Raw genomic sequence first — 72,089 nt, 5'->3', positions numbered from 1 at the left:
CTGAAAATTGGAACTAATGACAATAATTGATCCAAGGTAAAGTGTATGGAGGAATTAGTTAACTCTTCAAACAAAGCATCCATCCTATCTCTTTCCTTCTCCTCCTTTTTTACTCCTTTCTCTTTCGATTTAAGCTTGCTCTGCTATTGATCGTTTTCCATCAAATCCTCAGCTACTTCATCTCGAATCTCCTTCTGCTCCTCCCAATCCAGTGGAGGTTTCAACCTTGCTTTGGACCTTGTTGTCACCAATACATCCACCTCCTCTTGTAAACATTTAGAAAAATCACATTCCGGCTGACAATCCATAGCGACTTCATTCACCCCTTGATCCTGAAATGATTCTACTACTATCAAACTACTTCCAGGCTCTTTGTTTGCTTCAGCTGACTGTACTGGTGGTGCTGGCAACTGTGGCACTGACCCTCTTGGCTGTTGCTGATTCCCCCCTTCATAATTCCAAACTGGCTGATTCCATCCTTGTGGTTGTGGCTGCCAATTCTGCCACCGCTGCGGCGGCTGATCCCAATTTCCCCCCCACGGGGGTCTTGAATTCTGCCATCCTCCAAATCTTGGTCCTCCACCAGAATTAAAATTTCCTCTAAATGGTGGTCCCCTTTGTGGTCTCCACCCTGAATACGATTGTTGCCTTTGCCATCCTTGATTATTGAACATCCCCTGCCTTCCTCCTATCTCTGCAAACACCCCATGAGTTTGAGGTCCTTGTTGCTGTAACTTCTGTTGAATCCTTTCCGGTACGACACCTCTGAAATTCGGATTAAACCAACATTCCTTTGTCCAATGTCCATCCTTAACACAAATTTCACAGTGAGGGGTTTTTGGTTCCATAGCTTTCTGCACTCCCAACTTCTTCAATTTCTTTGCTACCAATTTTTCCAATCTATCCTCTTTCTCGTTAGACTTTTTCTTCGACTTCTTCTTCTTATCCTCATCTTCATCTGAATCCGAATCCTCACTGGAATCCTCTTCACTGTCTGAATCCGTTTCCGTATCTGAATCAGTATTAGTTTTCGAATCCGAATCACTGTCCGAATCCAAATTATCTGACCTCTTCTTTCTTCGACCTACTTTTCTCCCATGAGAGACCCCAAACCTTTTCTTCCATCCTTGTGGTTGTGGTTGTGGCTGCTTTTCTTCTTTTCTTTAGACGACCTCTTGGCTGCTTTCCCATGAGAGACTCCAAACCTTTTCTTTGCTCTTTGAGTTGTTTTCACTAATGCTTGTAATCCACCTACAACATGAACTCCAGCAACAGCATTCTTCAATTCCTTCCTTAATCCATTCAAAAAATATCCAGCAAGCATTTCATCAGTTGGCCTTTCTTGAGCAGACAACCATCTCACATATTGGTTAAACTTTTGTGCATAATCCTCAACAAACATTTTCCTCTGTTTCACTTCCCTAAGCTTGGTCAACACATCATGTGGAGTCTTTTCCTTTCTGAACCTGTTCAAAAATGTTGCTTTCAAAGCATCATAATCAGCAAAATGACCTGCGGACTGAACCACTGCATAGACTTCCTATCCAAAGTAGCCTCAAACTGGCGCATCTTAGCCTAGGCATCGTACACTCCGGCAAATCCCTTGGCCTGCCATCTTGTCTCGTATTGAGATATGTGGCAATTGGGGTCTTCTTTCTACTTTCCCGAAAAGGTCCAAAATTTGACGCGCATATCCTGCCTAGCCGCTACCATATTTGTAGGTCCACCTGTTTGTACAGTATTTCCTGCACTAGTACTTCCCAAAGGATCAAAAAATCAATCTCCTTCACGCCACCAATGCATGTTGAATAACTGCAACCGCAAACAGCCCCGCGAAAATATATCATGTTCTTCATTCGGTACTTCTTCTTCCCATCTATCACTCAGATAATCCTCTGCGCCATCCAAATCCTCCACAGTATCATCTGAATCTTCCCCTATAGAAACTCGGTGCATCCCAGGATAATCCAAAATTCCCTGCAGTTCGAAACTCTGACCATCTCGCCCATACAACTGCCAAAACCTCCTAGCAACTGACCTTGTCCAATACGGGAATATATCCTCCTCCACTTCCTCCAGAGTGCAAACAACTACCCATGCCAACTCACACTATTCTGAACATCCTCCCTCCATTGCTACAGCACTCGCTCCTACAAGAGAAACTTGAATCCATCCATGCTACATCACACTTACACCGTGATCGCCAAGTGTTTAAGGTATAGACATTCAGAATAGACAAAGCACAGAAATCAGAATGGAACTAGAATTGGAATATAACACAGAAACTAGTAACAGATAAAATCTGCCATGACTTCTGCCTTCACATTCCCAAGAAGATATTGAACATCAGTTACATAGTTCGATAACACTAAATGGGCAACGCCCTTTCCCAATACACCTCTTGGAATCCCAAAAGTACAAAGGTTCACATTCCAACTTTCATTAAGTAAAACATCCCAAAATTCCTAGGCTTAACCAAGCTCTAGGCATATATGAAAAGGAACTCCTCGCAGTTCCACATGCATTAGACTCATGGAAGCACTATTTATTGGGGACTCCTTTCATTCTGCGGACGGATCACCAAAACCTTAAGTACTCCATGATGCAGACCAAGCTCTCTGATAGGTGGGAAAATTTCCTTTTGCAATTTCATTTTTCACATTGTTGGCAAGCATAATCAAGTAGCCGATGCACTCTCAAGACGGCCGAGAGTGAATGCGGTTTCCATAGCAACTCACAATGATCTATCTTCTATGATAGATGAGTATCCTATTGATCCCCATTGTAGAGATTTGATTCCAGCCCTTGCACTAGGGAAGAAAGAGGAACCATTTACTTTACAACATGTTTATCTTCTCTATGGCAATAGACTATGTGTTACTAACTCACTTCGTGAGAAAAAAATGTATGAATCTCATGCTCCTCCTTATGCGGGGCATAGAGGGATTCAATCTACCCTAAAAGGGATTGAAACATATTTCTATTGGCCTACCATGAAAGCAAACATACCAGATTATGTTTCTAAATGTGTGGTATGCCAAAAGACAAAGTTTGATAGAGGGAAGCAACCTGGATTGCTTCAACCTTTGCCAATCCCTAATTCACCGTGGGAGAGCATATCCATGGACTTTATCTTTGGATTACCTAAGTCTATCCATGGGAATACGGGAATATGGACGATAGTAGACAGGTTTAGTGAACAAGATCATTTTATACCTGTCAAAAAGACTATCAAGGCCCATCAAATGGAAACCCTCTTCATTTCATAAATCTTCAAGTCCCATGGCTTGCCAATGTCCATAGTGTCACACAGAGATCCTAGAATGACCAGTACTTTCTGGAAGGGTCTCTTTGAGAATTTAGGGACAAGGCTAAACTTCTCTTTGGCCTATCGCCCGCTACTTAAGGTACACGGGAAGATCTTCGTTGCAGATGAGTATAGGCGAGACCTACAAGAATCTTTCCATAATATTAAGGATGCTATCTCTATCTCACAGCAAAGGCAAAAGGCTGCTGCTGTTGATAAACACAGAAGGCCCAAGCCTTTAAAGAAAATGATTGGGTCTTACTTAAATTTCCCAAGGCTCGATTAAGGCACACGACAGGCAAGAATCCTATGGGACACCAAAAGTACCATGCTAAGTTAGCAAAAAGGTACTATGGTCCCTTCTAGATTCTTAGGCCAATCAATGAGATGGATGACCTATCAACGCAAGTTGCCCAGCCATTGGCTCATACACAATGCTTTCCATGTGAGCCTATTAAAGCCTTACAAAGGAGAGCAACCTCAAGAGCCAATTATTAAAGACCCACCGGAGATCGAGGAGCAAGAAGAGGTGCTGCAGCCCGAGTCCATTCTCCGACATGAAGACAAGGTATTAAGAGGCAATAAGACTATCCGACGATATCTTAGTAAGTTTAAGAATTATCCTTTTGAAGATGCTAGATGGATGCAAGGCATACAATCAAAGGATAACCTAAACCTTGTCAATGCTTACAATGCTTCCCTAGAGTAATCAAATGTACAAATGTTTAAAATGAACAAAGTATTTGTCTTATAAGACTCTTTTTTCTTTCTTGTGCACAAATGTGAAGTAGTATGCATGCTTAGAATCAAGTTTGCTGAGACGACGTCTCCCAAATACCAAGCAGAGCTTGTCACTCTATTATGGAAGATTGATACAACTAATATGCAGATATGCTTATGGTAGCTTAGGCTCTCAAGCGCCAAATGGATTAGTCATCCATTCTGGAACGATGTCGTAGGGTAAGATAGGGATCCTCTACCCGCTAGAAAAAGAACTAATGAATAGGCTTTATCTTCTCTACCCCATAGTCGAGGACTACTATCATTTCAATAGAGAGGTAATGTCATAATATCTAATTTTCCTAAGTGATTTTCTCATGTTAAACTAATCATTTAATATGGGGAAGTGCTAGGGGAGAAAAAGCTAGAATATTGGTTAAGCTAGCAGACCGGCCACAGTAGGGATCCAAAGGAGGGAAAATAGGGATCCAAAGGGGGGGCCATCTGCGAAAGAGCAATGTGCAACAATGGGATTTAAAGACCCTAAGGTTCAGCCCATTAAGACTTCCAAAAACCTAAGGTTCCAAAATTCAAAGGTTGTGTCCAAAGGTCAAACACTAGGGATATTGGATGCTTTGTGTGTGTATCCAAAAAGTCTTCAAAACTCCTACAAAGGAGGGGGCGAGCCTTGCAAGTAGGGGATGAGAGAGAAAAACGCACACACACTCACAAGCTTCCTTTACACAAAGGGAATGAGGGACACATGTCAGCTCCCTAGCCCAGATGCCCACAAGGTGCACTCAAATCCTATTGGATGCCCATGGAGGTGGACCAATAAGAAATAGGCTAGAGTAAATCTAGTTTAATTCATTTTAAAACACTTACAAAAAAACCAATAAGAATTAATCTTTCTAGAAGAGTATTGGATAGTCTCTCAAGGGGTCCAATGAGCATTCAATAGCCCAATGGCTTGCCTAATTCCTATTGGCCCAGGAGGCAAAGGGGTCCAATGAGAGTTTAGTTGCATTAATTGATTACCTAAAGCTCTCACAAAAGGGGAAAGGGGGACACATGTCAGAAGGCTATCACTTATGCTTCTTAAATTCTATTCGCTTAGCCTGGAGAGGTCCAATGGGAAGCCAGCAAGAAGAAATAGCAAGAGGGGTCGACCAAGAGAGAGAGAGAGGGGGGGCTGATTTCTCAAAGGCATTATTCCACACACACTCACACTAGCTCATGAGTGAAGCAAGAAGACTCTCTCTCTCCTTCTCAAGCTTTAATTGAAAGCTTATCACCTACTCCAAGCTTGTGAGAAGGGAGGCCTACACCAACAACTCTTGGCTTTGTGATGCAAATCCAACCAAGAGTCAAGCTTCAATGCATGCTCATCTCCTCTACCATGCTAATTACTAAGCTATGATATGATAATATGAGTGATTATGTGAGGAGATGTACTTCTTTATGGTAAGACTACTCCTTCTTGCTCTCAATCTACTCTCATACCCCGCTAGCTCTCACCATCTTTGAAGGTGTGTGAGGTCTTGGGTCTGAGACCGTGAGGGAATTGATGTTGTGTTTTATAAGTGTTTGCTAAGTGCTAGAAGCTTTCGTCTTCATTGCACTAGCTAGTGATTGAAGGAACACAAAGAAATGTATTGTAAAATGTCTCCCTTGATGCGGGAAACCTATAATACAAAGCCTTTTGGAGGGGGGACCGGCTCCATGTAAATCCGGTCCTCAAATGTTGTCAATAGCTTAATTTCTCTCTCTTTTGAAGTATTGTTCATGCCTATCTAACTAGGTGTTATGCTTTTTGTTGCTCTCTCCACCCAAGCACTCTTGTTATGCTCATTAAGAATCTATTCTAATGAAATGATCACTATATTCATGCTATTTTTCGCTACACACAAGTATCTAGGCCTTTAAATGTTACATTAGTAGTTGCTATGGAAATCGCATTCACTCTCGGCCGTCTTGAGAGTACATCGGCTACTTGATTATGCTTGCCAGCAATGGGAGCAATATGAAAATGAAATTGCGAAAGGAAATTTATCCACCTCATTTGTTTATCGGAGAGCTTGGTCTGCATCATGAAGTACTTAAGGTTTTGGTGATCCGTCCGTAGAATGAAAGGAGTCCCCAATAAATAGTGCTTCCATGAGACTAAGGCATGTAGAACTCTGAGGAATTCCTTTTTATATACGTCTAGAGCTTGCTCAACAGGGTCGAGCCTTTGACTTTCATAGGCTATGGCGTGCCCTTCTTGGAGCAAAACAGCTCCAAGGAAATCACCACAAGCGTCACATTGGACCTCAAATGGCTTTGAGAGATCCGGCATTGTAAGCACAAGTTGAGAGATAAGCTTTTCTTTAAACTTTTCAAAAGCATTGTTCTCCTTGGCAGACCATGTATACCTAACATGTTTCTTTGTCAGGTCATGTAATGGTCCCGCAATTTGTGAGAAGTTTTCTATGAAGCGTCTATAGTATGCACACATACCTATAAAGCTTTTTAGTTCATGAAGATTCCTTGGTTTAGGCCATCCTTTTATTACCTCTAACTTTGATGGATCCATTTGGATGCCATCTTGAGAGATAATGTGACCTAAATACTGAATTTCTTGTAAGAAAAACTCAGTTTTCTTTCGATTAACATAAAGTTTATTCTCTCTTAAGACTTGAAATATTACCTGGAGGTGTTGCTTGTGTTCGCCTAATGAATTAGCTTGTGTTGCTTGTGTTTGCCTAATGAATTAGCTTCTCCTTCAAGCGGTTGAATGTGGTTGGTGCAATGATATCATCAAAGAACACTCTAGTAAAGGTTCGATGAGGCATGAGTAGCTTCTCCATCAAGCTGTTGAATGTGGCTAGTGCATTGATAAAGCCAAAAGGCATGACAATATATTTGTAAAGACCAAATGTAGTGCAAAATGTGGTCTTTACAATGTCTTGATCAACTATCCTTATTTGATGATAGCCACTTTTTAGGTCAATCCTACTGAAGTAGGTCTATCCTTGTAGCTTATCAAATAGGTCTTCTACCCCCGAGGCGGTCACTTATCAAAATCTTCCTATATCACGTGCATTCAAGAGGTTATTAATAATACCTCAATATACATACTATATTTACACTACGTGCCTATTAAAAAAACCCCCACCCCCCTCTGTATGTATACATTTTGATCTTTTAATAATCCTCTCCGGTTAACTCACGTGATAGCATACACATTCTAAAAAGTGACCGCCCCGTGCTTCTACCCGTGGGAAACCTATTCTTGATAGTGATCCTATTCAGTGCTCTATAGTCGACACACATACGATATGTGCCATCTTTCTTTTGCACTAATAACACAGGTGAGAAAAATGGAGATGAGCTAGGCCTAACCATGCCCTTCTCATCTAACTCATGCACTTGCCGCATAATCTCCTCTTGTTGAGCTTGAGAAACTCTATAAGGCGGTTTATTAGGCGGTGAACTTCATGGAAGAAGTTCAATTGCATGATCATCATTGCCTCGTTTAGGAGGTAGTTCACAAGGGATGTCATCAATAAAGACATCTTGAAATTCCTTGAGAAAATTGGATAACTCTAATTCCGTGTGATTGTTTATATTTCTTTTGCTAAAGCATTAGGTTAATTTTGAGAATCTTTAACAAAAATCATGTACATGAAAATAGAGCTCTTTATTGACTTATTGAAAGCTTGCGTATGTACAATGGGTATGGTGTTACCCATTTCCTTAGCATCTATGTACATATATTTTTTTCTATACTTAAAGTAGATTTTCCTTTCAGAGAATTTAACATTGGCAGCCATGCGATCAAACCTTCGTGCCCCTAAGATTCCATCCTCGTGCTTGAAAAGAGAGATAAATAAGTCCTCTTTGTCCACATAGCTTTGGACATGGAGCCTCAATTTCCCGATTAAGGGAGTGACTGAAGCTTCTGGCCCCTTGAAAGCACCATCTGTGGGTAGGACATCTCCCATCTCATAGGCTTGGATGCCTAGCTTGGTGTCCAACTAGAAGAGTAAAACTAGCTTGGTGGCTTAATCTATTTTGCCTACTCAATTGCAATTAATAATAACAACCATTTATAGCTAGCTTGAGGACCTCCCTTCTTGAGCAAGAAAAGAGAAACCTTGTGCTCTAATACCAATGTAACATATAATGGCCTAGATACTTGTGTGTACCGGAAAATAACATGAACATAGTTAGCATTTCATTAGAATAGATTCCTAATGAGCATAACAAGAGTGCTTGGGTGGAGAGAGCAACAAAAAGCATAACACCTAGTTAGATAGGCATGAACAATACCCCAAAAGATAGAGAAATTAAGCTATTGACAACATTCGAGGACCGGATTTACATGGAGCCGGTCCCCCTCCAAAAGGCTTTGTATTTTAAGTTTTCCCCATCAAGGGAGACATTTTACAATACAATTCTTTGTGTTCCTTCAATCACTAGCTAGTGCAATGAAGATGGAAGCTTCAAGCACTTAGCAAACACTTATAAAACACATCATCAATTCCCTCACGGTCTCAGACCTAAGACCTCACACACCTTTGAAGATGGTGAGAGCTAGCGGGGTATGAGAGTAGATTGAGAGGAAGAAGGAGTAGTCTTACCAGAAATAAGTACATCTGCTCACATAATCACTCATATTAGTGTAGCATAGCTTAGTAATTAGCATGGTAGAGGAGATGAGCATGCATTGAATCTTGGATCTTGGTTGGATTTGCATCACAAAGCCAAGAGGTGTTGGTGTAGGCCTCCCTTCTCACAAGCTTGGAGTAGGTGATAATCTTTCCATTAAAGCTTGAGAAGGAGAGAGAGAGAGAGAGAGAGAGAGAGAGAGAGAGAGAGAGAGAGAGAGAGAGAGAGAGAGTCTTCTTGCTTCACACATGAGCTAATGTGAGTGTGTGTGGAATAATTCCTTTGAAAAATCAGCCCTCTCTCTCTTGGTCGACCCCTCTTGCTATTTCTTCTTGTTGGCTTCCCATTGGACCTCTTGAGGCTTAGCCAATAGAATTTAAGAAGCATAAGCGATAGCCTTCTGACACGTGTCCCCCTTGCCCCTTTTGTGAGAGCTTTAGGTAATTAATTAATGCAACTAAACTCTCATTGGACCCCTTTGTCTCCTGGTCAATAGAAATTAGGCAAGCCATTTTGGGCTGTTGAATGCTCATTGGACCCCTTGAGAGACTGTCCAATAGTCTTCTAGAGAGCTTAATACTTATTGGTTTTTTTTAAGTGTTTTTAAATGAATTAAACTAGATTTACTCTAGCCTAATTCTCATTGGTCTGCCTCCATGGCCATCCAATAGGATTTGAGTTCACCTTGTGGGCATCTGGGCTAGGGAGCTAACATGTGTCCCTCATTCCCTTTGTGTAAAGGAAGCTTGTGAGTTTGTGTGTGTGTGTGTGTGTGTGTGTGTGTGTGTGTGTATGTGTGTGTTTCTCTCTCATCCCTTACTTGCAAGGCACGCCATGTCCTTTGTAGGAGTTTTGAAGACTTTTTTGATACACACACAAAGCATCCAATTATTTCCTTAGTGTTTGACCTTTGGACACAACCTTTGAATTTTGGAACCTTAGCATTTTGGAAATCTTAATGGGCTGAACCTTAGGGTCTTTACAGCCCATTTTTGCACATTGCACTTTTGCAGATGGCCCCCCCTTTGGATCCCTATTTTCCCTCCTTTGGATCCCTACGGTGGCTGGTCTGCTAGCTTAACCAATATTCTAGCTTTTTCTCCCCTAGCACTTCCCCATATTAAATGATCAATTTAACATGAGAAATCATTTAGGAGAATTAGATATTAGTTATTATGACACCCCACCCCTCTTTGGTTAACATGTCAGATTGGACCCTAGCTGCTAGCATGGAAGGTTACCTCAAACTTGCCAAACTTCCATGTTGTGTTGGTTAAATTAGGTGATGAACCACTCACTCTTTGGTGACAGTGTGGGAAGTTGGGACTCCAACCAAATCTCTCTCTCTCTCTCTCTCTCTCTCTCTCTCTCTCTCTCTCTCTCTCTCTCCCCCCCCCCCCCCCCCCCCCAATCCTAGAGCATCGAGAATCACTTATTAGCCCCAGACATAGTACAACATACATATCTTCGGTCCCAAAGGTCATATTTGACCTTTGTGGACGATAATAAAAATCTATCTATTTATCTCTCTCTCTCTCTCTCTCTCTCTCTCTCTCTCTCTCTCTCTCTCTCTCTCTCTCACACACACACACACACACACACACACACACACAAAGTCACATTGTCCAATACCATAGATAGTATTGATGATTGAGCATGATAATTAGCAACATAATTATTATTGAATTATAGATGAGACTGTCAATCATACAAATTCTTCTAGACCACTTTTGATTACTAATCATAGTGAATGATCTTTTGAACAACATCAAACATATTCAAATCACTATTTATTATTTAGACATCTCTCTCTCTCTCTCTCTCTCTCTCTCTCTCTCTCTCTCTCTCACACACACACACACACACACACACACACTAGTACTTATCTTTATGTTTGTTTCCTTAAAAAACTTTACTACCCCTTACTGCTATCATCTTTGCTATATATTTTCACTTAAACTATGGCTTAAAATTTTTCCTAGCTACACTAGGTTTGTATCCACCATGGGATGGAACCCCTAATGGGTTATGATGGCTGGAGGTCTTTTGGTTGGAGGTCTTTTGGCTGGTAGTTATCAACTTGTCTTAAATTTTACTCTACAACTGTGCCTCACTTACCTTGCCATGCTAATGGCACGTGGGACCTCATCAGAGACAGCTACGTTTTTGTTTCCCCGGAAGGAACGGCACTTGGCCTACTCAATGCTTGGTGTGATATGGATTATGTGCGCTACATGCCATGAGTAATTGTGATCTACCTTCTTTTATTTAAAGAGGTGAGGGTGCATTCCGCCTCTCACTTAGCCTTGTGTGTGTTTGATTTGCATAAAAGTGAGGACTGTGTGTTTTCACTCTTTGCTGTACCAATTATGGAGCTTGCAGCCAGGGATTTAATATTTACGTAATTACGAAAAAAATTGTGTGATCACAAGATCTTATTGACATATTTACATAATCACACTTAACATGATCACAAACAAACCAATTAAGAGCAACTTAGAAACCCACAAAAAGCCCCCAGGCAATGCAGTTTTCCCTGTGGGCCTACCAAGAATTAGTATTTTCCCTACGAGGCTGTCGAGAAAACCCAGATGCCTGACAAGCCCGTGAAACAATATATATAGGGCCCCGATTGGGCCCGTTGGGTGTTACTCCTTGAGCCACTTTGTGTGTGTTTAAGTATGAAAATCCCCTCATAATTGAACCATACTTAGACATTTGCATTAAATAATATATTAAATAACAATATTTTTAACACAAGATGTCATAAACCTCAACTATCATTTCATATACACCAATATAACATTCTATATCTAATGGATAATACAGTCATTTAGATTAAAAATTTGATCTTTGATACTTACAAATTGATATCTTAGTGTTATATCTCTGTGTGTCCACCCTTTGGGATGAGTTTCCACTACATCTACATGGAGAAGGATCCAGGTGTTATATTGGAAGATCTTCTATTATTGTTGCCGTTGTCATTGTAATCCAAAGGAAAGAATCTCTTACCTGTCACCATCCAAGAAACACAAGCCTATCAAAACTGGCATTACTTGGGAAGACAGGTGTCAACGACTACCTCCCCTTGTTATTGGTGTCAAAAATTACAACAAAAACTAACCCCATAGCATAGATCAAATATTAAGTTTAAAGAATGAGCCATTAATTTACGATAATGTTTTTATCATTTAATTCCAAAAAAAATCGAACAGCATCTCCTTTGTATTTTGAATTAAATTTCAAAAGTCCAATCCACTATCATCTCATCTGAGACCCTCACGTGAGGATTAAGGCTCTATTTAAAAACATTGGAGTATGTTCCAAGTAAAGTACTAACACTAAATTCAAAAGTTATGCATCTATTCAACAAGGAGAAAAGTGTTGAAAAGCAGTTCCTATTACTAAATCTACAAGGTCAATATAACATTTTGCGCAAGATCTTTCCTTAACCAAATGACTAACGTAGTTAGAAACCTAGGCAGATACTAGTGCCAATGGATCCCCAACACCGGTCTATCAAAACAATGTTGTGAGGTGGATGTTTGAATTGTTATGTACAGTCAGCATATAAAGAGTGCAACTACTTAAAAACCAAAGAAAGGTAGCATTATAGGACCCATAAGTGCATCAGAAAGTATAAGTACGCCATTTCTTGTACCATTAATAGGGATAGGGATATGCCATTAATAGATACTTTATCACTATCATGTACCATTTTTGGCTCAGAGGAAATACATACCAGTAATAGGGATATGCCTCCTATGACTAAATATAGATCCAAATGAGTAAAAATACTTTTTCCTTAACTTTCCGCTGAGACTTCTCAAATCGATCCAAAAGAATAACTAAAAAACTGTTTTCATTAACTTTCAGCTGAGCACGGATTATGCCAGCAATTTGCTTGTGCATCTGACCATTAATCCAAAAATAAGTTGAACATCATCCAAATGCATTATAGGACCAGAAAGTGCATTAAAAAACCAGTTTGAATGTAACACAAATCCGCTTCCAAACCCTAAAGTCTGGTAGAGTTACCATGTTCAATACCATGGCATGGAATCTATGTTATGCACTACATATAGGTAGGTAGCCAGGTAAACGTAAACTGATAAAAGTTAAAGTTCCTTAAATGTTGACATAATTCTTTTTTAAATATATACCTGTATGCTTAATAATGAAGATAGATCGATTTTTAGAGAATCCAAAAATTTTACATGTACTAAGTAGGTGCATAAGCACCTATCTATATGACATTTCGGATGTAACGATCTTGCCCCACAATCTTCAATGCATGCTTCAATGTATGCTTTCTATAAAGTAACATACAAAGCCTGAAATTATTATTAAAACCAAAGAGAGGTAGCAGCATGTAACACCACTCCAGATTTTGGTATTAAAGATCTCTAAAAAATAAAAATTCGGGCAGCATCTCCTTTGTATCACGAGTAAAATTTTAAAAAAATCCCAGTCACTACCATCTCTGTTGAGACCCTCACATGAGGTTTAAGACTCTAGCAACCATTTGAAATTGAAAACACTTGTCCACAATCTATGCATATCCATTACTTAAAGTATTGTACGTAGGTCACAGTATGTATGCAAACCAAGTAGTGACATCAATTCCACGGACAAAGGGTGTGAGTGTGAGAGAACCCCAACATTTAGGCAAGCTTAGTCAAGCCATCAATAATGACGAGGTGGGAAATATGGTTCACAACAACATCTAACCATGGTTTTATGCCACCAATGAGCCAAAAAGATCAGATTATCTCCTCTCAACAAATCAGTAAATTTCAATCCAGATTTAGTAAAATTCCAAACTATCAAATGAGAAAAAATTCCGATTGTCTATTATTTATTTTATGTTGTATATTCCCTTTTCACTAACATATATGAGAAAATTTGGAAATATGTTACTTTCAAAAAAACCAAAGCCAGACTGAGTAGGTGCAACTGCACCTACTTGTATTTTGAGATAAACATCCATCGGTAAGCATGTATAAGAACCCAAAAGTATACTCCAAAGTCCCAAAATGTGCTTTTGCATATCTCTGAGCTGTAAGGATTCTGTCGAGAAGCCGATCACTCTCTGATTGTGTGTGTCATCCAAAATTTGAAATTCATCTGTTGTTGCACGCATGGGAGGTCTTCAGTATACGCCATCTCCCAGGTTCCAGGTGGGCTAGAGTAAGCAAAGGTGAAGCCATCACTAGGTATGCATGTGATCTTGACACATTCAAAACATGCCTCACAATTCCACGAGTTCGTGTGTGTGTGTGTGTGTGTGTGTGTGTGTGTGTGTGTGTGTGTGTGTGTGTGTGTGTGTGTGTGTGTGTGTGTGTGAGAGAGAGAGAGAGAGAGAGATTAAGTATGAAAATCCCCTCATAATTGAACCATACTTAGACAATTGTATTACATAATATATTAAATAACAATATTTGAAAACAAGATGTCATAAAACTCAATTAACATTTCATATACAGCAATACAACATTTTGTATCTAATGGATAATACTCTCATTTAGATCAGACATTTGATCTTCGATCATTACAAATTGATATATTAATTTGTGTCTCTGTGTGTCCACCCTTTGGGATGAGATTCCACTAAATCTACATGGAGAAGGATCCAGCTGTAACGTGCATCCATACAAAAACATTCAATTAGAACTGGCTATGTTTGTGCATTTTGCAAGTGTCAACACTGGATCCAGTTGTCATCCATGTCACATCTGTAGACCTAGTTTACAGCTTACCCTTAGGATTGACTATTAAGTTAAGATTTCAAGTAAGATAAAATCTAAATGTATATGCATGTGTATCCCAATACTCACCGAGCTCTCTCAAAAGACTACTAGTGTCGATTAACATATATGATGCAAATATCTATCTATTTCTGGGTTATCTATCAACGTAGAACACCTGGCAAAAATCGGACAGCACCTCCTTTGTAATTCGAGTAGTATTTCAAAAAACTGAGTTTATGCCATCTCCCAATGCGATCCTCCATCGGAGGTTTATGGCTTCAAGAACTAACATATATCTCATGTATCAGTAGTATATCACATGTTACTAGCTCAAAATTATGGTAGCATCCTCAAAACATATTAGAGACTAATATACTTTGCAAGTAATTCCTTTTGAACATCCCGTCATATCATATATGTTCAATCATGCATGCGAATCAATAATCCTCACAAACCCATCAGTATCAATGATTTTTCAGCTTATGTGATGTCAATCACCATGCCAGAATATGAATGCGATGTCTATACCCTTTCCACCAATTATCTCAATAAAAACTAAGTGTGTTCCAAAACATTGGTTTTTATGTAAGCAAACCTATCCCGTTTAGGGCATCAGTTTGCTGCAATTTGAAATAGCTTTCTCAAAGCTCTATGAACTCGACCTCTCTTGAGGCACTCAACAAGAGGATTAGGCTTAATACAAAAATCATAAGTAGTATCAAATTTACCAAAGATTCTATCTACAACTGGTCTTTGCCACCATCTATACAACTTAACCATCATTGTCACTTTAGTAGGAGTCACTATACTTTTCTAAGTAGGAATCACTATGTCACTCGAGCTTGAATCAAAGAGACCAAGTTCTCAATATATACGGTTAACATTACCTGCCTAGCCAAAATCAGACAACATTTTGTTTGTAAATCGAACAAATTTTCAAAAGTTGGTGCCATCTAACAATGAGACCCTCCATAGGAGGTTTACGGCTCAGTATTCATGGTTTATACCCAAATTCCTTCTTAATTTTTGAAGGCAAAAGTCATTAAACCATATATTTCTTAGTGCATTTAAGTTTATAAGTTTATGCATTTTACTTGCAAAATGATCTGTTTGTACAAAAAGCTAGATTGCTATCTTTCTCAAGACACGGCTAGGTCAACACATCTTTTCTGTCCTGCAATGTCATGTTTGAAACTTTTATAACTTCAATATTTTTTCTTCATACAAAGTAGAAGGCTTCAATGTTTTGTTCTAAGCAAAAGACTTCAATGTCTTTTCCAACTCATCATTCTTCATACAGAGCCACCAAACAGTGTATCATAATGATCACAGTATATAAAAAAGCTTTAAACCACTTCCCAATCAGTATATGCCATCTCTCGCAAGACCCTCCACGGGAGGTTTAAGGCGTTTTAACCAGATGCTAACGTATAAATACCTGCAAATGTTATGAATGTAGATCATGCTCTTCCAGTCAATTCATTCTAATATTCAGAATGCATATATAGGTTTAGGAAATAAACACCAAATGAACATATAATTTGGAATACATGAGAACTAGCACAGCCTGTTCTAAGTAGGTACATGTGCACCTACCTAATGGACATTTTGCTTTGAAAATCAAAGTCGGATATAGTAGACTGCTTTCTTCAAGATCAGGTTGTCATGAGATCACGTTCCGTGTCTGCTTCCATCAGCTTCCATATGCATTCTTGATTTGTTTACTGAGCCTGTGTGATTGCTCCAACTGCCTACCTTTGTCAGAGTCACGAAGTGCATGTATATGTCACCTCCTATTCTCAATACATTTAAGCCCTGATTTGAGCCTGATGGTAGATTTTTTCAGCCCCCGTTGAACCGCACGTGCACACACGCACATGCGTGTGTGTGTGTGTGTGTGTGTGTGTGTGTGTAGCTGTTTAAATTTTAACTAATAAGACATAATTGAATTTTTACATTCAAAAGACAGCTGGCCAAGGAATAATGAACTGATATGTACAAAAATAACTCAGTATTAGAATTATTTAGGTACAATGATTGTAGAAAGAGATCCTCTTTCAGTAAGACTAGAAGTAAAAGAACTTCCCCGTTCCTCAATGAGTATTTCATTACAGAAATGTTGCTTGCCAAAGAAAAGAAAGCCATCCAAGATAATATAGAGTCCTTACTTGCATCCATCCAAACAAGACAGCAATTTTGTTAGCCTTGGATGTGTTTTATAGGTATCAATGGACTATATCAGTTGTTATCCATGTCCATCTTATAGGTTTTAATTACTTTAGACAAGCTAGTTTTTTCATTTTAGAACTGGTAGGTTAGTTGTCTTTCTTATTACTTTACAGTCTATCTTCTAGATGGTGAAGTCCATCAAAAGTCAAATTATTTCAAGAGCCATAGCACAGTAGCTATGCTTAAGACAAAAAAGCAACCATATACTTACCTTCAAAATCAGTAAACTCAAGGTATCAAAGGTATTTCTTTATACAAAGAGATGTGAAATCCGACTACTTTTTGCCAACCAAAGGTATCAAATGATGATGATGACTACCTCATTTTTTATAACCAATAAGACACCAGTGTAACCTGTCAACAGAGTAGCAAGACTCCCTCTTTTTTTGGAGTAGAACCTCATTTTTAAGAGCAATAGCAGGAGGAGGCAGGTCTTGTCCGTATGTTGTTCCATGGTATCAAGAGAGCTAGGCCACACTCCACCATGAGTGTGTGATAGCATAGAGCTGCACGCCTATGGCCTTCAATGGGGATCGATAGTCAGGGGGGAAGAAGGCCGCCTTCACTACGCCATGAGAGCAGACGATGTTAACCCTCACGGCTCACGGACACCCCATCACCTACGATGGACGTGTATAATGTATTTGGTAGAGTCAGGTACCGGGCTTGTCGGACCAATAGGGAAAGGTAGAGTGATCGCCGATGAGAGGCGCACTTTAACTTGGACATTCAAGGGATTAGTTGGTTAAGCATGGGCGCCCAAGTGTGAATGGGGTGAGCTCCTATAAAAGCCAACTAAACCTAATTTTTACTCATTCTCTCATTTGTGCAATTGAAGAGTGCTCTTGCTCCATCTCCATCTTCTTCTTCTTCACCTCCTTGTGTGTGTGTGTGTGTGAGAGAGAGAGAGAGAGGGAGAGTGTGTGTGCGATCGAGCATTACGAAGGCACGACGGCGGCGAAGCGGTTGAGCGCGGCACGACTGCAGCTTCTTCTTCATCGCGGCGAGGAATCCACCACGAAGGCGAGCGTAGAGCGGTGAGTGACACACCCTTTGTTTTCTTGAGCTTGCTAGTTTAGGCTTGTTGTGTGCTTGGAGCCGTTTGTGGCTCGCATACGGTGTATTGGCAAGTCCCTTGCTTCGACAGTGCGGCAAGGAGCGCACATTTTTGGCGTCGCTGCCGGGGATATACCCTACACTAAGCTCGGTTAGCACTTTACGCTTCCTTGTGGTGCAATTTGTATCATAGGAAAGGCAAGGAAGGAGTGTGTGGAGATTTCTGTTTTTTGCGTTTTCTGCATTTGCTGTCAAGTTTCAATTTCTGCTATTGTCTGCGTTTTTTCAATTTCTGCAATTTCTGCGTTTTCAAGTTCGGCGTTTTCAATTTCTGCAATTTCTGCGTTTTTGTCAATTTTCTGCAATTTCTGCGTTTTTTCTGCATTTTCTGCAATTTCTGCGTTTTTTCTGTCAATTTTCTGCAATTTCTGCGTTTTTTCTGCATTTTCTGCAATTTCTGCGTTTTCTGCAATTTCTGCGTTTTTTCTGCATTTTCTGCATTTCTGCATTTCTGCGTTTTTCTCAATTTCTGTATTTTCTGCATCAACAAGAAAAAAAAAAGGGAAAAAAAAGTTTTTTGAGAAAAAAAAGAAAAAAAATATTTTGAAAAAAAAATTTAAAAGGAAAAAAATTTGGAAATTAAAAACGCGAGCGAGTGGGCGGCGAAATTTTTCGAAAATAAAAAACGTGACTCTTAAAACGGACGGGTTGGTTTGTATAAAAGATAGATCGAGATCGGGATCATTAGCCCAAGCCCAAGCCCAAGCCCAAGCCTCAATCCTCAATCTTATGATATATACTAGACTCACTCTTATATATATACCCTACTCCCTCAAGAGAGAATGAAAGCATGTGGGACAAGTCCTCCACTCTCCTCCTTTCTCTTCCCACTTGCACCCTTAGACTTTCTAGTTTGGGCCTAGTTCCCTACTGGAAATTGACAGTTTTAGGGATTCCGAGGGCATAGAGTGACCAAACGGAGGGCTGTAAAGCACGGCACGACCCTCTGACCGATACGCTCGTTTTGAGCTATCACACGGCCCATTCCACGACACGCTCTAAAAAATCTAGCAAAAAAACAAACAAAAACACGCTAAAAACTAGTCACAAGGCCTCCTAGAGCAGCTTTTTGACACCTTAGGGTATCAAAAGCACATGCACTTACGCTCTGGGCGGGTGCTAGAACACGATCATATTGAGGGTGCCTCTGTTCATACGGACACCAATTACCCATCCACGATAAGCTCTAGACCCTCAGCGGGGACACAAGGTAGCACCACCCAAGACCCTAAAATAGCCGCTAGTGATTCCTCCTCCGACTCAGAAATCATGGAAGCATACCCTACCCAAAACACTGAGAGAGAAGGCCATGCACCTCCCGAAGCTCCACAGCATAGTACTAGTATGTTTAGCCGTTTCATGGAAACATTAGGTAGAGCTACTCGCTCGGAACCTGATGCAAATGAAGCACACGAAGAGGATGGGTTGGACTCTGACACACCTCTACGATACCCCATTGAGTTAAATAGTGCCTATGGAAAAGTGCTATATAACGCCTTATTGGACACGGGTGCTAAATACAATCTGCTATCCTATGGGGTGTGGTGTCAGTTAGGGAAGCCACCTCTATCTGAGAGTATTATCCAAGTCAAGGGTGTCAACAAGAAAAAAACTGCAGTTTTTGGAATCTGGCACACTTCTGTCAGTTATGACAATGGGGTGGTAGCTCAAGACTTTTTGGTCATGCCTACTGGAACTATGGAGGGTAATATAAACCTAGGCCGCACGTGGATGATAGCCACCAAATGCACTATTGATTGGGGGACTGGGGGTGTTACAACGCAAAAACCAACTCTTAGCCCTACCACTCAAGCCATAGTCCCTCAAATATTGCCCAAGGAAATAAAACCCAAGACATTGCATGTCCAGGAGGTTGAACCATACGTCCCCATAGCCCAACTCTCTAGAGCTTCAACTGATGTAGTTGAAAGAAAGCTTGAGACACACAAGAACCATCCTAATATAACAGAGAAAACATACAAGTGGGTCCCTAAAACCTCTATAGTGAGCATGGTTGATGCAAAAAAGCGGAAACCTAGTAAGAACCGTACCACTCACTCCAAGAAATGTAAAGAAACGCTGCGTTGGATTCCTAAACGACTATTGGAAGCCCAAGGATACTATGAAGGAAATGATCAAATCTGGGTGCCCAAACGTAAAGTGTACTCTTACCTGTCACCTGGCCCATGTAAACCCAATCCTGTGGCTCCAAAACAAATTGAAAATCGCGGAAAGGAAAAAATCATGGAATGCTACACACCCGCTCCCGAGTTAGTTTGGGTACCAAAGAAAGAACGATTTGTTCCACCTAGCTCAGGAAGGGGGGAGTCCCATGAAGATTCTAGCTCATCATGTAATACATCCATAGAGGTAAAAGCTTCTACACATCCTCCATCTATAGTAGTGGACCTCAATGAAGCTACAAAGGAATCCACCCCTCCCAGTGTTCAAGAATCACCTGATGAACCACTTCAAGTTCAATCCTGGGAGAGTACCTTACCACCGTTGCAACTTGACAAGGCACCTAGGGTAATAGAAAACTACTGGCAAAAATCCTCACCTATTACCAACTGGAACAATTGGTTTCAAAGGGTGACAAGCTCATTTCAAACGGTATGATCTACCCAAGGAAGGGGGGAGTGTTTGTGGACATCCATCATTCACTTGCTTCCCTCTCAACCTTTTTCCCTGACCTCTTAATCTCCGATCTTAGGGAATGTATATATATAGCCTTATACTCACAAAAAAACAAAAATAAAAAAGAGCAAGAGCGCCTAGCAATGAGAGAGCACCCTATCAGATCTTACATATAAGTCCAAATTCACCGTGTCAAGTCAAGCAACACACAAAAACAACTCTTATGTTTTAAAGGCCTAACCAAATCTATCTGTCTTGTCAGAAATGGCTACTTCACCAGAGGCATGCACTTCTATTTTTGATGAAAGGTACCCCTTGTCTTTTCAACAAGTGTTCTACATATGCTACCCTATACTTTCTTGCGAATGGGATTTGATAGAGAGCCTTGCATGTGAGAGAAATTTTGAGGAGTTAGAATGGCTGATACGTCTATGGCTAACTAGTGATCCCTACCCAGTAGCGAATGTGTCTCCAATGGCACATGCTTATTCTTTTGCACAAGATGAGTATCCACGCATCACGAGGTTCTTGATTAGCATGCTTGCACAAGAGGATGATGAAGAGGAACTAATAGAGACCGAGGAAGACTATGGCCTCACGGACAACGATTTTATTTATCTAGATGATGAGGATAGAGGCCTAGCCTTAGGGTGGCCACCCGGTTTATATAATATCCTCTTTCCTTGATTCTAAAAGGGGTGACAGATAGGTAGGTTAGGGGTCTAGATTGTGTTTTGAGTTTGTTTTTTAGGAGTTTTAATTTTTCCCACTGATGTGCCTCCTGGAGGTATTCCTTTTGTTTCCTAGTGTGTACAGGAGCGTGTTGCTATTGATAGGATTTGGACCTTCATGGAACCTTCAAATCAAGCACGACCATCGACACAAACAGGTGTTTCTTATCCATTAGCATTGCCGTTATCTTTTTGCATCCATGTTTGTCTGCTTTGATTGTGATTGGTAGCATACTATTCAGCGCATTGGCTTAGTATCCAACATTTAATTCAATGCAATCTTTTTTCATAATCACTTGTTTAGGTGTAAAAATCAAGCAGTCCGACTAAGCTAGTTTGACCAAGCTACGTATTAGAAATCTTCTCTTAATACCATGGGGAATGCCTTCCTAATAATCAATGGTTACTTAGGTTCTTAATCCGATTTAGGCAGCATTGTATGAAATGTACTAGGGCTTTCTAGTGGGCTTGACCCTATTGACCTTTAGCTTAAGTATTATAAAGGGAGTTTACTAATGTGATGAGCCTGGGGAGTGTAACAGTGTTATATGACCCCCCAAAGTTACAAAATTTAAATGCTGAAAATGAACAAGCAAAAAATCAAAGTGCCACAATGTAAAATTTTAAGCTGGAAGAGAAATCTCGGCTTGATTTGGTACTTCACTCACATGTATCGCCTATGGTACTAGAGCCCTAGAGGTTCCCAGTGTGGGCGCTTTTCCTTGAAAAGCAAAAAACCCAAGGCATACAAAATAAGCACACACATCATAATTGAATCAATGTGACAAGACTTTGGGGGGTCAAAGAAAAAGTAATCAGTCAGGCGATGATTTCATGAGAAATTCCTTTTATGGTAGCTTAACTACAAGGTTTTCTAGATATAGCCTCTAGTCAGCCCTTGAACATGAATACTTGGCTCTCGCGATTAAACAACTTAATTGACCACAGAAAGTTAAGAAGCTTATCCATGGTATTAATATTCGATCTCTAGTGCTTTTCGACCGTCAAATTAGCGACCCCAGACTTGTTTAATTTTTTGCCTTTACATCTGTTTATGCATTTGATTACATTGCAATTTAATGTTCATTGCTAACAAATTGTTTGAAATTCTTTTACCAATCAATGTGTCTACCTAAAACTGCATATGCTTTTTAAGAGAATGCAATTACTGTGCCAATGTTGTTTGATTTTGCAGTGACTGAAGAAGGCTAAGGACATTCATCTCAAATGCTCTTCCACCTCGACGACCCAGCTTCAACTCAATAGCTTCCGAGGACGGAATCTACATCAGGAAGGGGGGCATGTTAACCCTCACGGCTCACGGACACCCCATCACCTACGATGGACGTGTATAATGTATTTGGTAGAGTCAGGTACCGGGCTTGTCGGACCAATAGGGAAAGGTAGAGTGATCGCCGATGAGAGGCGCACTTTAACTTGGACATTCAAGGGATTAGTTGGTTAAGCATGGGCGCCCAAGTGTGAATGGGGTGAGCTCCTATAAAAGCCAACTAAACCTAATTTTTACTCATTCTCTCATTTGTGCAATTGAAGAGTGCTCTTGCTCCATCTCCATCTTCTTCTTCTTCACCTCCTTGTGTGTGTGTGTGTGTGAGAGAGAGAGAGAGAGGGAGAGTGTGTGTGCGATCGAGCATTACGAAGGCACGACGGCGGTGAAGCGGTTGAGCGCGGCACGACTGCAGCTTCTTCTTCATCGCGGCGAGGAATCCACCACGAAGGCGAGCGTAGAGCGGTGAGTGACACACCCTTTGTTTTCTTGAGCTTGCTAGTTTAGGCTTGTTGTGTGCTTGGAGCCGTTTGTGGCTCGCATACGGTGTATTGGCAAGTCCCTTGCTTCGACAGTGCGGCAAGGAGCGCACAGACGACATTGATCATGCTCGACTCTCCAGAAGTAAAGAGCATCATAATACATTCAAGGGCTTGGCCCCCCGATAGTAGTGGTCCATTTTTTTTAAAACCAATTTCTTAAGTTTGACCTAGTATGGTCCATGCAAAAAGAGCAACAAGGGGGGGGGGGGGGGGGGGGGGGGGGTTTGTGTTTTCTTTTTGGAAGTTTTTTCTTTTTAAACAAATATAATTTATGAACAGTATACCAGTGTGTGTGTGTGTGTGTATGTGATGAATATGAAGCTTTCAACACGGAAGCATGCTCATAGCACAATAGTATGATCAGAAAGCTCTAACATTAGTATCGAAAGAAGCTAAGACCTAGTTAGAAGGTATATACGCTTGATTGCGGGGTGTGTGTGTGTGTGTGTGTGTGTGTGTGTGTGTGTGTGTGTGTGTGTGTGTGTGCGCGCGCGTGCGCGCGCATACCGAAGGGTTTTATACGCCAATCCATCACAATCACCCGTGTCGAGGATTAGCTCAAAAACACCAGCCCTGGATCCTGTGGATTAGATCATGCGAGGGCAAGCACAGTAGGCTGAGAACAAAGATAGGGTATGTGCGAAGAAACGTGAACACTCTATCTTGCAAGCAAGCAGTTACTTTGTTGCATGTGCGCCATGTGTGTATGTGTGTAATAGGCTAGCAATTTTGTGTGGAGGTAATGCCATATGCCAAGTATTCTATGTAGGTTGTATGAGGGTTTTTTTAAAACCCATCTAAAAATAGGCTCATGTAGATGAGGCCATTGTGAGTTCTATCTCATGAAAGTCCATACAACGTGTATATGTATATATTCGAGAATGCACGTGCATCTAGATACTTTGAGTTGGGGATAGAGAAACCGAGGGAGAGCATTCATGAAATCAAGATAGTCAAATAAGTTTGGTTGCCCAAACAAGAACAAGAAATTGCTCAGGATATGGTTTTTGTTACTTGGCGAGTGACCATGGCCGTAGTGTGTATAACTTTATATTGGCTTGGTACAGCAGCTTATACGCGGGGGAACTCCTATTGATAGCCGTTTTTCGGCTTTCCATAATTGCCATAGTAAGCTACCTCACCCTATCGAATCACTCAAACACTGTGGCTATGCCTACCATTGCACTGTACATAGGCGTGTGTGAGTTAGGGGACTTTCCCCATATTTTCTTAAAAACCCTCAGCTAGCTAGTCACTGGGCTAGTTGAGCCAAAAAAATAAATAAAATCAAAAAAATAAAATATATTATGGCCCATTTGTGTGTAAATATTACATTGTATATAGGGCCTAAATAAAAGGATTTTTCATAATTATTTTGGTAGTTATTTAAATATTTCTACCTATGGTGTGTTATTTATGCTATGTACATTGACTCACCATTACCATATTTTTTCTTACCATTTTGCATACTCTTTATTCCATATAAAAATAATTTCATGCAAGCTTCTCTTATTTTTGGTGTAACTCCATCCCAACAAAAATCCAAAAAAACTAGTTTTATTTATGTGTATATTTTTTCACTATTGTGATTTTTTCCTTCCTACATCTATTCCCTATTACTCTCATAAATTAGACCACATCTTTTTATGGTAGACTTATAATGAGAGAGATTTATTTTGACCCCTTTATATTTTTTCCACCTATATTATTTATATTTGACATGTACATATTTTTTTTTAGACCCCTCAATATTTGATTTTCTTAGTTGTACTATTCACTTATATCATGATCTCAATAATATCTTCAATTATAGACCTACCAAATAAGGTCAAGGGTATGTGGCATGCATGCATGCACCATGGGGAGCTCACTCTTGGAGGTATTCAAAAGAATCATCCAAAGAAGGACCTCACAAGGACTTTGTGCAGTGGGAAAAACAGTCGGTTTTGCTGAATTTTTAAAGATCACATGCTCGGCGAATTTGAAAAGGTGATACAAACAAAAGTTGTAGCTCGTGAGCTGAACTTTTACATCAAATTTTTTCATATTTTTTTGAGCTACGAGCTGTGAGCTATGATTTTATTGGTGGACCCCAGTTTGCCCATGCTATGCAGCCACACTCCCTCTTCCTCTTCCAAACACCAAGTAGAGTGACAAATTCTACTTGGTGTTTGAGTGACGTCGTCATCACACACATGATTCTAAGCATGCATACTATCTAAATTTAACCACAAAAGAGGATTAGTCTTATAAGACAAAAATGTTGTTCATTAAGAAAGAATTTATATTTGCTTACTCTAGTGCAGCACTGTAAGCATTAACAAGGTTCATACTGTCCTTAAGCTGTATTCCTTGCATCCATCTAGCATCTTCAAATGGATAATTTTTGAACTTAATAAGATGCCGTCGAATAATCTTACCATGCCATAGTACCTTGTCTTCATGCCGAAGGATAGCTTCGGGTTATAGCACCTCTTCTTGGGCTTCGATTTCTGAAGGGTCTTCAATCATTGGTTCTATTGATGGCTCTCCTTTGTAGGGCTTAAGTAGGCTCACATGAAAAGCAATGTGTATGAGCCAATGTTTGGGAAACTTGAGTTGATAAGCCATGTCATTGATTGGCTTCAAGATTTGAAAAGGACCATAGTATCTTTTTGCTAATTTAGCATAATACTTTTGATGGTCTATAGGATTTTTGCCCGTCGTTTATCTCAATCGAGCCTTGGGAAACTTAAGTAAGACCCAATCATTTTTTTTTTATGTTAAGGTCCTTCTGTGCTTGTCAACAGCAGCTTTTTGCCTTTGTTGAGAGATGGATATAGCCTCCTTAACCTTTTGAAAAGATTCTTGTAGGTCATGGCTATACTCATCAGCAGAAGTGAAGATCTTTCCATGTACTTTAAGTAGCAAGGGACTTTTAGGTCTTCCCTCTATGATCTCAAAAGGTGCTTTTTCTGTAGTAGTATGGACAATATTATTGTACGCATACTCTACAAGGGATAAGTACTTCTCCCATTGTGATCATTGATCTACTTTTGTAACATAAGTCTTTAGTAGATTCAGTATTGTAAGATTGGCTATCTCACTTTGACCATCCGTTTGTGGATGGTAGGTCAAAGAGAAATTCAATCTTGTACCTAGATTTTCAAAGAGACCTTTCCAGAAATTACTAGTCATTCTAAGATCTCTATCTCACACGATGGATGTTGGTAATCCATGGTGTTTGAAAATCAAAGATAAGAAAATGGTTGCCATTTGGTGTGCCTTAATAGTCTTTTTGACAAGAATAAAGTGTGCTTGCTTGCTAAACCTGTCGGCTATTGTCCATATTCCAATATTCCCATGGATAGACTTGGGTAATCCAAAGATAAAATCCATGGATATACTCTCCCATGGTGAATTAGGGATTGGCAATGGATGGGTAATCCAGGTTTCTTCCCTCTATCATACTTAGTATTTTGGCATACCACACATTTTGAAACATACTCTTGTATGTTCTCTTTCATGCTAGGCCAATAGAAGTATGTCTCTACTCCTTGAAGAGTAGGTTGAATGCCTGTATGCCCCGCATAGGGAGGAGCATGGGATTCATACATGACTTTCTCACGAAGGGAGTGGGTAACACATAGCCTATTGCCATGGAGAAGATAACCATCCTGCAAGGTGAATGTTTCCTCTTTCTTTCCCAAAGCAAGGGCTGACATTACATCTTTGAAGTCAGGGTCAATAGCATACTCATCTATCATGGAAGATAGATCATTGTGAGTTGTTATAGACACCACATTGACTTTTGGTCGTAGTGAAAGTGCATCGGCTACCATCTTGAGAGATAATATGACCTAAGTATTGAATCTCTTGAAGGAAAAATTTGCTTTTCTTTTGGTTGAGAAAAATCTTGTTCTCCCTCAACGCTTGAAAAATCACTTGGAGATGTTACTTGTGTTCCTCCAAGGACTTGGAGTAGGTGATGATATCATCAAAGAACACTCTAGTGAACTTGTGGTAGGGTCTAAATATTTTCTTCATCAAACGATTGAATGTGGCAGGTGCATAGGTCAAGCCAAAAGGCGTGAGTAGATATTCATAAAGACCAAACGTTGTACAAAACACGGTCTTTAGGATATCTTCCTCCACTATCTTTATTTGATGATAACCACTTTTAAGGTCAATCATAATAAAGTAGGTAGAGCCTTGTAGTTTATCAAACAGATCTTCTACCCGAGGTAAGAGAAATTTTTTTTTGATAGTGATATGGTTTAGTGCATGATAGTCCACACACATAGGGTATGTACCCCTCTTTCTTTTGCACTAAAAGGATTGGAGAACAAAAGGGAGTGGAGCTAGGCCTCACCATCCCTTTGTCTACCAATTTTTGTACTTGCCTCATAATCTCCTCTTGTTGAGCTTGGGAAACTCGATAAGGAGGCTTGTTACGCGGTGAGCTTCTTGATAGGAGCTCAATTCGATGGTCATCATCATCTCCTCATTTTGGAGGTAAGCCCATAGGGATATCATCGATGAACACATCTTGGAATCCTTTTAGAAAGTTAGACAAGTCTAAGTCTTCTTGATTCCTACCATTTTCACTTGATAAACCATTAGCATCATTAGTGGATTCTTTGACAAAAATCATGTACGCTGAAATTGAGCTTTTCATTGACTTATCAAAAGTTGGTGGATTTACAAGTAGATTCTCCTGTCAGGGAACTTCATGTTGGCAGCCATGCAATCAAACCATGGCGCCCCTAGGATAGCATCCTCATGTTGGAGAGGAGAGATGAAAAAAGTCTTCTTTGTGGACATAGCTTTGGATATGAAGCCTCAACTTCCCAATCAAGGGAGTAACAGAGGCTTGTTGTCCCTTGAAAGTTGTGTCATCTGTTACAATATCTCCCATCTTGAAAGCTTGAATGCCCAACTTGGTGGCCAACTCCACTGATATGAAGTTGTGAGTAGAGCCAGGGTCAAACAAGATGAAGGCATCATGCTCCCTTACCTTTCCCCAAGCATAGGAGAGAGATGATCCTTTGCAATGAGCATCCTCTTTTGGAGCTTCGATGGTGGAAGCCCTAGGAGTCTCATTGCAAGCATTTTTCTTGGGGCAAGAACGATAGCCATGTCCTTGCTCCCCACACTTAAAACACTTATGGTCCTTGCAAAAAGCTTCAAGCTCTTCATGAGAGAGTTTGTTTTTACCTTTGTAAACTCCCTTCTCCTTGGACCTATTGTTGTTGTTGTAGGAAGTGCCTTAGGAAGAATTTTGGGCATTGGTTTTTCCCTTTGCATCATTTTTGTCTTTGTTTTCCATGGGTTTGACATTCCGTCTAGCCCCTTGTTGGAAATTGATGCGGGAAGCAACCATGGTGTGGTGGATTACTTCGGTGATAGAACAAGGCCGTTGGGAGTTGACATACTCGGCCATTTCTTCAGGTAATCACGCACAAAATTGTTGCTTTTTCTCGGAGAAATCTATCTTTTGGAAGACACTAGCCTTGAGATGTAAGTCCCAAAACTTGTCCACATATTTGTGAATAAACTCATCTGAGAGAAGCTTCAAATTGCACCACTCGGTAAGTACTTTGTCCTTTGCATCGCTTGCAAGGAATTGCTTCATGATGGAAACTTGTAGAGTTTTCCATGTCTTTGGGGCTTATTGTTGCCATGAAGGCTAGCCCACCATTGACGAGCTAATTTTTGGAATTGCATAGCTACAGCTTGGAGGGCTCCATGAAGCCCTCGTCACTAACGGCCGCATCAAATTGTTGGATGAAGGCCAATACTTTGTTGGTGGCACCAAAGGTGCCATCGTAGGTGAGAAAAGAGATACTCTTTCCTCCCTCTTTGAACTTCTTGAGCTTTTGTGATCTTCGCCATGCATGGTATGATTTGCGATGTCCTCCCCTCTTGTATTCTCTAGGATAATAGCCATAGATTTCGTCGGGAGAGGAGGAAGGTGAAGAAGAAGGAGAAGAGGGTGACCTCTTTCTTGACCTTTTCTTCCTTTGTTTCCTCTCTTCCCTTTCAACGTGATGAGGAGAAGGACTATGTGTTGACCATTTCCTCATGGGAGGAGTCGGCGATTATCTAGACCGCCGTCTTCGTGGAGCCACATCTTCGAAGGAACTTAAGGGATTTATTACTTTCTTGTTCTTTGGATTCCTCCTCTCGTATGGGAGAGAGTCTTATTTTGGGGGTCTCATCAAGAGGCCTCCTAAGCTCTCTCTCCTCTTGGAGAGGAAGGAAAATCGCATAAGCACGAAGTTGTTGAGTAACTTCGGCTTGCAAAGTAGGGTTGCCCATAGCTTGATGCAACCTAGTAACAAGATAATTGATAAACATGGGGGCATCATCATTAGCACCTTCATGTGCAAAATCAAAGTTATCAATGTTCATTTTACTCTCTTGGTTATTGTCAGCCATGCTAATTATACTTATGTGTTTACTTAGTGTATTGTTTAGCAACTCAAAACCTTAGTTGCTACTCCTCTTAGCCTTTGAAAATAAGCACTCAAGTATCTACACCCACGGCTCGAATTGGTTAATTATAGAGAGTAGTGGGGTGGGTCTAACATAGCAAAATTGCCAAGGGATAGCTCCTTTCAGACTTCTTATGGCTCAATAATGGTAAAACCGTAGGCAAATCTAAAAAGATTCCATTATTAAGACCAAAGCTCCCGAGGTGTGCACCATATCACACATAGTGGGCTCAACAAAACCGATCATAGATCCTAGTCCCACTTACCCTATTATAATTAACAAAATAAACCATTAATAGGCTACTTAAGGACCTCTCTTCTTAAGCAAGAGAAGAGAAACCAAATGCTCTAATACCAATGTAATGCAAATGGCCTATGAACTTGTATGAGAACATCATCGAATGAGGTATTTTCAATTAAGCACCGGAAATCCACACCATACTATCCCAGGTACAATGGCCAAGCAAAAAGCAGTAACAAAATGATAACGATGATCCTGGCAAAGATAGTTCAAAAGAAGCCACATCAGTGGGATGCAAAGCTTCCAAAAGCATTGTGGGCCTATTGAGCTACTCACAAGGTCATCACTAGAATGACATCTTTTAGAATGGTCTATGGCACAGAGGCAGTGGCGTCGATGGAGTTTGCAATCCCAAGTCTTAGGTGGGCAGTAGAGCATGGAATGGGCTTCAACACAAATCTAAAGCAACAATTAGATGAATTATTGCATCTAGATGAGATCAACCTATGTGACATATTGGAACAAGAAGTAGTTCAACAAGGAATAAAGCACCGTCATGACAACAAGATCAAATTCATAGAGTTCAAAGAAGGAGACTTAGTATTGTTGTTACTGTTCTAAGCTAGGCTCGAAGAAGCCCAATCTGAAAGTGGCTTGGTTAGGTCCTTATGAGTTTGATTGGGTCCTTATGAGTTTGATTGGGTCTTCTTGAATGGCATAGTGAGATTGAAGGATTACTAAGGGTTAGTGTTGCCCAAGGTCTACAATGGGACTAAGATCAAGCTATATTATGCCAGATCATATGCAGCTTCACCACCAACACTAGTCCTTGAGATTAGTTCAAGATTTGAAGCAAAATATTTCAATTTGTTTCAGATTGTCAAATATCAGTCACTAGAAATTTCGGAAATATTCCAAAATTCAAAGAAAGGGGGGGAAGAAAATGTAGACAATGGGAACAATCCCAAACGAGAAGTTAGACTGGTAATTACCAAGCCAGCTACTATGATAACTATACTAAAAAAATCAACCAGAGGCCCAATCTAGGAGCTATAAATAGGGGTCATTATTCCATTTGACGGGCAATTATCATTTTATGCCATTATATTGTGCTCTTGCATCTAGTACCTTGGAGCTCATTATGCTCTTGTAATATTTTGTCATTAAGCTTAGAGCAATCCTTTGGCTCATGTTCTTGTAATCCATTCTAGTTGTACTAATCTGAATACACAACCCAATTCCATTTCTAATATATGTGTCATTTCCATTTAGTATCAGTGTCTCTATTTGATATATTGTTTGACGTCTCCCTGCCACCTCAACTGGTTTAGCTGACTCAACTAACCCAACGTGGAATAGGTGTCTAAAGAGACTAGGTCATTGCAGAGACATCAACTGAGGAGTCAAACTCCAGCTCCAGCTCCAGTTCCTCTGATAGTGAGTCAAAGGATCATGTCAAAACCATGTAGAAAAGATCATGGACGAAGAGGATCGAGGTGATATTTAAACAAATTGCAGAAATGTCCAAGACCAGACCTTTAGTCAACAAGGTAGAGGTGTTTGAAAATCAAATCAAAAGATCACAGGTCTAATGAGTGGTACCAATGTACTTATTGTAAGGCATTTGACCATGTATGGAATAACTATAAAATCAAAATGCATCATTTTAAGAAGGGAAAGGATGTGTCAATGCTTGCACTCATGAATCTAGAGGTTCCAAATTCAGATGGAATGTGTGGAACCAGAGATAATGAAGCCAATACCAGTAATGGGTCTAGAAGAAGACGACATCAAGGCACCAATGGTAGGGGGCGAGGTAGAGCTGATTTCCGACGGAGGAATTTCAACTGCTACACTTATGAAAAGTATGATCACTTTGTAGCCCGATGTCCAGATAGTGTGAAGTTAGAAGGATCTAAGTGAAACTAGATAAACTAGTTCTAGTGAGAGAATTTTCTAGAAGTTCTAGAGTGGTAATTGAGGATTTACCAAATGAGCATGTGGAGGAAACAAAACAAACAGAAGAGGCTCAATGATGGAAAAAGTAGTGGGCTACATAGAAACCTAAGGGCAAGGCTAAGGAAGTTGACGAGTGGCAAGAGTGAAGAACTTTGGCAGCCAAGGTCATAGAGGATTTGGCTAAGAAGATGCCACAACAACTAGAGTGCTCTAAGGCCAAAGCCAGCCAAAGGATGATGCCATAGTTTTTAGTAGCTCAAGAAAGCAAGTGCATAGAAGGTGGAAGGTGTTTCTAGTAAAGAAGAAGCTAGAAAGCAATTTGATGAGTTAGTGACAACCTTAATAGAGCACCTAAATGAAAAATTCTGGCAAGTCGGACTAGACTTGGCCGAAGCTGAGAAAATAGACCTGGGGATGGAAAATGATCGGGGACAATCCAAATCCTCACGAAGGGGTCAATTAGCTAGAGGAAGGGGGACTAGTTGAGGCATGGCACTACGAGGATAGTCAATCAAAAGGAAGGTCTTCTAGTTCAAACAACAGCTCTAGCAATGAACAAGATGAGATTTATGTCAAGGTCTACGAGCGAATTCATAAGATATTCATCGAGTAAGATGATATCAGGAGGACTCTACCAGAGGCTGTGAAATTTATGAAAATGAAGAGGAAGAAGAGGTTGAAGTTATCTGTCATAAAAGATGATAAAGTGCTAGTCATCCAGGTAGTATATAAGATAAGGAAACAATGGAAGCCATTATCAGGTGTCATACTTGATGGGGAAGTAAGGGTAAATATATTGGGTGAACATGTCAGGTAAAAACTAGGCTTTCAGGAAATGAAAATAGTGTCCATTTAGAATAAAAATCGTTCCAGCGAGTTGTCCAAGCCATTAAGTTGGTGAAAAATCTACAAATTAGAGTTGGAAAGAAAAAATTCAAAATCAATTTTCTAGTATTGGACGTGTAAGGAACGTATAGTATGTTGTTGGCTCGACCATGGCTCAGGAGTGTGGGAGCCATTCATGACTATGCACGTCAAACATTGACCATTCAAGGACCCAACATGCGTATTCAAGTAAAGAGAAATAGCACTTAAGCTATGAGATCAAAAGAGCTATGCAAGAAGTATGGGACAAAGAAGACCAAGCAAATGATTGCATCAATGAACATATTTCCCATAGTAAAAATTGATCTAAATGTGGTGCTAATAGATAGAGATTGAGTAGAAAGACAAAGACAACAATATCCTAAAAATTTCATTGAATCTAACCCAAGCAAAAGACCAATGACTCTAGATAGAAGGACACCAACGCAATCAACAAAGGAAACAAAAAGAACTCTGGCAGCCAAGATCATAGAGGATCTGGCTAAGCAAATTCCGCAGCAACTAGAGTGCTCTAAGGCCAAAGCCATCAAAAGGCTAATGCCATAGTTTTCAGTAGCTCAGGAAAGCAAGCACATAGAAGGTGTGTCTAGTAAAGAAGAAGGTAGAAAGGAATTTGATGAGTCAGTGACAACCTTAATAGAGCACCTAAATGAAAAATTATGGAAAGTCAGACTAGACTTGGCCGAAGCTAAGAAAATAGAGCTGGGGATGGAAAATGCTCAGGTACAATCCAAATCCTCACGAAGGGTCAATCACCTAGAGGAAGGGGGCTAGTTGAGGCATGTCACTATGAGGATAGTCAATCAGAAGGAAGGTCTTCTAGTTCAGACAACAACTCTAGCAATTAACAAGATGAGATTTATGTCAAGGTATACGAGCAAATTCATAAGATATCCATTGAGTTAGATGATATCAAGAGGACTCTACCAGAGGCTGTGAAATTTATCAAAGAGGAAGAAAGAGGCTGAAGTTATCTGCCATAAAAGATGATAAAGTGTCAACCATCCAGGTAGACTATAAGATAAGGAAACAATGGGAGCCATTATCAAGTGTCATATTGGATGGTGAGGCAAGGGTAAATATATTGAGTGAACATGTCAGCATGTAAAAACTAAGATTTTAGGAAATAAAAACAGTGCCATTTAGAATAAAAATGTGTGACCAGCGAGTTGTCCAAGTCATTGGGTTGGTGAAAAATCTACAAATCAGATTTGGGAAGAAAAATTTCTAAACCAATTTTCTAGTACTGGATGTGTAAGGAGCATATAGTATGTTGTTGGCTCGACCATGGCTCAGGAGTGTGGGAGCCATTCATGACTATGCGGGTCAAACATTGACTCTTCAAGGACCCAACTTGCGTATTCAAGTAAAGAGAAATATCACTTAAGCCATGAGATCAAAAGAGCTATGCAAGAAGTATGGGACAAAGAAGATCGAGCAAATGATTGCATCAATGAACATATTTCCCATATTAAAAATTGATTTGAATGTGGTGCTAATAGATAGAGATTGAGCAGAAAGACGAAGACAACAATATCCAAAAAAATTCATTGAATCTTACTGAGGCAAGAGGCCAATGACTCTGGATGGAAGGACACCAACAGAATCAACAAAGGAAACAAAAAGAACTTTGATGGCCAAGATCATAGAGGATGTGGCTAAGCAAATGCCGCAACAGCTAGAGTGCTCTAAGGCCAAAGGCATCCAAAGGCTGATGCCATAGTTTTCAGTAGCTCAAGAAAGCAAGCCCATAAAAGGTGTGTCTAGTAAAGAAGAAGCTAGAAAGGAATTTGATGAGTCAATGACAACTTTAATAGAGCACCTAAATGAAAAATTACGGTAAGTCAGACTAGACTTGGCTGAAGCTGAGAAAATAGACCTAGGAATGGAGAATGCTCAGGGACAATCCAAATCCACACGAAGGTGTCAATCAGCTAGAGGAAGGGGGACTAGTTGAGGCACGGCACTACAAGGATAATCAATCAGAAGGAAGGTCTTCTAGTTCAGGCAAGAGCTCTAGCAACGAACAAGATGAGATCTATGTCAAGGTCTACGAGCAAATTCATAAGATATCCATTGAGCTAGATGAATTAAAGCGAACTCTACCAAAGGCTGTGAAATTTATCAAAATGAAGAGGAAGAAAGAGGTTGAAGTTATTTGCCATAAAAGATGATGAAGTGTCGGTCATCCAGGTAAACTATAAAATAAGGAAACAATGGAAGCCATTATCAGGTGTCATACTAGATGGCGAGGCAAGGGTAAATATATTGGGTGAACATGTAAGGCAAAAACTAGGCTTTTAGAAAATGAAAACAGTGCCATTTAGAATAAGGATGACTGACCAGTGAGTTGTCCAAGCCATTTGGTAGGTGAAAAATCTACAAATCAGAGTTGGAAAGGAAAATTTCAAAACCAATTTCTAGTATTGGATGTGTAAGAAGCATATAGTATGTTGTTGGCTCCGACCGTGGCTCAAGAGTGTGGGAGCCATTCATGACTATGCGGGTCAAGAATTGACCATTCAAGGACCTAACATGCGTATTCAAGTAAAGAGCAATAACACTTAAGCTATGAGACGAAAAGAGCTATGCAAGAAGTATGGGACAAAGAAGATCGAGCAAATGATTGCATCAATGAACATAGTTCCCATAGTAGAAATTGATCTGATTGTGGTGCTAATAGATAGAGATTGAGATATCCAAAAAATTTCACTAATGCTAACCCAGGCAAGAGACCAATGACTCTGGATGGAAGAACACCAACAAAATCAACAAAGGAAACAAAAAATCCCAAATCAGAGACAGATCATCAAGGGTAGACCAATGCAAATAATTTTGATCGAAGCTCCAAAAACGAATGGACATATAAGTAGGGTTAACTAAATTGGGGAATCCATTCAATGAATATGTAGTAAGAATTTGTATAGATACGGAGGTAGAGTCACTGGAAAAAAGGAAGATAGGTGGGTTGAATTGGTCATTGCCACGGGGGAGTCATTACAATAAAAAAATCCCTATCATGGGGTTCAAGAGTAGGGATTATTTCATTTTATATTTCTCACATATTCACATATTAAAGGGTACTGAAAAATTGATCTTGAAAAAGAATTTATCGATTGAATAGGAAAAGGGTCCCTTTTATTGGTGAAAAATTTGCAGCTAAGGGGTTTTACAAATACTCCTTGAATGCACACAATATATAGGTTTTATATATAGCGACCCTCCAAGCTTATTGCTAGATGGCCAAGAAATCAAAGAATGGAATCTTGGTTTAGAGGAGAATCCCAAAATGGTGAAAATCTATAAGCATCCAAAACCTGAGATCAAAGAAAAGTTCAAGCACCTGTTTCAAAAGTAAAAGGATGTGTTTACTTGGGAACATATAGGCCTGAAACGGGTGGATCCAGAGGTTTGTTAGCACATGATATCATTGAAACCAAATGCAAGACCAATAAGGCTCTAGAGATATATGATGAATCCTAATTATGCTAAGAAGGTCAAAGAGGGAAATTGAAAACTTATTGAAGGTAAGATTCATCACCGAGGAAGCGAGAAGTGGCTAGTTCTTTCCAATAGTGATTGTTCCAAACAAGAATGGAAGCTAAGGTTATGTGTCAACTATCAAAAGTTGAATGCTACAACAATCACACCCATTTCTACTCCCATTTACTAACATGATGTTGGTGGATGAAATAGTTGGCCACAAAATGTATAGATTCATGGATGTATACAATGGCTATAATCAGTTGAGAATTGCACCAAAAGACAAAGAAAAAATAAATTTCATCATTGATCGAGGAGCATTCATGTACCTAGTCATGCCATTTGGATTGTGTAACACTCCAGCTATCTTTCACCGATGCATGATAGAGATATTCAAGGATTTCTTACACAAATTTTTGACCATATTTGTGGAAGATTGCACAATATTTTCAATAGAAATAATGCATCTCCTATTTTTGAAATGGTTTTTCAGAGACACGGATAAATAGATTTGTCGGAATCCTTTTAAATCGGTCTTTATGGTTTAAAAGGGTCAACTTCTAGGCCATATTTGTTGGTTCTCCAGTGTGTCTAGCAAGCCAAAGGAACAATGAATATGTTTGAACTAAGCTCAATCCTAGGACACATAAATTTCTATTGTAGCTTCATTCATATGTTTATAATGAAGGCTCTTCCATTGTATGAACTGACCTAGAAGGGAGTGAAGTTCATATGGACCCCAAAAGGTGAGGCTAGTTTCTAGTGCTTAAAGGAAGCAATCAACAAGAAGCCAATCCTTTATCAACCAAATTGGGAGGCGATCTTTCATGTACATGTGGATGCGCTTGGAATGGCGATGGAATTCATATTGGCCCAGCATGATGGGATGGGAAGATAGACTACCCTTTTTACTTCATGAATTGCAGGTTCAACACAAATGAACAGGGATAACAACAAAAAGGGAAGTCCTAGGAATGGTGCTCAATGCAACTAATTTTATATAGGGAAGCTATTTCACTTTTATGTTGATCATTAGGCACCTCTATTTTTGATTAAAAATGTGATAATTTGGTAAGATCAATTAGATGGATGATGTTCCCGATGGAGTTTGAATTCAAAATATTTCATAAGATAAGCAAGAAGTATAGAGGGAATCTCAACAACATCGATGAGAGATGAACCAGTAGATGCTGAGTTGTTTGAAAATATGACATTGGACGGGTCAAATCCGGAGTGGCAAGATGTATATGACTTCCTTAAGTTTGGGGAATTTCCAGAGGACTTATCCCAGTCTAGTAAGAAGGCATTGATAATAAAGAGTCTGAAGTTCACCATCATAGAAGGAGCATTGTATAGACCGGCAACTAATGTGGTGACTAGATGGTTTGTGCCTATACAAGGAAGGATGCAAATCATTATAGAAGCTCACAAATGGAAGCACGGAAGGACATTTCTCCATGACATCACGTAGAATAAAATTTTGTAGGCAAGGTTATGGTGGCAAAGTATGATGGTTGATGTTAGGGTTTTTTGATATTTGTCAGAGAATGGGTAGGCCAACAATAGCAAATATGATGTCTTTGACCACCATACAACCATTGGGAGCATTCATGAAGTGGGGTCTGGACTTCACGGGTCCATTCAAGAAAGTCGCCCCAAGTAAGAACAAATATATTTTCATGGCCACATGTTATGTCAGTAAGTGGGTAGAGGCCAAGGCATTACCAAACAACAATGCAAAGTTGATAGCATAGTTCTTATATAAACAGATAGTTTGTAGATTTGGCTATCCGATCAAGATAGTTTTAGACTAGGGAACTCACTTCATCAATGAATGAACTCAGTGAAATATTTTTTATCAAGCATAGTAAATTGACACCTTACTATCCCAGATGCAATGGATAGGCTGAAAGCGGTAACAAAATGATCAAGACCATTTTGACTAAGATTTTCCAAAAGGAACCCCATCATCGGGATAGAAAACTTCATACAACATTGTGGATGTATCAAACATCTCACAAAGTCACATCGGATATGACTCCATTTTGGATGGTATACGACACAAAAATAGTAGTGCTAATGGAGTTTGCAATTCCTAGCCTCAAGACGGCCATCAAACACGATATGGATTTTAATTCAAATCTAAAAAATTGGCTACATGAACTACTGAAGTTGGATGAGATAAGACAAAGAGAAAAGCTAGAACAAGAGGTAGTCATGCAGAGAAGAAAATCTTGACATGATAGTAAGCTGAATGTTAGGGAACTCAAGAAAGGGGACTTGGTCTTGTTGTACTAGTCAAAGCTAGGCCTAAGAAACTTAATAGCATGGTCAGGACCATACAAAATAGATTGGGTATTCTCAAATGGCATAGTTAGACTTAAAGATCTATAGAGATTATTATTGCTGCCAAGATCTACAATGGGGCCAAGATCAAGTTGTATTACTCTAGATCAAAGGAACCTCCAACACTAGAGCAACACAACACAATGGATTCTAGATCTATTCGATATCATACAAGAGGTAGTAGGAATAGTTGAGGGTCAGATAAGGGTTGATAATCTACAAATCGTTCCTTTTCAAAACCAAATGAGAGAGGATCCAAAGGTGATCGATTCCTGTAGCAATAACTAGCAATGCATTAAAGATAAAATCTTTTGGGATATCTTGCCAGCAATCATTATCAAGAAATACCAATGCATGTGAGATACATCATATAAAATGGGCATAAGCTCAAGGCACCAGAGGAATGGTGCATCCATGATCGCCCTTAATCCTCCACATTTCATTTGTCTTGCACCTTGCCCTAGAGAACACTTTGTTGCATTGCCCAAGTCACATATGCCATCTACTACCACGCTTGCCCTTGAGAGTTCTCTATTGCATTGCCTAAGTCACCTACGCTATCTACTATAATGCTTGGGTCGCCTTCTCCTTCACTTATTCCTAGCTCCTACTACATAACCAGGGATTCATTGACGTGATCATGATCCTATGATTACGTTAATAACACCATCAATTACACAAGAAAAAGACATGATCATGTTAATTGTTAACGTGATCCTAATGATGACCTACAAAAAAAAAATAGAGCTGGTTAGCCTGCTAGGTATAAGCATATTCCCGGTGGGCCCCCCGGGTTTTCTTATGCTACAAACAGGAGTGCAATGTCCTGCAAAATATACAAATAGTGCACAATCGATGATATAATCCACAAATCCACCTATTGGGATAATTGAATATGCATAGAATCCATAGCATGTCTGATACGAGAGAGGTAGAGCGTGGGAGAAAGAAAGAAATCACGGGCAGGCGCACCTCCTAGAGCCCAGTGCTACACCGGTGCAGTGAGAGAGTAGAGAGAAGAGGAGAAGAATAAACACAGGCGCTGGGTGCAATCTCCCCCCGTGCAAGAGTGAGCATTTCCCTCTTGCGCGTATTTATTTATAGATTCTTCAATGCTAAAAAATGATTACATATTGGCCGGTCGGACTTAAATGCTCTTAGCTCAAAAAGAGCATTTAAATAATGAAATGTCCATAAAGATGATATCCTTTTGCATAACCCTTAGCCTTTTCCACCTATCGCCTGCACTAGATAATAAAATATCAATTCCATTACATACCTCTCCGTTAGAAAGAAACTGTCCTCAGTTCTGCAAAGATAAGAATCTGCAAACCATACTTGTAAAAAATAGTGATTAGTATTTTGTGTCAAAAATATCACATAGTAAAAGAAAAAATGAAAGTAAACAATATTTCTTATGCCTACCGTCATCCACATACTCCCTATTCTAATGTCCCATACCACTAGAATAAGCACTATAAGTCATACCCTGATGATTCAGAATATCATTGGTCACACTCATCATTGAATAAATCAATTCTCATCGGTCTCAATTTCAATTCCAGAAATACTGTCGCGATAGAAAACCATCATTACCCATTCCAAATCCAAGTCCAAATATCTACCAACATGTACCCCTCGCGTAACAAAATCATACTAAGGACAATGGTGGCAAGTCACTGCAGCTTGATTTCATGAGCTGTGTTGCCTAAATTGGCGAATCTACACCAATAAAACATGATGCCTAAATCGACGAATCTGCATTTGATTTGTATAAAAAGTGTGAATCTATAGTTTGTTTTTGTGCTGCCTAAATCAACGAATCTGCACGGGCAAGTGGTGTTGCCTAAATCGACAAATCTACACCCAGATGAGCATTGACACACTGCCTAAATTGGCAAATCTGTGTGCATGTGACCAATGGACTAGACAAGACATTAAAACAAAAAATTTACTACCTGTTTGACACCACATTAGAGTCTAGTGGAGTAGCAAAGTACTTAAAAAGTGTTGTTCACTAACCCAAAGCACATCAGTTCATGTGAGTATCTGCATAGCTTAATGTCAAATCCTCTTAGTAGAAGATACATTCTGTGCAAGCACAAGCTAGGACTTTAGGGATGGTTAATTTCACAATATTTCATAAGAGAATATAGATAAGCAAAATATATTTTTCCTTTCAAATTGTCCAATGGTATCATTGTTACGCAAATTGCATGAGTTTGTCCCCCTAAATTTAATTGTAGTAAGAAAATAATGTACAAGGAAGTAGAGAAGGTGAGTATTACCGTACTAGTATATTAAGTGAGAACATTGCAATATATGAATATGAGAGATGGTTCATAATGATGAGATCTTAAGGTGTATGTCACAGTAGGTATATTTAGTAACTGACTCATTAAAGAGAATTAAAATGCTTTAGAAAACATTGAGAGATTTCGTACCTGGAGGTGGTTCAAAGAAATGAATTTTACTCAAACTGTCAATGTTAAACAATTTCTTAAAATTAAAGGACATCAACAAATTCATCATTTGGTGAATGGTATTCAAGATAAACAATTAGTTTATTTAAACAAAATTTGTAGACTAAACCAAAGGACAAATGTTCAACCACTTTTGATGCAATTATCAACAAGAGAAATTTCACGACTTTTCTATTCTCAATATACAGTAATAGTGTGTAATTATTTTTTGAATTTTGGCTTAAAATACATATAACTTAGATATTGATCTGCCTACATCTATGTGCAAATCATGCTTAGTAGGTTTAGGAACATATGTGTCCATCTTAGTCAAATTGATAGTGGGTTTTTTTGGGGGATTCCTTTAGCATTGGGAACTCTACCGCTAGGTTTATGTCCATAACAAGAGCAAAAACAAATCATGATTGAGTTGGTGGGGGTGGTTAGACCAGGTAATAGTGAAATAATTAGCAATGCTTGAAGTAATCCTACGGCTAGTGTAATCTCATGTACAAAAGTAAGATGTACCTCTAAATTTGAAATTTGAAGGTGAGAAGCCCTAGATAATTTAAAGAAAGCTTAGTGTAAAAACATTCAAACTAAGCGAATTGTCTCACAGTTCCTATTTGATTTAAATTGTACCTCGTTCTACGTTCGAAAATACTATACTGAGGATGGTTTCTAGCTGTGGTGTAACAAATTTCATCTCGACTTTTCATGCCCGGCTACGGTCTCCATGTTATATGGTGTTGAGACCCACCATGATGGTGGCTACACTGAATGGGCTAGAAAAATACATTTTTTGCTAACCGGTGAAAATAAGTGCAAACTTGAAATTCTCGCGGTTTTTAGGTCAAGATTTAAAGGTTTATACGAAGGTGGAGAAAAAGCACAGCACTGCCATGCAAATATTTGATGAGGTAGACAGTGTTGGTGGTGGGCTTGAACGTCATCGAGTGCGCATCATGGCCAGGATAAAAGGGGGGGGGGGGGGGGTGAAGAGAGAGAGAGATGAAAGGTTATATTAACCATCTTCAAGATGCCATGAGACCAAACTAATACAATCATGTGGATCTAAACCAATGCTTGGGTACAAAAAAAAATATTGTAAGGAAAATTAAGTAAAGTGAAAGACTGAAGCTAAAAGTCTAAAATTGTCGGAGTAACCCATAATCATCATCATCACTACCCGACATTGTTGGAGAAAGTATTGCACTGCTCGTTGAAGAACTTCATCAATGTTTGCCAATGTAAGTAGCGGTACTGTGAGTGGAAAGAGAGAGAGTGAATTAAAATGAAATATAATATTACTCATCTTCAAAACGCCTATGAGACCAACCTGATACAATCCTTAATGATCTAATCCAATGCCTAGGTATTAAAAGAAAATGAAGTAAGGTGAAAGACTGAAACAAAGTCTAAGAATGTCAGACTAAAATCATCATCATCATGATCAATTTTTGTGGATGCCCGGCATCGGGCTTTTGCCTCTGAGAAAGTATTGCAATGGTCGACCAAAGAGCTTCCTCAATGTCCGTCGTTGTAAGTAGTCATGTTGGGGGGGAGAGAGAGAGTGGGGAGGGGAATAATAGCAAGGAACTACAAAGGTTTTGTGCATGCCAGGAAGCCCTTAGACTAGGGGTGGATTCGAGCTCGTGGCCCCTGCAGCTTTGGGTGGTTTTCTTGGTACTCATGCAATTTGTAGCGCTCAATTCTTGCACAACATCAACCTGGTAGTAGCCATGCAGCGTGGCGATCTATTCGGGTTCAAGGCGTGTTGTTAGAGGTGTCTCCTGGCTACTTCGCCTCTTTAGCACCCCCCATGCACCATTGCTGCCTACCATCTACAGCACCCGCTTATCGCCACTAGTTTTCCATGCATGCCACAATTAGCTGCTTCACTCTGTAGAACAAGCTGAAGCTGCCACCTATCTCAAGATGCTGGAGCATGGGTGAGGCACGCTCAAGGGCTTCCCACCCACTTGGTGGGGTTGCAATATGGTGGCTGAGGACTAAGAGAGAGAGAGAGAGAGAGAGAGAGAGAGAGAGAGAGAGAGAGAGAGAAACAACATTAGTCTACTAAGATCAGAGAGAGAAATATAGATATAGGGAGATAAAGAGACATCGAACGCTGCTCTGTACGTCGAAGGGGTGTGTGTGTGTGTGTGTGTAGTGAATAAGGGAAGAGAAGAGATAGAGAAGGCAACACTGAATTTTTCATGCGTGTGGCTTCTTGCATGGTGGCTGGTGAGCTTGCAACTTGCATGAGAGATGTAACGTCCGGCCAATGTTTTGATGAGTGTCCCCACTCCTAATGCACATGTACCCGCCATGAAAAAAGTCGCCATGTAGTGGTAGATGCACTGCAGGTATAATAGGTGGTTAGGGAGGGTGGACGATGCCTGTATGCCGAAACAACTTGAAAATCCTTGGTGGGAGGTTGGTGGTTGTAAACAATGCGAACAAAGCATGATGAAAATAGTGGTGGTAGATTGAGAATTGTGTAGGCTACGGTCAGTTCGAAGTGAATATGACTGGTAGTGCAACACCCGCTTTTGCTTTGGAAGTCAAAGATGGCGGGGTCGGAGTGATCCTCAGCCAAGATCATGGGGCATGGGGGGTTGGGATGGATAGTGGGCGGCTGTGTTGTGCTACTATTGGTCGACAATTTGTGAACTAATTTTGGGTATCTAATCTTGCATGCTCTTGCGCTACTATTGGTCGGCAATTTGTGAACTCGTTCTTGTCGTTATTATGGCCGTCTGCTGTTGATGATAAACAACATCTTCACACTATTGGTGAGCTTCACCGTTGCATCCATTAGCTTCTGTCCATATGCCGGTTCGCGGGAGGGGGAAGTTGGTGTACGCTTGCTGGCTTGCCGCCGCTATCTCTTAAGGCTTGCTGCTACCATAGCTTTTGTTGACACTGAACTTGTTGAAATTGTTGTTGAACACATGCTACGACTGTGCGCCCCTAGATCTCACACTATGTAGATGCCTCACATTATTGTTTTGAAAATAAGAAGCTTCTTCTGCTTATTCTTATTATTATTATTTTCTTAGGTATCTTTCCCACGTTATGTTCCCAGGCTTGGTGCTAGGTTAATGAGACTCATCTATGGGTTGGCTTCCACGAAAATTTTTCTTTTTCTCTCTCAATTCTCTTCATCACAATGTTTCATGGGTTCGTCTCCTATGTTGGGGGAAAACACGAGAAATTAATATGTGTGTGTGTGTGTGTGTGTGTGTGTGTGTGTGTGTGTGTGTGTGTTAAAGTTAGATTCATGCTCAAGCTTCCTTTTCATATCTTTGATTCATTCTATGATGCTAAAACATTGTATTCTTCTTCTATTTCATGGCTACATGCATATTAAAAATCTATCACCTACCATGCATGCCATGATCATCTCAAGCTCTCCTGCACTCATCTTCTCTTCACATCCCTAAAGAATTCATCTCGATTACTATAAACTAAAATACTTTCACTCATCACAATTTGAAAAAGGTTTACCTTTAATGCATTCAAAAATTGCAAATATTTGCAAGAAAATTGTAGATCAAGGAGGAACAAAACAATAAAATTAAATAAAACTAATTGAAGTTGTAAAATTGTACTTGTCTTTGGTACTTGATTGCAAAGATCCACGTTCTCAAAAAGCAAATCATGCACCTAACTCGGATATCGAGTTTAGGATTTATGTGATTGCCTACTACCAAGAGCGTAGCCAAGGCTCTAATACCACTGCTACAAACGGGAGTGCAATGTCCCTGCAAAATATACAAATAGTGGACAATTGATGATATAATCGACAAATCCATGTACTTGGATAATCGAATATGCATAAAATCCATAGCAAGTCTGATACGAGAGAGATAAAGCGTGGGAGAAAGAGAGAAAGCAAGTGCACGTGCACCTCCTAGAGTGGAGTGCGATACCGACGCGGTAAGAGAGTAGAGAGAAGAGGAGAATAATAAACACGGGCACTGGGTGCAATCTCCCCCCGTGCAAGAGTGAGAATTTCCCTCTTGCACGTGTTTATTTATAGATTCTTCAATGCTCAAAAATGAATACACATTGGCTGACCGGACTGAAATGGCCTTAGCTCATAAAGAGCATTTAAATAATGAAATGTCTGTAAAGATGATATCCTTTTGCATAACCCTTAGCCTTTTCCACTTGTCACCTGCACTAGATAATAAAATATCAATTCCATTACATTCTATTTCCTTTGCGGACCCGCCAAGAAAAAGACATTGCCCAGTGGCCTCGTAGGGAAAATAAAAAAACCCAATGGGCGTAATTATATATAGTAAAACCCGTGCTTATCATGGTGCTTTGACTAGGCAAAACCTTGGGGAGTATATCTGAGTGCCGGGTACAGGTATCTCCTTGTGAATTCACTTAAGGTTATAGAGTCACATGTCCTTTTTTTTGGACCGAATGTGATTCTTTATTTCGTAACCACTTCTAAAAATATTTAAATCCTTCATTGAACATAAAGATAAAAAACCAAAACAATTAAGAATTTGGAGATAGTAAAGGTCGGTAGTCAAGGGTCGGATGCCTTGTACTAGTGTACTGGGTATATAAAGATCCTTGAAGTCTTGCATTTTTCACCTTCATAGATTTGAGTTGATATACATTGCCACTGCACAATATGAGAGTGGATTGACTAGAGTGCATTTCAAATCTCATATTGTGCAGATTTGATTACTTTCTTGATTGGTTTTCTAATATATAATGAAAAGAAGAAAAATGTTTTAAAAATTGAACATCTAGTTTTTACGCCTTCAATGTTAAATTGAAAGCAATGGAGAAAAATATCGGCACAAGTGGTACAAAGAAGACAAAGAATAAAAAAGCCCATGGCAAAGAGTGCAATTATGCTCACAACATATGCGATCGATATATGGAGTGAAAATGTAAATTTTGCTTCACACACCAAATCAGGCTGTGCACCATATATAAGGGACCATTTTTTGGGTAGCATTAAAAATAATTGTAAGAAATGTGAACATCCTCAGGTACCTGCAATTGCAAAGCGTTTGAGAGAAGAGCTCACCAAAAAGGGGGCAAGAGACAGCGGATACATAGCTCTGTTATGGATGCAAGTCAAGAGCAGTCATAGCCAAATATTACCTCTGCTGATCCTATGGTGACACCAACTAACCTTGCAGGACAGCGTGCACAGGGAGAGGAAATTTCAAGCAACATTCCTTTTAAGTATCACAATGAATATGGACTTGGGCAAATACATCAAAAATCATTGCATCAAAGATTTCGGTCGCAGTCTCTAGAAGAAGCACAAACTGCACTCGCCAAAGCACTAGAGACTGCGCTTCATGACCAAAGCACTTCGCAGTCTCTAGAAGAAGCACAAATTGCACCTCTCTCTCTCTCTCTCTCTCTCTCTCTCTCTCTCTCTCTCTCTCTCTCTACACCGTGTGTGTGTGTAGGAAAGAGAGAGAGAGAGAGAGAGAGAGAGAGAGAGAGAGAGAGAGAGAGAGTGTGTGTGTGTGTGTGTGTAGGAGAGAGAGAGAGAGAGTGAGAGAGAGAGAAGTGTGTGTGCGTGTAGGAAATTAGAGAGAGAGAGAGGGAGAGAGAGAGAAATGTATGCATAGGAAATTAAAACTAGAGAGAGAGAGAGAGAGAGAGAGAATTAATGTATGTGTAGGAAATTAAAATTAAAAAAAGAGAAATTAAAGAGAGAAATGAAATGAAATGTTATATTAACGTCTTCAAAAGGCCAAAGTGACCTATGAGACTAGAAAGTTACAATGTGGTGGATTTGATACAAAGTCAGAATAACAAGATGACAAAATGACAAAATAAAATATTATGGAATCCTAAATTGCTGGGTGTGGACTAAGCAACTAAAACAGCTAGCTGGGATAGGTAGATCATAGGAGATCCAGCATTTGTCTCGCTGGAGGACCTCATCAATCTCCTCCATGGTCAGTAGTCTGACCGGGCATTGTGCATGTCGAGCCAAAGTGACCTGGATCCTCTGATGTAGCCTCTATCGATGTTGTTTAGTCTGGCCTCCGCAGCCGTGGGCGTCTGGATATCCCTAGCTCAGTCGCTCGTTCAATCAGTAGAGAGATAGGGAAGTAGAGAGAGAGAGAGAGATAGGGAAGTAGAGAGAGAGAGAGAGAGAGAGAGAGAGATAGATATAGGAAAATAGATAGAGAGAGAGAAAGAGATAGTGAATAGAGAGAGAGAGAGAGAAAGAGAGTGTGAGGTCCCCACCCCATCGTATCAAACAACGGATTCGATGGTAAACCTGGTGGCCACTAGATCTATAGCGGAAGCAAACAAAATGGTTCAGGGTTCAACTAGCGGACGATCTCTCATGACAAAGTGAGTCGAGTTCGAGCCTACTAGCAACGAGATCTAGCTCCACCTCGCAAGGGAAGCGTACTTAATTATCTAGCGATCCTAAGACCCACCTTCCAAGAGGAGAGAAACCCCGAGTGCCTTTTTCCCCATGTTTCAGAGGCACGTACTCTCGAGGATTCGCCGCTCTAGGGGCAATGAGTAATACTAATATCGAGTAAGCACTATGGGGACAGAGAGTTCCCGACCAATTGGGACCACCCATCTCGTAGGCATTGGCAACCCGAGCCAAGCCCCCACTTTCCACCCCCACACTCACACTTCCTCGTGTGACCTAATTACTACCACAAAGGTTGTTCAACATAGATATTCCTTGTTTAATTCCAAATCACATGGTTCGTTAAAACAGCCCTTCAACCAGTATTGCAAACAACACCAAGACAGAATCCTAGTAAAAATTCTACTCAAACTTATTCATAAAAGTTCCAATGTTCTGGAGGTACAACATCCCCCCTCCAGCGAGAGTTCACTCCTCCCGTTGTCGCCTAGCTGCCCATACAACTAGGTATATCCACCACATAGAAAGCACGTCATGGACACTCCCACCGCATAGAAAGCAAGACGTGGGTTCCCACCGCATAGAAAGCAAGTCGTGGGTATCCACCGCATAAAAAGCAAGTCGTGGATTCAAGAGCCCTAACGAGGAACTCTGCCCCTTGTGATCAGTAGGGGGGTCAGGACTGATTCAACATTGGAAATAAAATGAACATGTCGAGCTAAATTTTCCCTAGCAAACATTCTTTCCTCTTGCAAACAGCATACCCATCAATCATTTCTTTCCTACTTTATACTTAAATGTACTATGCATTCAATGCCGAGGTTTCTGTCGGATTTCTCCAACATGTTCGGGGATATGTTCATTCCTAACTAATCGTATGCAATGTTAATTAAACAACTTGAATAGAAATTGGGACCTACCTCTTCCATTTCTTCGTCAATAGCCCGTGAGATGGCCGGTATTTGCTCGTCCATGGGAGCCTTTCCTTTTCCGTTGACATTGCTTGTTCCCGCCTCGCGGTCGTGGGCTCCACCGAAGCGAGTTCTCTTAACCGGGGCCATTTTTCTCACTACTTAAATGATAGACTTGAAAAAAAAAGAGCTAAGGTCCGAGGGTAACATGACAAACCAATCGGCAAATTAGATTTATTAAAGACTCCTCCTTATGCACGAGGTTAGATTTTTCCCTTTTTGCCCTAGCAATTTTTAAGGGTAATTCTGTATCCACCCTATGGGAAACGACTCTAAGGTTAATTACTTGGCTTAGATGATTAAGAAATTAAGAGTTTTTCTAATTGATTCACGAAAGATATGAAGTAAGCAAGCTCATTCATTTTCCTAGAGCAATATGAAGGTGCAGAGTGACCGCAGGTATGTGTGATGGAAAAACCTTCTTCTTATTGGACTAATGACGGATTAATTTTTCAGCCTTAATCGCATCTAAATGTGGGAGAAGATTAAGTATAATTTAATTACAACTCTATTGAGTAGTGAAAGATTGAATTCTGACAAATCTACACTATTACTAGCTGACAATTTATTGACTATATCGCCTAGAGAGAGAATGTTTCCTAATCATGCATTAATCCTTGATTAAGGATGATGAATGGCTGAATAAATTAACTAAATGAATGATAATTATGTAATGAAGTACAGCTATGAAAACTTAGAGAGCAGCTATAGAGAATTATAGCTAAAAGTAGGCATAGTAGTCAAGAATTATGAGTGGGTAATGATGAGATTAAGAAGAGCAGTAATTAAACCATAATTACCGTGATTAGGGCTGAGAATCCTCTTAAATTTTTGAAGCAATGAATCCTCGAGATGGGAATTTCGGCAGCACCTCCCTCCTTGCTTCTCCTTCAAAAGCTGTGTGTGTGCCGGCAGCACCTTCCCAATGTGTAGGTGTGTGAGTATGCAATGTGTGTGTGTGAGCATATATATCTGTGTGTGTGTGTGTGTGTGTGTAGGCCTTTAAATAGGCTCCTACAGGCTGAAAATCGATTTGTGTTGCTAATTGCATCTAGATGAGCACTCAGTCCTTGCATGGCAAGTCCAGTTGCCTACCCACCAAGTGTCCAGTTGGCTCAGTAAACTGACTCTCACACTGAGTTGCAGGCTTGGCATCTTCCCCAAGACTCCCACAAAGCAAGAGGGCGCCCCCTAGCTGCTAAAGCAGGTCTGGAGTGGGCTGGGACCTATTCCCACACAGCCTCGGGCCATACGAGTCGGATTTTGATGCCGTAAGTTGCTATACTAAGCTCTAACTAAGATGTACGGTCTGAGTACTTGCCATATTTAGCAGCCCCCCTCGGGGTTCGAAAATGCATTTTTTTCAAATTCGGGGTACGGGTGCAAATTTTCGAGACAGTCGAGACTGGACGGTTCGGGTGACCAAAAACTTACTATTTTTAGAAATTTTTCACAAAAATTATTTTAATTCACATTTTGAAGCTTTATAACATTCTAAACATCATGGCACTGACAGAATCTGGAAAACTGCTAAAAATAGTAACTTATTCCATTGTATTCATTTCGTGGTACAAGGGTGCTCTTGTGATCGGGTCAGAGACCTTACAACCTCCCTAACGTGAAAAATTTGAGATGTCCTCATCTCAAGAATGAGTTTGGGTAATCTTTTAAGAGCGTCGATTCGCCCTTCCAAGTTGCATCTTCTTCAGGGTAATCCTTCCATTTTACTAGATGCTCCGTGATAGTTCTGTTGCATAACTTTCTTTCCCTTGTTTCAAGTACATAGTCAGGTTGGAGCTCGAGAACTCCTTGTGCTGGCATGACTATCTGATCTGAGTCCAAGAATTGATCAGGATTGGGAATATAGGGTTTGAGTAAGCTGACATGGAATACATCATGAACCTTCAAGTTTGCAGGTAACTTTAGCTTGTAGGCCTGGTCACTTACAACCTTAACGATCTCAAATGGTCCACAATACCTTGGGCTTAGCTTCTTGTATCTGCCTAGCGATAAATTTCTTTGCTTAGGTCGGACTCGGAGAAAAACCTTATCTCCTTCCTTGAAAGTTCTATCTGTGCGGTTCTTATCTGCATAGTGCTTCTGCCTATCTTGAGCTGCCTGAATGTCCTGGTCAATGGCTCTAGTTTGTGCTTCCATATCTTCTAACATCTTTCTAGAGGCTTCTACTCTAATGGTTGGATCTGAAAGGTTCAGTGGTGCTAAACAGTCCTGTCCATAAAGAGCTTTGAAAGGTGACATTCCAATGCTTCTGTGTTCGGAAGAGTTATAAGCATATTCTACCAAAGGTAGATATTGTAACCACTTTTTTGGTTCTTGCGAACAATAGGCTCTGAGAATGTCCTCAATGACTTGATTAACTCTTTCATTTTGCCCATCTGTTTGTGGATGGTATGCTGTACTGAAAGCTAATTGTGACCCAATAGATTCGAAAAGAGAAGTCCAAAATTTTGATGTAAACTTGGCGTCTCTATCACTGACAATACGCTTGGGTAGACCATGTAGCCTGAAAATCTCCTTGATGAATACCCGACTAATATCTGAAGCAGTAAAGGTTGTCTTTACCGGTATAAGATGAGCCACTTTTGTGAGCATGTCAACAACCACGAAAACAGAATCATAACCTCCTGTAGAAGGTAACCCTGTAACAAAATCCATACTGATGCATTCCCACTTCATCTGGGGTATGTCAAGAGGTTGAAGTTGCCCTGGTGATTTGATCCTTTCGGCCTTTATCCGTTGACAAGAAAGACATTGCCTCACATAGCGAAGTATGTCTCCTTTCATTCCAGACCAGAAATAACTCCTTCTGACGGCGTGAAGAGTTTTAGCATAGCCTGGGTGTCCGGATGTAGGGCTATCGTGTGCTTCATATAGAATGGCCTTCTTTAAAGCTGGGTCTCTGGGTACACAGAGTCTATGTCTGTAGTAAAGACATCCTCCCATAAGAGAGTAATCTTTAGCTTCAGGCATCTTATTCTGCTGGACTAATGAAGCCATACGTTGGTACTCTGGATCTTCGAGGGATGCTTCTTTGATTCCATCCCAGATAGGGTTATTTGGAATAGAGATAGCTCTGAGAAACGATTTTTGGCTAAGACCATCTGCAACTGCGTTTTCCTTCCCTGGTCTATACTTTATGTCAAGGTCATATTCCTCTAATAGCTCTATCCATCGCCGTTGTCGCATATTGAGAATGGGTTGAGTAAAAATCCACTTTAAACTCTTGTGGTCTGTAACCAACTGAAACTTGCATCCAAGAAGATAATGTCTCCATAACTTCAGTGTATGTATAACTGCTAAAAGTTCCATATCATGAGTGGGATAATTCTTCTCATGATCCCTCAGCTTTCGCGAAGTATACGCCACCGGTCTTCCTTCTTGAGTAAGAACTCCGCCTAGAGCAGAATTACTAGCATCTGTCGCTACGTCAAATTCCTTACTGAAGTTTGGAAGCTTTAAAATAGGAGCTGAGACCAAGAATTCTTTTAGCTTAGCAAAACTAGACTCGCGCTCGGTCTTCCAATCGATCCTCATTCCTTTCTTCAGGAGTTCCGTCAAAGGTGCAGCAATACGTGCATAATCCTTGACAAAAATCCTGTACCATCCCGTTATTCCAAGAAATCCCCTTACTTCGCTGACAGTGGATGGTTGAGGCTAGTCAATGATGTCGTTGACTTTGTCTGGGTCCACTGAAATCCCTTCAGCTGAAATGACAAATCCAAGATAGTTGACCTTTGGTGAGCAAAAATTGCACTTGCTCTCTTTAGCGTAAAGCTGGTGTTCTCGAAGGAGATCAAGTACTTTGCGAACATGTTCCTTGTGATCTGTTTCATTCTTAGAGTAGACTAGAATGTCATCAAAGAAAACCAAGACAAAGTCGTCGAGGTAAGGTTTGAGAGAGAGAGAGAGAGAGAGAGAGAGAGAGAGAGAGAGAGAGAGAGAGAGAGAGATAGGGAAGTGGAGAGCGAGACATAGAGAGAGATAGGGAAATAGAGAGAGAAAGAGAGATAGCGAGAGCGAGATCGAGAGAGAGAGAGAGAAAGGGAGATAGCGAGAGCGAGATCGATAGAGAAAGAACGAGAGATAGGGTACGTAGACAGAGAGAGAGAAATAAAGAGATAGAGAGTGATATATATATATATATATATAGAGAGAGAGAGAGAGAGAGAGAGAGAGAGAGAGAGAGAGAGAGAGAATTAACTAGAGATAGCTACAGAGGTAGAGAGAGAGAGAGGGATAGATAGTAGATAGAGAAAGAGAGAGAGAAAGAGTTAGGTTGGCTGACCAATTGTGTGAAAAGGACAGAAACTCTCTCTATCTCTCTCTCTCTCTCCCTCTAGAAGAAACTATGGAACTAAAAGAGGCAAAGGGGTTTTGCCCGCTACATACATTGCCATGTACACCTGGGAGTTCACGTATGTGTCTACTCATATAGGATTTGACCAATAAAGACGAGATTTTGACTCGGTGGTCCTGATCTCTGACACCTCTGGACCGAGGTGTACCGAGATTGGGCAAGACTAGAGAATGCGAGGTAGTTTACATTGTGAGGAGTATATATATTAAAACAACATTCATAATCATTGTAGATGGCAACGTCATCAACTAACATGGAGGAAAAGATTGCATGCTCGTGCACGCTCTGCAAGTATCAAATCCTGCGCAAGCGTAGGATATGTAATGAGCATGTGCACAAGTACGGAGAGTTTGCTACAGAAACCGTACAGAATCTGCGATACAACTCCTACGGAACGGGCATTGATTTTCGCGACATAGCACCTACATCTGAGAGAGAGAGAGAGAGAGAGAGAGAGAGAGAGAGAGAGAGAGAGAGAGAGAGAGAGAGAGAGAGAGAGAGAGAGAGAGAGAGAGAGAGAGAGAGAGAGAGAGAGAAAGGATTATGCGTGAAGGTCTGACCAATATAGAGCCAAGGATGGAAGCAGGAAAGGGCTTACAGACAAAAGACGACGGCATGGAGGAGATGCTAGATGCCTTCTTCTAGACAAGCGAGGAGAACGCTAACGAAACAGCACCAGAAGCCGTGCGCCTATCTCCTGAAGACATGTTGAGGAAGTTGGCACGTCAACCAGTCTATGAAGGTGCCAAAATATTTGTGCTTCGTACTTGTCTGACGTTTTTGAATCTTCAGTCAGTGTACGGGTGGTCAGATGCAAGCGTCACTGCTTTGTTTAGGTACGTAATTTACAAAAGAGATTTTCTGATTGCAACGGTGACGTGCTTGGAGAGCTTTTTAATTTAATGTGGCTTAAACAGGTTGTTGCGGGAGCAACTTCTCCCGGCTAGCAATGAAATGCCCCCCTCCAGGCCAGACGAAAAGCAACTATTGACCTCAATTGGCTTGGACTACAACAAGATTCATGCATGTCCAAATGATTGCATTTTTTTTAGCAATGAATTCGCAGATTGTCTGTCGTGTCCTAAGTGCGGAGCAATGCGCTACAAACAAGATACAGTTGGCGAGAAAATGCCAGCTAAAGTGTTGCGGAATTTCCCTATTCTTCCTAGGATAAAAAGCATGTTTCGTTGTGGTTCCATTGCAAAGTTGATGCGGTGGAATTCTACGAATAGATCCACTGACGCAACATTTAGGGTGCCCACTGATTCAAAGGCCTGGAGGCACATTGAAGATACCTGCCCACATTTTAAGAGTGAACCACACAATTTGCGTTTGGGCATGGCAATGGATGGAGTCAATCCATTTGGCTTGAGAAGCTCGTCATGGAGCACTTGGCCTGTGTGCCTTATCAATTACAACCTCCCGCCATCGCTTGCCATCAAGAAGGGTCATTTGACATTAAGCTTGATTATACCTCGTAAGTTCAAGGCAAAAAACATGGATGTTTATCTAGCTCCACTAGTTGACGAGCTCCAAGAGTTATGGCATGGGATCGACATAGCAAATGCGGTTGAACCAGTAGGAAAATAGCATGCAAGGATCCATGGACTTCTTATGTGGACTATGCATGATTGGCCAGGATACGGAGAAGCTTCTGGTAATGGTTCTTGATTTACAAAATTATCACCTCCGGGCTTCACACCCGAGGGTCCGATGCCTATGGGGGGACACCTATGGGGGGGACGCCTATGGGGGGAGGGACGCCTATGGGGGGGGGACATGCGGTTCAGACAGCAGCGTCAGGCCACGCAGATACGACAAATGACCAGGGGGACATCTCATCTTGGTAGCGGAGGCTTCAACACCTTTTACTATAAGTTTGTGAGTTTCTAATCCAATCCTAGCTATGGCGTTTTTTAAAACGTGATGAATCATGTATTCTTATTACTTCGATTTTTGTATAAACGCAGAATCTTGCGATGCATCGAGCCCTGACACGCCAAGAGGAGACAGATGGATATCGCAGAGGTATCTATGAAGTATTGAATGATCTTGATGCTTCAGGAGAGCTTGTAGATTGGGAGGCCTTAGAGTCTCGTTGATCGCTTGAGGTGAGACGTTAATATGTGTGAGTTGATTTAATTGAATAAGTATATGTGAAGTAATATCAATACTAATTTTGTGACTTGTCCTATGTGTAGGTTGTGACGCCTAGTCATCAGTGGATTTCATATATATGTTTTGTGAGACACAGACACGCTTCTGTGTCTCTTTTTTGTATAGACATATATGGTTATGGTTATTGTTCAGACAGTTATTGTTTTCCTTATGGTTATGGTTATTGTCATTGTCATTGTATAGACATAGTTATTTCTCATATTCTTTTATAGACATGGTTATGGTTCTTGTTTTGTTTATGGTTATGTTTAAATTTTGGGTTATGCTTATGGTTATGGTTATCTGCATTATGGTTTTGATCAAAGTGGTTATGGCGGGTTATGGTTTTAATTTGGTTATGGTTTTGCACAAATTAAGTTCGTTATGGTTATGGTTTTAAGTTGGTACGGTTATGGTTTTGCACAAAGTTCATTTCATTTCTTTCATTGGCTTTAAATCTCATGCGAGATCCTACATGGATAGCATGTAGAAGGCGTATACATGATATGGTTTTTTTTTTTAAGTTTCTGTAAAAACGAAGGGAACTCTGTCGAAATTTTTATGGGAGCACGGTTGATTTTGGTGCTGCTCGCTTTCTTGGGCAGAAGACAGGCAGTCTGGCTGTGGCTGTGTCCATCTTTTCACTGGGCACAGGCCAGGCTGCATGTCCTCTGCCCAAGATTTTTTTTTGTTGTTATGGTCGTCGCTATATGCGTCGCTAAGCCCATCAAAATAGGCATCAATAATATTATCTTTCGACGCGTATATCGATGCATATAGCAACATTTTTGTAGGGATGCGTATATCGACGGTTTTTTTGACGGGATGCGTCAAAACCTACGTCGAAGGTCCCTTTTTGTTGTAGTGAAACATGCATGTCAGTGATGTTGAAACTTCCTAAGACTGTGTCAAAAACCATTATAAAAGAGCTTGTATTAAACATGTTTTGATCATATACAATGCTTCATAGTAGTAATTATACCTAGTCTGTCAATCTCCATTGTTATACTTAGAACCTGCATCTTCGTAACCCAATAGATTTCTAATTGTGATAGGGGTATCTTGGTGAGCTTGCTTGAATTTATACTCATTTGTCATGCCAATATATAATATATTTCTTGTGGAATATCTTGTGAAAAGATTGCGCATTGGCTATTATTTTGCATTAAACGAATTAAACACATAAGGTGATAAAAATGACCACATGCTCCATCCATCAAAATTCTTGTAGCAAACTGGACATTGGGAAGATGAAGATGCATCCGCAGCAGATGTGGGACCAAATCTGGATGCAAGATGAGGTGACTAATGTGTGTCCCTTGTATGCGGAGGATTCACTCGATGTGTCAAATTTTGGACATCCTGGCTTAAGCGATGAATACTTTTCTCCATCCGGACTTGTGATGATTGGGGGGTGTTTGGGTGGCTATAGAAAGCCATGTTATTTTTGCATCTTTCTCTACCAGTTGTGTTGTGTAAATATCTTTTCCCTTTTTTAATTGTAGGTTGGTCCCTTCAACTATCAATGCCAGCTCATCTTGGGTGAAAATGACACAACTCTCCCTGATATCATGGGTGGCAACAATTGTTTCCTTCGACAAAAAGTCTACTGGTCAATGCTGCACAAAATGTACATACAACTTTTTTGCAAAATAAAACGCACAATCTGCATTGTGCAGTGGATGACCATAAACTTCCAAATAAATTCAATCAGCGATATCTTTGATCACTTCGTGGAGGCACTTTGATATGTTCCACCGTCCTTTCTTTATCTTCATGTCCTCACATGGCCATATTGTTTTAATCATATCCTTGGTCACTTCTTTATTGATACCTTTCCATTACATGTGGTTTGGATTTTCCCATTTTGATAGCCGTCGCTCGAGCATCGCGTTGCTTGTTGTGTTGACATACTGTGTGCTAGAGATTTCATGCTTTGAAACGCATTAACGGCCACTAGATGTTGATCATATGGCACTGGTTGGGTACCACAAACTTGTTCTTCATTGGCCATAGTACTTTAGAGCTAATGGATAACTAGACAAATATTCAATATCTTTGACAAGAATATATTGTCACGATTTAACAATCTCAAAGATACCACGATTCAATAGTCTCATCCACTACACAACATCTCGTATCTTGGTTCAATCAAACCACAACTGATGCAAAAAACAAAATCACAACTGATTGAACCAATTGAACCACAAGACAAATGACTATAAATAATTGATCTAATTGAACCACAAGAAAATTGATCAAATTGAACTACAAGATAATAGACTAGAGACACATAGATTCAAATATAATTCAAATGACTCAATGAGGTGAACCACCCAAAACCCAGATAATAGACTTCAATACAAATACAATACCCAAACAAAAAGACAAATGTAGGGTAAAAAAATATTCACGCTGGGTAAAATGACAGTGCAAGTTCAATAAGCAGGCCACTGGACACGATTAGGGTCTAGATCTGTCTTTAAATGCTCTTTGAAAAAGATCAAACATCTGATGCATTTCTTCTAGCTTCTCTCTCTGTTAACTTCATCCACAATAGTCTACTTTTATCTGAATGACCCTCATGGTATCTTGATCGGGGTGGTAAAATACTTCTTCTAGGAAATAAACTTTTCTCGCTGCACTCCAAAAGTCTAACAAGATGTCAAATAAAAATCCTAATGCATAAATGTTCCTTGCTTTTGTGTACGCATTTGCGCATCGTAGATCATATATTTTTGGAGCAATCCACGGTTGCTTTGCAATCTCTCCTTCCCCTACTGGTTGTGCCTCCAAAACAGCAAAGTCCATTATCCTCTTGGATGCAAATAATTATTTGACATGCACTTGGCTGGCATTCTAAGCATCATGCCCAAATAAATGATGCCGACATGAGGTTTATTTGCATGAGTAAAGTCCAGCATTATGTTGAAAGGGTGCAGGTCACTGTGCACTATACCAGCTGAGTGAGCAGCTGCAATGCCATCAATTAAAGCGTGTAAAATTGCTGGCATCTGCTCAATCGCTGCTTTGATCCATGCAGTCTCTATCTCTGGTAAGTGCTAATTTGCTGGTGGCAGCGACCTCCAACCATGTTGTAGCCTGTGCATGTAGCGTCTGAACACTCCATCGGCGAATGGCAAGCGGCACATCATGTCTCCCAAGGTGCCCCCATTGTAGTATCGAAAGATTGTGATCCAAAAAACCTCAGTGGTAAAACCAATGCATCTTACAATGGAGAGATGAAGTGTTTGCATTCCTTGCTCTGTCTGAAAGCTATCAAATTTTGCCTCACTCCCTCCATTGTAGCATTTTCCCACATATGTAATGCACTCTGAAAAGAAAGAGATGCCTTTAATGGTGTATAATGTGCACTCACCAAAAGAGCCTGCTCCAACCCTTGTACCTTCCACCAGGGCCTCGTGGGGAATGCCGACCAGATGAGCGCACTTGGTATTCAATGCCGTGCATAGGATTGTGCCGATACCGTCAGATGCCACTTTCACTAATCTGCTATATGCGACCATCTGCACATGATGATATTGCCAAAATACATTCTTTTCGAATGGAATAGATAATAATTTTCTTTTGATATGGCATTATTTTTTCCCTAGATAATAAAATACAACATATCAAATACAATTTTATGGGTGCACGTCACACTGACACTCTCACACTAGTTTAGACAAACCATAACCATGACTTGAAGACTTTAAAAAATGTGCACGATTATATTGATACATATTGAAAATAATTTTCACTTTAAAATGCAATGTTTACTTGTGTAAAATGCAGAGTAAACAATAGAGGTTAATAGCCTGAAATATTTCAGCATATTGTCTGGAAACATTTCAACATATTGTGAATATTACTTATATTTTGCATGTTGCACTCTCACACTAGTTCAAACAAACTATACCCTGACTTAAAGACTTCAAAAAATTGTGCAAGATTATATTCATTTAGGTTGAGAATCATTTTGACTTTAAAATGCTAGGTTTACTCGTGTAAAATGCAATACAAATAAGTAGCTCCTAAGAAAATTATCCAAATCTAACAGAACAGGTTAAAAACCCAAAACAATTTAAAATATATTCCGATAGAGCATAAGACGTGAGTTTTTATTTTGCACGTTATCACGATTCACTTCAAAAAAAATTGCCAATAGAAAATACATGCATCGTGATGCCAATATTGCCAATTTCCTTTTAGCTCATTTTAAAACATTGAAAGTATACAAACCAATCATAAATTGCAAAGAATGTCTTGCTCTTTATAAGAAAAAAATGAATATTTTACATGCAAATTGTGTGCATATACTTTTTAAATTGAAAGTATATCACCTATTTGTAGACATAGACAAATAATGTAGTATGAATATTACTTATGTAAATGTAGCATTTAAAATAACGACGATGATTGATGAATAAATCATTCTTTTGAATATGATTAGCTAGTATATATTTTCATAAGAACACGTAAAAAAACAACAATATCAAACATTTGTATATGAAATACTCTTCACAACGGTGTTATCGACCAAGTATTTCATATACTTAATACTTAAAAAATGAAATGCACATGCACATACAAATTATATGGCGTTCGTACGGCCGGGTTAATGACCTGAACGCCACATTTATGCAAATATAGATCCTTCTAACAAACGGCACTCAATTAGCCACGTTACCGATCGAGTGCCACCCGAATCTAAAGAAGCAATAATGGCTTGCATACGAGAATCATCTAGCTACGTTATCGATCGATGCCCATATGTTTTTTGAAAAGGGGAAGGGAATTTGACTTACCATAAGGATACTAGAATTGCAGCGTTATCAACGTAGTACCCAGACAGTGAGCCAATACTTACCACAAGGACACCATATTCCCCGCGTCACCGAGGTGATGCCCCCGTGGTAAGCACTATTCTGTAGAACAACTTACACACACACTCGGATTGTGTGGTAAGGTACCTTATGATTGTTGTGCAATACAACAAAAGGCACACTACCACACAACGCACACACACATATACACAGCACCAATCCAGATCGTGTGGTCAGGTACTCCGCTTTTGTCGTGCAGTGCAACGTAGAGCACACTCCCACACGACCCCCTCTCTCCCTCTCTCCTCTTGACGTACTTGTGAAGGCTCTCATTGATCTCTCTCTCTCTCTCTCTCTCTCTCTCTCTCTCTCTCTCTCTCTCTCTCTCTCTCTCTCTCTCTCTCTCTCTCTCTCACACACACACACACACACACACACACACACATACACACTTATCTAGCTGACAATTCCTTAACTAACCCTTGAATGATTGCTTTCCTCTTTGGTGATCTCGCTCTCGCTATCTGGACAGCAGTGACTTTGTTAAACCTTGGCAACTCTCCTCAGGGATGGGGGTGGGCCCCACACACGCGCGCACACACACACACATACACACACACATTTAAACACGACGGTATGTTTATTGTTTCACTTTATCAAAATTTTTCTATAACCTTGGCTAGGCTCGCAACCATCTTTGCTATTTACTATCATGATAGTCTCGGGAACGGCTACCGTTTACCCTTCTTGTGCGTTACTTGCTCTTGCTATCTCTCATTGGGAAACACTGGTAGGTTGCTAGCCCACATGATCTTTTAATGTTGACCACTTGTAATTGGCGGTTGTACCTAATCTATACCAAATTTATACCACACCCACACTATCATAAAATCTAATATCTAACCAACCCAAGTGATTTTCTCATATTAAACTGATCATTTAATGTGGGAGAATAAAACGGGAACAAGGATTAGAATATAGAGATGTGTTTATGGATCTGTCTCAACACGGGGCCAAGGTTAAAAGGGGTTCAAATGAGAGATGGTATGTTAAAGAGCAATGCTACCTAAGTTCTTGAAATATTCCATTCAACCAAATGACTTAATAAGCATAAAAGACACTTGTTCAAATGATCTTCCACATATGGCCCTCATGATGTGTTTGAATGCTATTGGATAGGTTTTAAAGGGGTCCGATGAGAATTTAGATACATAAAAATAAATAATTAAGTTATTTCTCTCAAAGAGGAAAAAGAGGACACACGTCCAAAGGAAATAATAAAATAATACGAGCGAGAGAGAGAGAGAGAGAGAGAGAGAGAGAGAGAGAGAGAGATGTGGACCAAGCATGAGAAGGGGGGTATATTCTCCCACACACACACACACACACACATTCTCTCATATTGTGCAGTGCAAAATGCAAGAGCTCCATCTCCTTCTCAAAGTTTGTTGAGAAGTGGAGAGCCTACACCAACACTCTTGGCTATGGAATGCAAATCCAACCAAGAGACATGCTTCAATGCTTAAGCTTGCCATCTTCTTCATCTTCATGATGATGCTATTATGCTATGCTAAGAAAAAAGAGTGATGATAAGTGAGGAACTATTTCTTTCTCCTATGGAATGTTTCTTCATCTTCTTCCCTACCCTCATTCCCCGCTAGCTCTCTCTACCTTCGAAGGTGTTTGAGGCCTTGGGACTAAGGCTTGGGATAGTTAATGCTTTTTGCAAAGTGTATGCTATCTTGTGATGCATGAAGCTTTTCATCTTCTTAGCATCACCAAGGTCACAAGGAACGCAAAGATTGTATTGTAACAAAGTCTTTCTTGATGGGAGAATCTATAATACAAACGTCATTTCGAGGGGGGACTGCCGGCTCCAAGTAAATCCGGCCCTCATTCATTGTCATATTCTCTAATACTCTCTCTGTTGAAAAAGTATTGTTCATGCCAAGTTAATTAATTACTATGTTGTTGTTGTCAATTTTGCAGTGTTATCTGGCAATGCCTTAGCTTCAATCCATTTGATCACATAACAAGTAGTCATTTAATGTACCTATTCTTCCTAAGAGTGATCTTCATGTATGGACCCATAAAGTCCAATCCCCACTTAATGAACACTCTCAATGGTTGTATTGGACTCAAAGGTGTCATGTCAGCTCCTATCAATCTTCCCATCTACTACTAACAAATATCACAGGTCTTGCAAAAAGCTTTGACATTGGCCATCATGCTTTGCCACTAGAGGGATGTTTGTTGTAATATCAGTGGAAAAGTGTCCACTTGCATCCCCACTATGAGCCTTTGTGATAACTTGCATTTTCATTGCATAGGCACACAACGCCAAAGTACCCCATCAATACCGAGCCTATATAGAGCCCCTCCAATGATGGTTAACTTCAAACTCTTCATTATCAATGCCTTTTTGTTTGCCTGGGACTAATCCTTTGAATTCCTCCATACTAAAGGAAATCATATACATCGTGCCATTGCTGTCTGGTCCTTTTGCTATTGAATTTTGAAATAATTTGACATCTGTTGAATTGTCTCTCAAAGGAATTTTGAGTACCTTTAGTGCTTCTAGACAAGAAATCTACTCCGCAATGAGTTTTTCCTAGATTATGAAATATCTTGAATTTGAATTCCATCAGGAACATCATCCACCTAATTAGTTTACCTTGGATAATGACTTTATTAAAATCAAGAATAAGAGAGCCTGATGATCAGTGTAGAAGTGAAACATCTTATCCAACAAATAGTATATGAACTTTGTAGCACTAAAAACCATTCCTTGTGCCTCACGTTCTATGTAGTGGAATACCCTTATTCAACAATGCTAAATTGATGGACTAGAAAGTAGACCAATTTGGACCATCACCTTTTTGTTTAGCCAAGGACTCTGCTACTTTCTCAGAGTGAAAATATCAGTAGCATACTCATTGAATGGATCCCTAGGTCCAGGAGCCCAGGTTCCAGCTCAACCTTGTCAGCAAACTGGTCTAAGTCATTGGTGTTGGTCCGATCCGAGCCTACTCATGATCTGAACTTGAGCTTTTCCTTATCAATCTTGTTTGGTGCTCTCTCATCAATTTGAACCGTTTGTTCTCCAATGTTTGACTCAGTAAAGTTTTCCTTTATCTATCAGCTTGTTCTTGATCCGTCAAGATAGCACTCAAATCTATCTCTGCAAGCGAAAAAATATTCAGTGATGCTAGCATTGTTTCAATCTTCTTAGTGCCGTATCTCTTGTAGATCTCTTCTGGTCTGAGCGCCTTCTTCCAGCTTCGTGTATTATCACTCTTAATCTAAACTTTTCTATTGGGCCCTTGAATCGTGAATGGATGATTGGCATAATCATGCACGGCTCCAATTATTTTGAACCATGGTCTGGCTAAAAGAATTCCATACGCTCCATGTACGTCCACAACTAAAAAGCTGGTTTTGAATTTTTCTCTCCCAACTTTGATTTGTAGATTTTTCATTAATCTAGTGGCTTGTATAACCCTATGATCGACCATTCAAAACATGAAGGGTGTTGGCTTGAGGTATGGAATTTCCAACTTCTATCTCAAATATTCTCCAATAACGTTGACATCAGCTCCACCATCTAGTATGACACTTTGCAACGGTGCCACTGTTTTCTAAGTTTAGAGTCTACTTGAATAATTGGATTAGCTTGCATGGCTAGCTGATTTTTAATGAGTGTTGACTGAATTGCGACAATGATAGCATCTGCAACCTCCACTTGCTACGGCAGAGACTTCTTTAGAGCACTATAGGCTCGATCCGCCAGTCCTTCTTCAAGAAGTCCACTGCATTCAGCTTGGAAGCAAGTTCTTTTGTTACTGGTTGGGCCGCATTCTAACTGACTGTTTACTTCCTTAAGCTCCTATTCAAGTAAAGCTTTAACACTCTTCACTTTTTCTTGGCTCCCCTCGCTTGATGTCTCAACCCCTATGCTTTTAGTGCAGTCTTTGTTATTTAGACTCTTCAAGATGCTTGCAAACGAAATGCCTGGTCTAAGAGCAGTAGAGACTGTGGATCGTTCACATCTGTGTCAATATGTCCCTGGGGCACACCCGCATTGAGGGTCTTCAACTCGAAGTTGAATTCTTGAGAAGTTTGGGCTAGCTCAATTTCTTTTTCTTTAATCGAGAGGACCTTGTCCTCTGAGAGATTATTATTGATAGACTGAGTCGGACCCCTTGTCTGAGCCATGTTCTTCATGATTCGTCAATCAATGGTCACAAATACGACTATTCCCCTTCATCCATCGGAGTTGCACCATCAATGGTCGACCTATTTTTGGCTGCGAGCCTTTGCAAGAACATGATGATGTCCTTTTCCATGGGTAGGGCATCGGATTCCATTTTTAACACCAAATCTATAAGCACTATAGAGGGGGATAGGGGACTAGAAGCCCAGGGGAACAACCCCTATTGACGAGAAAATAGGAGCGTTGAAGATAAGTATTGAGAAAAATACGCTTATGTAACATATAATCGGCACGGTGAAGAAGACAAGTAGTGCACGGGATCACTAGGGAGGGGACAAGGTGAACACCTCCACACAAGAAGCTTTAGCAAAAGCAGGGCGATCATTACTAGTAATACAACAAGGTGCTTAGTACTGGCACCACGCCTGCAATGTAGCGAGCTCACACATAGAAGGCTTCGAACCAGTCTCTAGTTATGACATCCGACAATTGGAGCCCTTGCAAACCTAGCACACCACCCCAAGGCAAGCCCAAGATGCAAAAGATGTCGCCAAGAAACCCTACATACTAACCCTGCATGCGACCTCAAAACCCTAAGTCACTCGCCATAGCTACCATTCAGCTTCAAGTGTATAAAATACCTTCGTCAATCTTAATGCACCTCTCCTTGACTTGAAGTCTAATGAGGTTAGTCTCCTCCATTCCTTTTCATGCAATGTCGATCATTAGCCATTCTATGGTAATATAATTTCTCTCCTCTCACAATTGTGAGTATGGCAAAAAATAAAAAAGAGCAAATTCAACGAAAGACATAGAAAAAGAGATTATTTCTCTCTTGGAATAAAGAGTCAACAAGTAGTTTTCGTGGTCTGAGCAGGTTTTGGACCGGCGACCACCGAGCAAACTTTATCGAGCGAACACACGAGAAGAATCCAGGAGAAACAAGAGAGAGAGAGAGAGAGAGAGAGAGAGAGAGAGAGAGAGAGAGAGAGAGAGAGAGAGAGCATAGGAGAAGGAATTATTTGTTTCCATATCCAAGTTTGCTTTTTTGATGTTTTCTTGAACACTTCTGTAAACACTAGCTAACATCATTTCTTATTAACAAAGTAATTCTCACCACTCAAAATATAAAAGAAGCACTCAAAGACCAAACACCAACCGCTTGTTGGTAGTAACCTACAAAATCTATGATCGCCTCGAGACAAGCCATATGTAGCTCAAGTAATCTTACTAGACTCCAGCAAAGATAACCATAGGATCTTATTTTTTATTTTTGCAATATGAAGGGCAATTAGATTAAGCTTCTCTAGTGTATCCGAGTTCTCTTGACCCCGTTTGAAACTCATAACCTTATCAAAACACTCCTTTTCATATTGACGATCAATTATCTTCAAAATTTTCCACATAACTCACACAAAGGAAAAGTGCAAAAAAGATATGCATTACAACTTAACTAATATAGTCATACCTTTCTAGCACAATCCCCATATTTACTATACAATTCTCCCATGATGTGTTTCTCTTCTTGTTTTAGATCTTGTGGGGAGAGAGTATCTTTCTTGGTATCTATCTTGCTTGAGAGCTCCTTTGACATTTGAATTGTCTTGTAAATATTCATGTTAGCAGCGGCTAACATAGGCTACACCATTTATGCACCAAGTTGTGGATGTGACATAGTGCACAATATTTACTTTTCATTGTATAGGGCTTGGGCTCACTTAGTAGTTCCAAAGTTGTATGAGTCTAGGCTAGAGAGCTCACTTTATCCCATAGTTGAAGGGTTTGAGGCCCAAAACTATAAAAGAGCCCTATGCTTAATGAGAGGTCATTCTTGAGTGGTCCTTTTGAGAACTCTCTCCCTAGAGGAGGTCTTGATGGCCTAGCCTTTGAGCTTAATGCCCATGCTTAGAAGGCTAGTGCTAATCACATGTAATTAGTATAATCCTCTCTTAATTAATCTAGTCTTCATTATGCTGTCAATCATGTTTATCTACTTCCCTTAATTGTTTTGAAGTGTTGATCTTATCTAATCTAACTCTTACTTATGCTAAGCTATCCGATTAGTGGAGTCCTTATCTAACTCTCTCGATTAAGCTGAGTGGGCGTACTCGTGATTGAGGGATTAGAGTTGTCCTCTAATGGTGTGCTTGTGTGTGTGTAGGTTTAAGAAGCCTTGAGCTTAATTTGATTATGTGTGACTTGATTTGGACACCATGATTGGCATGGTTGGGGTGGCCGACTTGAATGCGATCTTGTGTGCTTAATCGTCAATGCATGTAATTAGAGTTGTGCTTGAGAGATTCCAAGATTAGTGTGTTTCACTTCGTTGCATGATGTGTGTAGATGATTGCTTGAAATTGATGCTTGATGTGCGATTAGCATTAGTTGATTTGGGATGATTTCTATTTGCATTGGAGGATGCACGCTCTTGAATCCTCTCAATCTTTGCATCCGATGACACTCTCGCACATTCTTTGTGTTATGCCTCCAAGCCCTAGCCGGGTCATGCTCTCTCTCTCCGGATTGATAGATTTGTGGGAGATTGCCTATGCTATGGCGAGACTCCAACAATTCCATAAAACAATATAACACAAACCATCTCCATGCAAATTCAACAATTTAGAGCATGTAGATCGAACAATAAAACTATAAATCATCTAGATGCAAATCCAAGAATCTAGAGCACTTACATCAAACAATAGTCGAGCAAGATATTGTTGTGTAAGAGGATGCCAAGGCTCTTCCCCTTTTGGTCCCCTTTTTTGAAGAGTATCAATGAGTTTTTTATCAGCCTTTGGTAGCACTCGAAGATAATCTCATGGGCGTCGCACAAATATTTGACCAATTGACACCAAATTTTATTTGACTTTAAACATAGCAATGCCACTCTCTCCTTTAGATCCAATCAAACCAACATTGTGGCTCAATCAAGCTAGCCAGCTGGACATTGCCCTAAACTGTCCCGTGTTGAAGCGGGACAGTTTAGGGCAGTGTCCTAGAAGGCCTTGCAATAGGATGATGATAGGAAAGATAGGCCTATGATGGTGATAAAATTAATTAATGCATAACAATATAATATATGATGATAGGAAGGATAGGTCTATGATGGTGATATAATTAAAAAATTCATAGCAATATGATGATGGGAAGGATAGGCCTATGATGGTAATATAATCAATTAATACATAGCCATAACATGATTTGTATATCTTCGGTGAAGACACGAACAAATCCTATTAGCCTTTTTGATGCCCCTCCATTAACAAATTATTCTCTTATTTTCATGCACTTAATTATGAGGAGTGGCACATTTTGACAGCGGCTAAGGATTGACATTGAGAAAGACTCTAAAGCCTACAATGTACATGACATCTATGCACCAAGACATCCCTCTTGACCATACTGCGTAGGTGCGGAAGCATTTATGGCAATGTCCCATCGTGAAAACAAAGATTTACTCTCAAAACTTTATGGCATTTGAAATGTAAACAAGGCCACAAATACAATAAAGGTCGAATAGTTCTAGAATTCATTAATAGAACAGGACATTGAACTTACCTATCCGGTGCTGACGCGGTATGGATTAAGGCCATGTCCCAAAATGACTATGTGAATCTTTTGTTTGCTTTACAATTCAGTAGATAACTAGTTTTTAGCGTGTCCCATGTGATGCTAAATTCTTTTTGCAAGCTCAACAGATTGCATGTTTTTCATCCTTATCCCTTCCACGCCAACGCGGTACTGATCAGGGCCAAGTCCCACGTGATGCTTAATTTGCTTCTCTACTCTAAAGGCACTGCCAATGTTGGTTATTTATTTGATGACTTCATCAGTGAAGACACTTTCCTTAAACTATACACTTCTGTTCTAAATTTGAACACTCGGTCCAATGTGTGGGGAAAATGTTTTTTGGCTTATTATGCGCCCTCTTTGGAATTTGAAAATGTCGGTTGAGAGCATGGTAAAAAGGGCATACATCGTCTGTAATTAGCAAAAAGTAGTGTAAATTTCTTGAAATCATGTCAAAACCTTTAAAATTTTCTCCTTGAAAAGAAGCTAATACAGAACCAAGAGCCGAGTGAAGGTTACAGCTTTCAGTGCTTTCATAAATCTGTTTAATACACACTATTAATTTTGATAAACCTAAGAGATCAGGTTTTCTATACTTTACCCTCCCGTGCTGACGTGATACTAGTTAAGGGCACGTCCCGATCTTATAGAGGCAAGAACACCGTGCTATTAATTTTGATAAACTATCATGCTTTCGTTTTCTACCCTTTACCCTCCCGCATCGATGTGGTACTAGTTAGGGGAGAGAGCTAGCAGGGAATGAGGGTAGGGAAGAGGAAGAAGAAACATTTCATAGGAGAAAGAACTAGTTCCTCACTTATCATGCTCTTGTTGCTAGCATACAGAATAGCAATAGTAATGAAGAAGAAGGAGATGTCAAGCTTAAGCATTGAAGCATGGCTCTTGGTTGGATTTTCACTCCATAGCCAAGAGTGTTGGTGTAGGCTCTCAACCTCTACTTGCTTGGAGAAGGAGAAGGAGCTCTTGCACTTTGCATAGCACACAATGAGAGTGATTGTGAGTGTGTGTGGGTGAGTATACCCCTCAAGCAAGCCCCTAGCTAGCTTGGGTTGACCCCCCCTTGTAGCTCATGCTTGAAGCTCATTGGACCCTCCCAGGCCTAGCCAATCATGAGCAGGAGGCATTACAAGCAGTAGGGGTAGCCTTGAGACAAGTGTCCCCCTTTCCTTTTTGAGAGAGAGGGCTAGATAAATGCTAAAACAATTAGATAATTCATGTAATTTATCATTGGACCCCTTTGAAGCTTAGCCAATAGGCTTCAAGCAACACATGAAGGTAACATGGGTAGGGGCCTGACATGTGTCCTTGCTGCCTCTTCAAGTTGGGGCTTCCCTTGTGTGTGTGAGTGGGTGTCCTCTCTCTAGCCCCTAGGAAAAGGGCTCGCCCCCCCTCTTGTAGGAATGCTTTTGACTTTAGGTGATCAAGCACCTTACTCACCAAGCATGAAAAAGCACTTCAACTAGGGGGTGTTCCCATAAGCATCTCAGGCAAGCTTCTCAAGGCACCTCAAGTACCTTAATCATGCAGCAAGTCAAGCACCTCAAGCATGGAGCCAGTCAAGCACCTCAAGCATCTTAATCAAGCACCTCAAGCATGACAAACACCTCAAGCACGACAAGCACCTCAAGCAGGACAAGCACCTCGAGCTTGGGCCGGGTTCCCACCTCAAGCTCAGCCCTAGCTTACCTAAGGTCAAAGGACTTTTACACACATTTATTGGAGGTCTTCAATGAAGCTAACCCTAAGGTCTTATGCTCCATTGGTTAGCCTTGCTCTTTGATAGACCATCTCCCTTTTGGGCCCCTTTACCATTGGCCCCGTGTTGAGATAGATCTATAAGCACATATCTATATCTTAACACTTGTTCCCGTTTATTCTCCCACATTAAGTGATCAATTTAATATGAGAAAATCATTTGGGTTGGTTAGATATTAGATTTTATGACATTACCTCTCTCTTGAAATCATAGTCGTCCTCGACTATGAGGTAGAAGAGATAAAGTCTTAGTCATTAGTCAATCGTACTTAGCGGGTAAAGGATCCTTTTTTACCCTACGACATCTTTCCAAGATGGATGACTAATCCATTTGGTGCTTGGGAGACATAGCTACCGCAAGTATGTCTGCTCTTTAGTCCATTTCATTCTCCCAAAGTAGAGTGACAAATTCTACTTGGTGTTTGAGAGACGTCGTCATCACAAACATGATTTTAAGCATGCATATTAGTTAAATTTGTGCACACTTAAAAAGAGGACTAGTCTTATAAGACAAAAACATGAGTGATTTAAAAGAAATTTGTACATGTGCTTACTCTAATGTAGCATTGTAAGCATTGACAAGGTTCATACTATCCTTAAGTTGTATTCCTTGCATCCATCTAGCATCTTCAAAAGGATAATTTTTGAACTTAATAAGATACCGTCGGATAATCTTACCATGTCGTAGTACCTTGTCTTCATGCTGAAGGATAGCTTCGGGTTGTAGCGCCACTTCTTGGTCTTCAACTTCGGGAGGGTCTTCAATAATTGGTTCAGTTGGTGGCTCTCCTTTGTAGGGCTTAAGCAGGCTTACATGAAAGGCATTGTGTATAAGCCAATGGTTGGGCAACTTGAGTTGATAAGCCGTTTCATTGATGGGCTTCAAGATTTGGAAAGGACCATAGTATCTTTTTGCTAGTTTAGCATAATACTTTTGATGGCCCGTAAGATTTTTGCCCGTCGTTTGCCTTAATCGAGCCTTAGGAAACTTGAGTAAGACCCAATCATTTTCTTTGAACATTAAGGCTCTTCTGTGCTTATCAGCAGCAGCTTTTTGCCTTTGTTGAGAGATGGATATAGCCTCCCTAATCTTTTGAAAAGATTCTTGTAGGTCACGGCTATACTCATCGGCGGTGAAGATCTTCCCATGTACTTTGAGTAGCAAGGGACTTTTAGGTCTTCCCTCAATGATCTCAAAAGGTGCTTTTCTCGTAGAAGTATGTACAGTATTATTGTAGGCATACTCTACAAGAGGTAAGTACTTTTCCCATTGTGAGTGTTGATCTACTTCTGTAACATAAGTCTTGAGTAGATCAAGTATCGTAAGATTGGCTATCTCACTTTGGCCATCCGTTTGTGGGTGATAGGCCGAAGAGAAATTCAATCTTGTTCCTAGATTTTCAAAGAGACCTTTCCAGAAATTACTGGTCATTCTAGGATCTCTATCTGACACGATGGATGTGGGTAATCCATGGTGCTTGAAAATCTGAGATATGAAGAGAGTTGCCATTTGGTGTGCCTTAATAGTCTTTTTGACAGGAATGAAATGTGCTTGCTTGCTAAACCTGTCGACTATTGTCCATATTCCTGTATTCCCATGGATAGACTTGGGTAATCCAAAGATGAAATCCATGGATATACTCTCCCATGGTGAATTTGGAATAGGCAATGGCTGGAGTAATCCAGGTTGCTTCCCTCTATCATACTTGGTCTTTTGGCATACTACACATTTTGATACATACTCTTGTATGTCCACTTTCATGGTAGGCCAATAGAAGTACGTCTCTACTCCTCGGAGAGTAGGTTGAATACCTCTATGCCCCGCATATGGAGGAGCATGGGATTCATACATAACCTTCTCACGAAGGGAATGGGTAACACATAGCCTATTGCCGTGGAGAAGATAACCATCCTGCAAGGTGAATGGTTCCTCTTTCTTCCCCAAAGCAAGGGCTGACATTATGTCTCTAAAGTCAGGGTCAGTAGCATACTCATCTATCATAGAGGATAGATCATTGTGAGTAGCTATAGACACCGCATTAACTTTTGGTCGTCGTGAAAGTGCATCGGCAACTTGATTGTGCTTACCAGCTATGTGAGCAATATGGAAATTAAATTGCGAAAGAAAATTTGCCCACCTCATTTGTTTGTCGGAAATCTTGGTTTGCGTCATGAAATACTTGAGACTTTGGTGGTCGGTTCGTAGGATAAATGGAGTCCCCAATAGGTAGTTCTTCCTTGTGTCTAGGGCATGTAGAACAGCTAAAAGCTCTTTCTCATAAATGCCCAAGACTCGTTCATCACCATTGAGCCTTCGGCTCTCATATGCTATGGCATGCCCTTCTTGAAGCAAAACCGCTCCAAGGCAATCACCACAAGCATCACATTGGACCTCAAATGGCTTTGAGAGATCCGGAAGCACGAGGACTGGTTGGGAAGTAAGCTTCTCGTTGAGTTTTTCAAAAGGATTTTTCTCCTTAGCAGTCCATACAAACTTAACGTTCTTCTTAGTTAAGTCGTGTAGTGGTCTTGCTACTTGAGAGAATTTTGCTATGAAGCGTCTATAGTATGCACACATACCAATAAAGCTTCTTAGCTCATGTAGATTTCTTGGGTTAGGCCATGCTTTTATTACCTCCAACTTTGATGGATCCATTTGGATACCATCTTTAGAGATAATATGACCTAAGTATTGAATCTCTTGAAGGAAGAATTCGCTTTTCTTTTGGTTGAGATAAAGCTTGTTCTCCCTCAATGCTTGAAAAATCACTTGGAGATGCTGCTTATGTTCCTCCAAAGACTTGGAGTAGATGATGATATCATCAAAGAACACTCCAGTGAATTTTCAATATGGTCTAAAAATTTTCTCCATCAAACGATTGAACGTAGCTGGTGCATTAGTCAAGCCAAAAGGCATGACTAGATATTCATAAAGACCAAACGTTGTGCGAAACGCAGTCTTTAAGATATCTT

Source organism: Adiantum capillus-veneris, chromosome 7 (genome assembly GCF_014529385.1).
Source record: "Adiantum capillus-veneris isolate H3 chromosome 7, ASM1452938v2, whole genome shotgun sequence".
Lineage (NCBI taxonomy): Eukaryota > Viridiplantae > Streptophyta > Polypodiopsida > Polypodiales > Pteridaceae > Adiantum > Adiantum capillus-veneris.
Note: the sequence above shows the minus strand (reverse complement) of the source record.